Source organism: Fulvia fulva, chromosome 6 (assembly GCF_020509005.1).
Source record: "Fulvia fulva chromosome 6, complete sequence".
Classification (NCBI taxonomy): Eukaryota; Fungi; Ascomycota; class Dothideomycetes; order Mycosphaerellales; family Mycosphaerellaceae; genus Fulvia; species Fulvia fulva.
In genome coordinates, this window is record NC_063017.1 from 1590305 (window position 1) to 1659691 (window position 69387).

Consider the following 69387-nt stretch of genomic DNA (forward strand, 5'->3'; position numbering starts at 1 on the left):
TGATCAAGCTTTACAGTACCTTGGAACCTGTTTCTTATAATCCTCATTCTAAGGATCTTCTCAGGTTCCCTAAGATCTTTGATCTTGAACACTCTTCTGAATTCAGCCTTGAACCACTGAACATCTGACAGCTTTAGAGCTACAATAGGGATGTCATCCATATAGGTGAGGACCATGATGTCTCTTCCTCTGTGGATGAGTAGGCATAGATCCACCTGGAACTAGGTGGATCTAATCTGTTCTAGCTTGGCAACACAGAGCTTGTTCTAATCTCTAGCTGCTTGCTTCAGTCTATATAGGCTTCTAAGGACCTTAAAGACCACATTTGGTGGAATTTCAACACCTAGGGGTGGGATCATGTAGATGTCTTCAAGAAGGCTGCTTTCGGTGAAAGCATGGTTCACATCCACCTAGTGCATCTCAAGATCTCTCTCACATACTACAGCCATGAAGACCCTAAGGGTATTATGCCTAACAGTAGGTGCAAAGGTCTCTTCAAAGTCAACACTATATTTCTGTGAAAACCCTCTTGCAACCAGTCTTGCCTTGAACTCTTCAATGGCTCCACTGATCATTCTTTTCACATCAAAAACCCACTTAGATGTAACCAGGTTTGCACCCCTTGGTAGTACAACTGGATTCAAGGTGTTGTTGCTTCCTAAGGCAATAAGTTCTTTCTGGATTGCCTCTTTCTACATGTGTCCCTAATTAGGGTCTCCTACTGCCTCCTTATAGGACTTTGGGATTGGCACTTCCTGCTAGTAGGCTATAGCCTGCCCAATAGTAGAAAATTCATATCCCTCCACATCATTCAGGATTTCCTCAACCCAGCTCATAGTTGGATTAAGATGAAACATCTGAGCAATCAATGCCCTATGATGCTTGGCTTCATGCTCAGCAGAGCTATCATCTTCATCCCCCCTTGACCTCTTGTTGCCTGCAAGCTGAGGTGGCTGTTGAGGTTGATCCTCCTGAACAAGTTCCTCTTCCTTTTCTTTTCTTAGAGTCCCCTCTACTCCAATCTTCTGGTACTCTCTAATGTCTTTTAGAGGTTGGGGAAGTTGCACAAACAGAGGCTTTGCCTGGAGCTGCTGTGGCTGCATTGATGAACTGGAGACCTAAGCAGGAGGTCTTCTAACGGGGTTTCTCTTTAGGGCTCTGCTTGACTGGTTTGTGAAGGTGATGCCAAGATCTATATCACCCCCCTTCTCATTCTCAAACCAGTCAACTTGCCCGTATGTTTTGATTGCTTTCATGTTAGGCTCCCAGAAGAGCCATTGCTTTATGGTGTTCTCCACATAGCCAACAAAGACAACTTCTTTACCCCTATTCATGAGCTTGTCACTTCTTAAGCCTTGAGGTTGGGATCTCGGGTCTACATACACCACTGCTTTACATCCCTAGACTCTCAAATGGTCAACTGATGGTACCTGGCTAGTAAAGGCTTCTTCTGGTAAAAGAGTAGTACCATCTATTATTGGTCCATTGGGAAGTCTGTTTCTGACCACAGTTTGAGCAATAAGGGCCTCTAGCCAGGATTGAACTGGCATATTTGAGTCCTCAAGCATAGCTCTCACTGTATTCTTAGAGGCTTGGATTGACCTTTCCACAGGTCTATTCTGAAGTGAGTTGTAGGCATCAGTTGTGTCCATCTGAATGCCAAACTCCTTCTCCCACTGTTTTAGCAAGGAAAGAATTTCCCTTGCACCATCACTACGGATTGTAGACAGAAAACACCTTGAGCTGTTCTCTACCTGAACCTTCCATTCCTTTAGAGCTGTAGGAGCATCACTCCTAGCCTTCAAAGGGATTACCCACTTCTTCTTTAAGAAGTTGTCTACAATCTCAAGCTAGTACTTGAAGCCAAGTCTTGAGACTGCACCTTGAAAAGGCCCACAGATGTCAATGGAGATGAGGGCCAGCCTCTCTCCTTTCCTCTCTGTGGCAGGTCCTTTGAACTTCCTCATGTTTGCAAGGGAGCAGACCTTGCAGTCCTAGTGTTCAGAAGGAACAGGAATGGGATCTTTCTTGTCAGTGACTCTATACAGGTTTCTTAGCAGTCCCTTGCTAAGGTGTGCACATCTTCTATTCTATAGCTCCCACTGGTCCTGGGACTCAGTGGCAGTCATAGCCTGTTCTAATTCACACTCAAAATGTGTACCTAACTTGGACAGATCCAAGTCATACTCCTATAGAGAGGCATATGCTTGAGGCATAGCTTCAAGCTGCTCTGAAACACTTTGAATGAATGGAACACCCCCTCTCAGCTTTGTCTGGACAACAGGTTTTCCAGAAAGGGATTTGAGGGTGAAACTGGGTGGTTAGATAGCAAACTGTTGGCTGAACTGACTCCAAGAAACAAGGCTAACTCCAAGGCCAGGAACAAACAAAACATTCTTCAAGACAATCTACTTCCCAGAAGGACCACCCATCACTGCACTCCCCTCATGTGTGGCATGTAGGTAGCCACCCCCAACCTTGATCTACTTCCTCTTCTGAAGAGGTTTCAGGGTCCTGAAAAGTGAATCCTGGTCAGTCATATAGGATGAAGCACAAGAGTCAAGCAACCACTCTGAGGAGGGGTGCTTGCTTTTGGCTTCCACAGTTGAATGGGCAACCTCATCAACTTCATCATCCTCTGATGGTGTCTCAGGGTCTGATGAGTCTTCCTGGGTTGCATAGGCTCTTCCTTGTAAGGTCCTTCATCACCACTAGGATGTCCCTCCGGCTTGGGGATAGGGACCTCCTTCTTGGTGGTGATGATTGTCTCTTTGCAACAGAGGTGTATCCTCTGTTGAGCTTGTCCTTCCTGACAGCATGCTTGGCTCTAGAGAGGTGTAGGCAATCCTTGATCATATGATCACCATCATAGAGATAGTAGGTGATCTTGCCCTAGAAACCTCTTCCTACAAACATTGCTGTTCCCTTAGATGCAACTTCTAGCCTAGATTCATGTGACTCAAGCAGTTGTAGACAATCTTTATATAACAGTCCTGGCTAGGCTAGGATAGTGTTCTTAGTCTCAAGATACACCTTAGGCAGGGCTTAAAGCAGATACTTCAGCTTCCTTATAGGCTCTCTATAGTGAGCCTCTGCTAGGTCAACTTCAGCAATCCTTCTTGTAAGATTGCTAAGGTGGACCTAGGCCTGTCCGATAGTCATGCTATCTATTATTCTGAAGTTGATCAATTCTTGAACAACTGCTATTATATATATAGTATAAACCTTGCTGTACTTTGCCCTCATCTTGAGCCAGATCTCTCCAGCTTGTCTCATCTCTAACACCTCATCTTAGTCATCTTGTGAAAGGCAGATGAAGATCTTATATCTTGCCTTTACATTTGCTTTCCTCCTAACTAGACTGTATCTTGACTCTTCAAGTCCAGGTAAGGGATCTGATGACTTAGATAGTGTTAAGAAGCTAGGTATGCTTGATAATAGATGGCTTCTATCTACAACCCAAAGCACATCTTAAGCTTCAAGATGGTCTTATATCAATAAGAACTATGTCCTCTAGTTGTCCTTAGTTAGGATAGGTACTGCTCTCCTCCTACTAAGGGTGCTGTGTCTAGTTTCCTCTATGCTTTTATATATTAGACAGGATGGCTGCCTATAGAAGAAAGGTATTCGTTCGTACGCGATCGGATCGATAGGAGGTGAACCGAACGCGAGGTTGATAGTAGAGAGAATGGCTGTCTACTAGAAAGCGAGGAAAGTCGGTCGTAAGGATCGTGTTTCTAAGACACTGTCTATAGCTCTCTTAGGGGAGGGTGTTCTAAGACACTACGGCTCTCTTAGACGGAACAGTTAGTTAGTAAGGACAACGCGATGTCCTAAGAGCAACTCTTCCTAGTAGGCTCGCCCACCTTTCTAAGGTATTGGCATAGGCTTCTCTTCTAACCCTCTAAGTTAGTTAAAGTCTAACAGTGCCTCACTAGGCTCTTTCACGACTAATATACACCTATAGCGAGCTGTAGCTTCCTATGTAATACGGAGGCGGCCTCTAGTCTGCCCTTCCTTTTAGTATTATAGAGGAATAACTACTACGACTTCAACCTATAAGACCTAAAGGCTAACCCGGGCTTATAACCTATTAAACAGGTACGGATTATGCAGCCGTAGAAGATAGGAATTACAGATTATATAAATGAAGAAGGACCTATTATGATAGCGTGTATCTATGTACAGTATCGCTAGTTAAGAGTATAGGTGTTTTAGGAGGGATAGCTATACTTAGGACTTGACTAGCAAGCCCTAATTACTAATCCCCCTAAGTACCTAATGTTGACCCTATAACCTACATATTCTTAACATCTATCTATATATATACGACGCTATACTAAGCAACTCTAAAACAGCTTATAATAGCTTCTCTTAGCTTATAAAAGGCGGCGAAGTAATGCTATAAGAGAATACGCTTTTTAGAGCTCGTAACTCTAAGCTTAAATAATAAGTTAAGACTCTTATAAAGTGCCGATCTCGTAAACGAAAGTATCTCTAGTACGGCCGGGTCTTAGAGTATAGAGTTAGCTCGTTAAAGGTAGTCGTCGAGTCGTTAAAGGCTATAGAATAGTTAAAGAAGAGTCGTAGGTCGGAGGCTATAAAAGAGGGCTAGCTAAGTAGACGGCGGTATAGTAACTACGGTTAGACTAGCTATAACGTACGAACGTACTAGAAAGACAAAGAGAACAATTCTAAATTGGATGAGAGTATTAAGTTTACTAGTTCTCTATTTAATAGTAGTAAAAACGATTAATAAAGAATACGAGTTAGTTATACTAAGACAAAATTCCTAGCTTACTAGTGTTCTAAGCTTACTAGTACTTTACGTTATCGTCCTTCTTACTAGTAATAAGAAGCCCTAGATTAGACTACTACTTACCCTTAAGTAGCTTAATAATACAAGATAGACTACCGTAATTAATACCGGTTATACGCTTAAATTTAGGTATAATATAGACCTAGAAGCTATTACTCTATTCTTTCTATTCTTAAATGTAGAGCTAAATAAGTTAGCGCTTATCGTCTTTAGAGAGGCCGGTTCTACCGATACGTTATCGTAGAGTACTATTCTCTACGTATTATCTACTAATATCACTTATTAAGCTAGCTTTAGTAGTAGTACTCTATTACCGTATACGCTCTAAAGCGCTCTTCTTCTTCCTCTTCTTCGTAGACTCCGATAATACCGGCTTCGACTTAATACTCGGCGTAGATATCTATAAGGGCGTACGGTCGGCAGTAGAAGCTTACTACTATAATATAGGTTACTATATTACCGGCCGACTACTTAGTAGTATAAGCTCGGCGTTAAATCTAATTATACTAGTCGGATCCGGTATAGGTATTAGAAGCTACTATAAAGATATAGTCTATTATTTAAGCGACTTACTACGCGTAAGGGTAACGAGGCTACGGACCGGATTATAATATAAAGCTATAACGATAGTAGTAGTAAGTAACTCTTTTACTATTACGATATAAGGTCTTAATCTACCGGGGAGTAGGCCTACTTAGTAAATACTATTCGGAAGACTATTTAATATGCTATACTATATTAAGCCTAATAATATAGCTTAGATTAGGTAAAGAATAAGGCTTAGTACCTACTCGTTATAGATAGTAAGGTATTACTACGGTTATTATATAAGAGCTACTAAGACTATCTAGTAGTAAAAACACCTAGATTGAATATAGGGTTTATATGCATTATACATGTCGATCTGCAAAGGGTCTCGACACTAGTGCTTGTTAAGCTTCTCGCTGATTCAGCACTCATGGCACGTGGCAAGTCTAACGATGGCTCTTGCTCTACAACCACCAGCACTGCAATCAGCACTGTGGCCATGACAACAACATGACTGAGACGGATGTATTCCACTACTCGTCGTCGACGACTTTACTACGATATCCAGATCACTTTTGCCGCTCCGATTGAGTAAAGATCAATGTTCCTCGCGACCCGGCCAACTTCCAAGACGAGATGTAGGATGTAGCTGAAGGTTAGCCGAAGCCGCGGTGATGTTGCTACCCTCGGCTGTTGTTCAATGATAGGTCCACGAGGCTCACCCCATCACCAGAGGCCATCTCTCTCGGGGGAAATATGATTAGTAGCCGTGTGTAAGGACATTTCTGATCGACACGCATCTCTCGTTTCTTTTCCATCTTCCTGTCGGGTCACGATTCACACCGGTCGCGGTCGACAGTACATCTACACATCTTGCCTGTTCAATAGGCAAAGACTACTTATAAACAGTTCAGATCAAGAGCAGCCCAACGAGATTAGGAATCATGTCTGTGCCATACAAGATCGAGGCCATGGAGGAGTACCTCATTGGCGGCAAGAAGCGTGCACAGCGCGCCAGCGACAGGATCCCCATGCTTGCACGAGTACACGTCTCTGATCGGGCGAAGAAGGCGTTGGATCTGGTATGTTGTGTCTTGGTGGCATTGCCATTGACTACTGCTAACGCTATTGCAACGACAGGTCGAGAAGTTCGTCGAAGAAGAATGTATCCCAGCCGACACCGTCTACGCCCAAAGCATCGGCCAGACCACCGAAGAACGATTCGCCGCCCACCCACAAGTCGTCGAGGACCTCAAGAAGCGAGCAAGAGAGTTGGGACTGTGGAACATGTTCCTGCCAAAGAACCACTTCAGCCAGGGCGCAGGCTTCAGCAACTTGGAGTACGGCTTGATGGCAGAGTACCTAGGCAGGAGCTTCATCGCCTCCGAGGCAGTCAACTGCTCGGCACCAGACACTGGCAACATGGAGGTGTTCGCCAAGTACGGCACAGACTGGCAGAAGAAGCGGTGGTTGGAGCCACTTCTTGAGGGCAAGATCCGCAGTGCTTTCCTCATGACAGAGCCAGACGTCGCCTCCTCGGACGCCACCAACATCAACATGAGCTTGAAGCTCGAGGGCAACGAGTGGGTCATCAACGGCTCGAAGTGGTGGTCTTCCGGCGCAGGTGACAAGCGCTGCGAGATCTTCATCGTCATGGGCAAGTCCGACCCCACCAATGCCAGCGTCTACAAGCAGCAATCCGTCGTCCTCGTCCCCTTCGACGCCCCAGGTATCACCATCACCCGCATGCTCTCAGTCTTCGGCTTCGACGACGCCCCACACGGTCACGGCCAGATCACGTTCAACAACGTGCGCGTTCCCAAGGAGAACATCGTCCTCGGCCCAGGTCGTGGTTTCGAGGTGATCCAGGGCCGCCTCGGACCAGGCCGTATCCACCACGCCATGCGCAGCATCGGTGCCGCTGAGCGCGCTCTCGAGTTCACAATCGCCCGCATGAACGACGAGACCAAAAAGCCCTTCGGCAAACTCCTCGCCGAGCACGGCCTCATGCTTAGCCGCGTCGCCGACGCTCGTGTCGACATCGACGCTGCCCGCCTCCAAGTCCTCAACGCCGCTATCATGATCGATACAAAGGACGCAAAATTCGCGCTCAAAGAAATCGCCGAGGCCAAAATCCTTATCCCCAGAATTGCCCTTCGCATCATCGATGAGGCGATCCAGGCACATGGCGCTGGCGGTGTTTCACAGGATACCCCACTCGCGAAGATGTGGACGAGTGGACGGACCATGAGGATTGTGGATGGACCGGATGAGGTTCACCTGCTGCAGTTGGGCAGGAATGAGAATAAGAGGGGTAAGGAGATGTTGGAGAAGATTCAGTGGCAGGCGAAGAAGAGTGCGGAGATGTGTTTGGCTTATGGCATGGAGAAGAGGGATCCGTTGTTGTTGAGTAGGCAGGTTTCGAAGGCGAAGCTTTAGAGTTTCGATATTATGTAAGGTTCGATGTGAATGCAAGAATGTTGACAGTCTCCAGCCGATGTCCACTCGGCGACGCCTTTCCGGGAGTTGAACGGTCTTCACGCCTCTTGTCTCCGAACATCGGCTCTGCGATAGTGGAGCTCGCGTCCGTCTTTGGCTGCATCATACCTTCCGTGTCGCGCAACAGGGATGGTGTGACGGTGATCACTGCGTCTCTGTTCGTGCCAGAAGTAGCATCGAAGCCATTGAGGCGTATGTTGCACGCTAGCGGCATGGGGCGGCGCCTCGTCCTCGTCCTCGTCTCCCTGTCCCTCTCCGTCTCCATCTTCGATGGCGGCAACTTGGACGGGTCGGCTCATCGCTTGAGAGGTAACAGTGGTGGCATCGCCAGCGCTTGCATCACTAGGAGCATTCTGCTTGAGCTCAGAGTCCTGACCATGACTCTCGAGGGCGACCATTTGTATTTCATTGCTACATACATTCGGGTCTCGTCAAACCTCAACCCCATCAGCTGCACCACGCTCATAATTCGCAAGAGTACATCCAAGTCGACTGCTAAATACCATCAACCCTGAGGAACCTCACACCAACGCAATCCTGCACTTTGACTCCGTCGTGATCCAAGACCGGGGCCAAAAGCTGGTCCTGTGCCATAAGCGCCAAGGTTTGGACACGGTCGTAAGGGTAATCCGGTCTAAGGAGCGTCCGCCAGCATTCTAGCGCGCTCTCATAACTTAAGCAGATGCCTGCGATCTCGATGTGGTCTATATGTCCTCTTTGCTGCTCGGTCGGAGGCTCGGCCTTCTTGCGGAGCAGCTTCTCCTTGATGAAGTCTCGGAAACGTGGCTGTTGAGCTGGTGGTGCTTGTCGCTGCTTGTGGTTTAGGACGAACCAGTATTTTCCAGATATGGTTTGAATGTCTTCGTACGCTGGAGGGGGCTGGCTGAGGCGGGCTGTCACTGGTATGGCGCTTCGTATTAGGGTGTCGTATGCTGGAGTTATTTCAGAGGTTGGGCTTGACGATATTGATGCTTGAGACATGATTGCGTCGGATGCTGAAGTCCCCGCAGGCGTTGTCTTGTTGTGATCTGGCGCATCCGAGCTTCATGTATTTGGTTTGACAACGCTCTTAGCTGCACGTCTCAGATTGCTTGTCTCTTTGCGAGCTAAGGAGAACATTGAAGTAGCATCTGGAGCAAACAGATCGATTGGTGACCTTCGTGGAATAGTTTACTCAGTTTCTGCTACGATGCTAATTCAAACATGAGCGAGACGAAGCAGGGCGAGATGATGAAAAACGCTTTGTACACAGGAAGCGAAGGAACCAATACTGCACACAAGCAAGACGAAGGAATGGAAGACGCTTTTGACAGATCAAGTGACATTATATCTTTCTCAAGCGACTCTACACAGTTCTACGGAGATGCCACAGAAGTAGCCGCGTTACGACGAACCGACGACGAGGAGCCAACCCTTGATGACTACATCTGGGAGGATGAGAGAGCTCTTCTTGGCAAGGCGGTCAGAATTTACTGGGACAAATCGCACGATGTCCCAGATGCGGAGGACTTCGACAATGACACCACAGCAGTAGAAGCGATCGACGGAGTGATGGCCAAGGAGCCCTGGGCGAAGCAGATGTCTCTAATTGGCGTCGTGGAGGACTTCATCACCGATCGAACATTGCAGGTCAGACTTCATCCTGGGAGGATGACTGTTGGCGTGGACAAGGGCAAAGTTATTGTGATTGAGACACCACTGGGGCGACCAGACTGGGCATTGGACAACGATGCTGCGAGATTGTATCGAGACAGTTGGGAGCGCTATCAACAGAACATCGAGGGGGATCAGAATGGTGGGGAGGGTCAGCATGTATGGGCGGGACCTACTGTGGCTTTTAGTGAATAAGCCACGAAGAAGTTTTGTCTTGGCGTTCGTCGACTGGCGTCCGTGCATGTTGCATGTGATAAGAGCAGAGTGAGCACCTCAAATGAACTTCAACTTGGTTCTCAGTTTCTTCTCACCACAACACAGCTTGATCCGGCTCTGCAAGTATCGAGCCACCAGATCGCACCAGTACTATCTCGCAACATACGAGAATTTAGCAAGGCATTGCACGACAATGCCGACACAAAGCATGTCCACAACTACCAACACCGCAATGGCGCACGTTAACATGCTCGAGTCCGAGTGTGAAGCATCAAGACTCACAACAGGTCCTGCACATCTCTTGACGGTTGTGCTCATCCTCTACGGCGCGATCCTCATCAGCGCACTGGCAGCTCTCGCAGCCCATGCTGTCGAGTCGGCCGTCGACAAAGCTCTGCAAGTTTACGACCGTAACTTTAAGCCACAGAAGATGCCGAAGGGCTTTTTCAGGGTCAGCATTATCGAGATGAAGAGGATGTACACTGTCGAGTTCTGGTTCGCCGTTGCGGTCCTTGGAATCTTCGCACTTTGCGTTGTTCCCAACCCTTTTGGACCCGCCCACTGTGGCCCATTAATGGATGCGACACTCACCTATGGACTAAGTTTGGTCGAGAAATGCCTTGGAACCATGCTGGTATCCGGCGATGTTTGGTGTGTGGCTTGAGCCATGATCGAAGCAAAGAGAAAGGTCGAGGAGATTCCAGAGATGCGTGTACGAGTCGCACAGAGGCTCAACGCACTCGGGGAGGAGATGGAAGTGGAGAGTGAGGGGAGGCTTGCGCGAGACGAGCAGCAAACAGGATTCGCCACTTCCTCCAGGAGAGCGAGGCCAGCGACCTTGTCGAACGTTCCGGACACAACAAGCTCTTACCATGATGGCTGCAATGAAAGCACCGTATCACAAGCTGAAGGCGCAGAGTTCCGAGCGGTCAAGCCGGACGAGGAGGACGTCAAGGAGCGCTCACAGCAGGAGGACAAGAAGGACATTACATCGGTGTGGGGACGAGTCGAGATACTGAAGCGCGAAGCTGAGGATGCATCAAGCACGCAACGACACACAGTCCGCGCGCAGTTGAGCACGGATGCCAGGCTCCGTCTTCAAAACCACCACAAGCTGATGGCACTTCGTTCTGAGCTAGGACTTCAGCTCAAGGACGCTGTTCGACACGTGAGAAATTTCAGGAGTAAGCAGGAAGATTCGGTCGAGGAATCTGGTACGATTGAGGTGCAGTCTCAACACATCGACCCCGATGGAGAGGCTCGGGATCTCGGCTGGGAAGTCGTCGAAGAAGGACCAGAAGATGAGAATTGGGACTGGCTGCCGCGTCGTGCCTGATCCTTGTAGCAAAAGATGGAAGCCTTCGAGTCTATCATGGATTGAGTAGATAGGGATAGCGGCTCGTGTGCCGTGCGAGACAATAAGGCACTGCGCTGTACCGCTTCCTCTTGAGCACGGGTCAGATAGCATATACAAGTTGGAAGAACTGGGGATCTCTTCTTCACTTATCTCACTCGTCCCGTGCTTTTGAAGAGCTTCCATGGTTTGCAGGAGATGCTTGATGCTGGGCGAAGTATGACTTCTGACACATTCCTAGCTAATATCACCGTGGGCTTGCTGTCGTTTGAAGCGCTACTGGAGATGCTCTCAAGCATTGACAGAACGAATGAGCCGACGTGTTGACGTAAGTTAAGTTGCATTCAGAATGCGATAGATGGGTGAGCCTAGCAAGCGTTTCATGCTGTTCGTGATTCTTTGTCTGCCGTCGTGCGTGGATAGTGCCAATAAAACTATCCAGTCCGTAGTCTTATCATCTCCAGTAAGTACTAGGGAAGTGAATATCCCGCCGATTCATGCAGACGTCGTTGCTTCCTTTTGGGATGACCAGTGAGTGAATGAGACGCCTGCCAAGACCGGCTTTGAATGACACGGACCACTTCGCTCACCACGATCCACATTTTGCTTTCTTAAGTCGCTCTCCTCCAAGTCTTCTCTTCATCTTCTCGCACCGAAACACCTCGAGGCTGTAAAGCGCTCGACCACCATTGGCGACATCGCACACGCCACCATCACGCCTTAATTCTCGTCGCACGCACTACGCTCCGAAGCGATCACTCACTGGCGTGCCAAAGCGACCACACATCGTACAGACCAAGTTCCACTAGCCGACATGGACGCCGACTCGGTAACCGCTTTCGGGTACTGCGCCATTGTCGCAAGCATCCTCACCCACTCGACTATCACCTTGGACCTCTTCTTCCTGCTCTGCCTGTATTTCAGCGTCGAGGTGGCAGCAGGCACGATCCGCAAGATCGCGAGCGACTTTCTCGATGTCATCTGCTCTAAGATTCCAGCACGTAACGGACCTGGATTGGACAAACCACCTACTACCTCGGAGCACATCGCCGCGCTCTGGGCCATGAGTCTTTACATGGCGGTTGTTGGTGTGCGATGGGCTGAGGCCTTCATGCTCGGTCAACACTTCTGCTTCTTCCTCGTCACTTTTAAAAAACGGACTCGGGATCTTCCTGCTTTCATGGGCAGTCATCGCGAGTGGCATGATGATCCAAGGGCTCTTATGGCTTGGCGTTGAGGGCTACGGCATGATCGAGTCCACTATCCAGGCCGTGCGGAATCCGCACAGCATCTACAAGAAGCTCCAGGTCTATGCCACGAACATTCGCCAAGCTTTTCTTAGAGCTATCGCGCTCACGCCACAAGAGAAGCAGACCCTCGACCGTATCTACGAGAGACTGGAGTCTTACATCAAGGTCGCCGGCAAGATCGAACAAGACATCATCGACCGCGTCAAGGACTTTGCTCGTAGACATGAGCATGTGATCCGGATCGGAAAGCTCATGCTCATGACGCCGATTTGCAACCTCGTTCCCTCAGTCCTGCACAAGGCGCTGAGTCTGGAAGATTTGCTCTACGAACAGATTGAGAGAGTCGCCGGGGACGACACGGAAGACAACAGTGACACCAACACCAATAACAGCGAAAAGAATCAGAACCCCGTCGGTTCGGGAGCCTATGTAGAGGGTATTAGACACGACGCCCAGAATCTCTGTGCTCCCCGCCGTTATGCACGTTACACCACGCAGGGTATGGCAGTGAGTAAGGAGAAGGAGAAGGAGGTGCCAGCTAGCATGGCCGAATCCAAAGAGATGGAAGCGGCGATCGAGGCCGAAGCTCGACAGAAAGCTGAAGACTTGTTTGAAGTCCAGAGCATCGAATCGCAACAGAAGGAGCATAGCACCAAGAAAATCCACGAGGAGGGCTGGGAGGTCATCGAAGCCGGCGAGGAAGATGGCAACTGGAAGTGGTTGGAGCGTGATACTACGAGGAAGTAGGATATACGTTGGAGAGTGGTGCGGGGCGTGGCGATGCTGAGCTTCCTGCGAAGGTGGCCGACGTGAGTACATATCCAGGCTGTAGCTCGATGAGTGCGTGAATGAGGTGGACGCCAAGAATGTACACCTTATAGCTCTGGGCGAGCTACTCTATAGCACCAGATGAGATCAACGACACCGCACATCCTGATTGACCATGTAAACATTCTTCGGCCGCTGATCTAAGCCCACGGTCATCTACTCGGCTGTTCTATCGAAGGTCGGCGTATGTGTGCGCTGCTTGCAGTACCTCTGGAGGATTGCGCGGGCTGTCGAACAGGAGTCGGACGGCCGATAATGCCTTGCTGTCGTAGCCACTGAACTCTTTCCTCATCGCTGGCCACACTCCAATTCGGCATGTGTGCACTTCCGTAACCGCGTCCCACCGGGCCAGGCCTCTCCACCGGAGGGGCAAAAGTCGATGGCGAAGAAACTTTGGGAGCGGGTACTGGTGTCGTCGCGCTACTGCTGTCATACAGAAGAGCTCCGGTGCTGGGCTGCGCAGTGGAGGTGCTGGCAGTGGAGTCTTCATCGAACGAGCTGAGTAGGACTTGCTCTGCCTTCATCCTTCTAGTCACCATGGGTGTCCTTGGCGTTGATGGTGATTCCGAGCGGCGTTTCCGTGAGCTAGACTCCTCGGTCGGGAGGACCGTTGGTAAGCCATCGGTGATGTCGACGGTGCGATGCTTGTCCCAGATATGCCTCGTTTGTTTGATCAAGACATGATACGTGCTCGCGAGGGAGGGTCTGTTAGTCGCTATCACGACACCTGTGTCCTCTTCACGCAGTGTTTCGCCGGGCTTCAAGATCGTGACCGTCAGAGTCCATTCGTCATCGTTGCAATCCATTTCAACAAAGCCGTTGAGATTGGTCCGCTGCAAACCCTCGTGGAGATATGTCTCGAGTTGCCCTTCGTATTTGGACCAGTCGACATCCAGGTTGGCGAGCTGAACCTGATAGGGCTGATATATATCCCGTGCGTCACCTTGTCGATCCAGCAAAGGACCGCCGTTCCTTCGTTGCTTGTCACTGAAGTAGATCTTGAACTCCAGCGAGCCATTGGGAAGTGCAATGGGGAATTCCATGGGAATACGCCAGGTGCGTTTCGGCTCGTTGGGGAGTCGTTTCAATGCCAATACCACCCTATCCTTGGCGTACCAGCCATCGCCATCCATGCTCTGGGTCACAAGCTTTGGATTACGTTCTCGTTTGTTGGAAGCAAGGTAAGCGTCCCGGTGTCGTGCCTTCTGCAGAGGCTCGCTGCGCGAGAGATACCACAAGCCATAACCCAAAGCACTAGCTTCGTTCCTGGGGTACTGTGCGTGACCACCTCTTGCGACAGCCATATCGGATTGACTTAGACGCACATCGATGCCTCGACGCTGGCCAGACGCTCCAAGTGCTTTAGAGACGGTGTCGTTAGAACTTCCTCCTCCAGTCAGGACTACCATCAGAGTCTATGATATGTTAGTGATGGATCTGCTAGCGACTTGGCACGCCATACGTTACGAAGTGAAGGTGCCTCCATGAAGGCCACTAGGTCTCGTACCACGTCCCTTGCCCATGCGTCGAGCCAGCTCTGCATGCGGTCCCTTTGTACAGTTAGCGCAGAACGGTGTTGATTCGAGGACGTGAACTTACGCAGTGATGATTATGGGGAACACGCGCATTCCTCCAGCTCCAGGGACACTTAACAACTTGTCATTTCTGGAACAGATGGTGATGGCGAAGTCCCGCGGGATTTCCGTCTTCGGTCGTTCTACCAAAGCCGATACCTGACGAGCAAGTTCTTCTTGAGACATGCCGCCGAGTTTGGTAGGAACACTGTCGATGCCGCCATGGTAGACGACTTCTGGGCATCCCAAGACGTATTCCAAAGCCATCTTGCGCACGACATGAGAACCATGCAGATACCCTGTAGATGAAATCAGAGTCAGCAGATACTGATCAATACGAACAAAGCAGCACTGACCAGACGGTGGATGCGCAATTGTGAGCCGTGCTTGTTCACCCTCGCGCAGGGGTTCATCGATGCGAATCGCAGCAAGATCCTGAAAAGCTGTAACTTCTGCATGATGATGACAATACGTGGCTGCCGATGGTTGCACTTACATTGGTGAAGTGTCCAATATCGTACCAAACAGCGGTGTCGCGGTACTACACCGATCAGCGACCATCCCAGTCAGGAGCATTGAGACTTACGGCAACTGCATTGTGCTTCAGCAGAAGTTCGACGTCGTTTGCGGCCGCACAGCACGGCTCGAGACGCAGCTGTACATTACGCAACCCATTGTCGACAGCAGCGTTCTTGTAAATCCCGTGCATTACGTTGTTGTTGATAGCAGGAACTGTCAGCTTCACTGCTTTGGGAAGCTTGACCCAGTCGAGATCTCGATGTTTGATGGTCATCATCGTCTGGTCCCTGTAGTAACGCACGATCCGACGAAAGATCCACTTGTAGCGTAGTGTCGTGAACTTTTGCAATGCGCCCAAGTCGCCTACTTCAGAGCCCAATGCTCGATAGAAACGACGTGTTTCTGCGGAATCGCTGTACTGTTGGTAGAAGGCGAGCGGGCTGTTCTCAATGACACGGTGGCCCTCCGTCGGGTTCGCTCGTAGCCAAGTAGATACTTCGTGGTCGCCATAGAGTAAACACGGATCTCCATCCTCATCAATATCGTCCAGTATAACGCATTGCTGCTCAAGAGTGTCTTGCCCGGTCCGTAAGCGCACCACGTCGATAGTTTTATTGACCATGTCGCAGCTGGGAAGAAACAACTCGGCAGTCACCTTGCCAGAGCTGCCGCCGTCGTCGATGAGCACGCTGAGGTGGTCACTGTCATAGTCCATTTCTCCGGATGCAGACATGGTCGTTGCCGTGAGGAGAGTTGTTCGAGCCAAATTGCGGGCGCCAGTGGATAGTAAGGCAACACATAAGGAAGTATGCGCAGACATCATGGACCTAGCCTTGATACCGGCCGTCCAAGATGTGAGACACGCTTCAAGCCGCCGCAAGGATATGTTGCGCATAATGATGCGCACAGACAAATGGCCAGGTGCAGGATCCAGCCATCTGCGCACAAATAAGACCAGGTGGAGAGGCTCGGTCGACTAAGGCAGCGGTGCAGGCGGAAGGCTGCGCACGGCAACAGGCATGTTGTTCCAAGGTGGATTCTGTCAATCAAGCCACCCATCGTATTGGTCCTGTTGCAGCATCGGTTGGTTGGTAATGATCCTTGACACAGATTGCAGAGTGCAACGGATTCCGGCCATCTCAGTGCACGTCTCGTTGTGATTCGCGATTTACACGGTTGGTCCAATGGGCGTCTTGAATGGGCGTCTTGCGGCATAGAATACTGTGTTCGAGCTTGAGACTGCGTCTGTGTCCCTTCGACCCACACAAGGCCTCCGCCTGCCTTCCAAACATCATGGTCAAGGCAGCTCGCGGGGTTGCGTCGTGCAAGTGTGGCCAGTAGCGGTTGGTGGCATGTGGTGGGAACAAACGCAGCTGCTTTCGGGAAAGAAGATGAGGTCCTGCTTCCGTGCCATGCCAAGACACGGCCCGATGGTCCATGCGCGTGACCGTCTCGTCAAGACTTCATCCACAACAACACGACGACAGGCACGCCATGATACGTTTGGTCCACGCTCTACACCTGTCGCACACGCTATGATCAAGAATCTCCGCCCCTATCGCTGGACGTGGACTAACAGGAACAGCTTCAGGCCTGAGCCGACGATGACGCACACACGAGGCAAACGGCACAAGCTCTTCTACCCGTGAAAGAACCACTGCATGTGGCCGTATGCACGTCCATGGCTTCTCCGTCTAGCAGGCAGCGCTTTGACACGGATCGCTTACGTATGGTAGTCTTGGATCATCAATGAAGCATAGCCACAAAGAACGCTGCACTGCGAAGCGTCACCAAGGGCCAATGTTCTACCCGCTAAGCATCTTGCCTTGAGACAGCAGCCTGTGTCTCTCTATCAAAGCGGTCTGCACTGCCTGACAGTGGCCCAGGCTTCGCCGAAGCGGCAATGTGCCACTCACCGAGTGGGCGGTTCCCGTCTTGTCAACAAGCCGCCAGCCGCTAAGGGGTCTATCCCGGCAGTAGCCCACGCTGCGCATGTTCCTGTGCGGACCTTGAACTACTTGTTCGCACCTGCGAATGCCTCAGGTAAGCTCCTGGTCACTTCCATCAACACCTCAAGCTCAATCACGACTGTGGAGAAGCAAACTGCCGCTCCAGGCAAAGGACAGGACGTTTTAGCATCAACCGACTACGAATCCGCAACATCGAGCTTCTGCAGCACTAAGTAGCCGGAACTGCCCTTGGAACGAATTAACGTCTCCCGACAAAGATGTCACCACCGCCATCGATACATTCGCGCGAGGAATCGAGTCACAGCTCGCCAACACCACCATCCGACCCCCAGAAGAGGTCAACTTCCAACCCTCATGGTCCGTGGCATCGCGGCCTGTACGCCGTCTGTCTAGCTATAGATCGGTGCAAAACACCTTCTCATGGTGAAGACTACAAGTGGAGCAAGACAAACCGTTGTTCTTCATTGGAGTGGGTCGGTGAAAAGATACCGTTTCTGGCTCGTGACAGGACCGGCCTCAGCCTACCGAAACCTTTCACAGCTGAGCAGTTCCAGTCGAGGATGCAAGCTTCGTTCAGGCCGAGCCGATCAAAAGCCCCCGAAGGCTGCACATCCGAAACATTCTGGAGCAGAGGCTCGGAAAATTTCGAGCAGGCATATTTCAGCCGGATGAAGCACAACGCCATGCATTATGACGCGGCAGGTGCGGAACAGCTACTTCCCCGTTTCATCGAAAGTCTGGAAACGATGATCGTTGACATCACGACACCTGATGCAACAAGGCGTCTTTCTGTCATCGGACACAACTCATCTGATGACGACGAGCTCAGTTCTATCGACAGCTTCGAAGAACCGATGCTTGATAATGGAAGTGTACCACGACCAGATGAAGCTTCGCCAAGATCATCGACCTCGGACCCTTCACCACCTGAGCCCCTGCCAGAGAGCCGGATGTTGACTGACGAGCATCCTCGAAAGAGACGCAAACTGGAGCACATACCGCGTCGCATATCGTCTGAAAGTGTGGGAGACGGTATTTTCGACGGACCAGGGGAACGCACATTCGACCTCGATGCCGGCAAGATCAAGGCAGCAATGAACGACATTTCACAGCTCATCCAATCAGCGGTCGCTGGCTTCATGTCGGACATCAGGCTCAGCATTGGACAGGCTAGCCTCTACAGTCGATGCCTCGACGCTGGTCTGGTGGCGCTCTTCCACACTTCATTCAGCGTCGACATCCGCGCTACGTATGAGACACTCCAAAGCCTCAACAAGCTACAGGCGTATGATGTCTTGCGCTCGTTGGTCTCGGCATTCCTTTACAGCAATATTTTCGATGGAGGCCTCGACTGGCAGCAAGAGCTGTGTCAAGAGGTCGTGCAGGCCGAGCGAAAGGCTAAGCACGGCTCTTCTTGGAAAGTAGGAACTTGGCAGACGTTGGCTGACAAGTAGAAAGATTTGACGACTACGTTGTTCAGACTGTTGACCGGGTCACTGTCCACTGAGCCAACGCGTGTCGAACTTGCTCGAGAACAAGCCCATGCCGTGTCTGCCCAAGAGCTGGGACTTGCCATGGATAAGGGCAACACCGAGGCAATCCGGATCCACGCCGAGAAGGTGTCACAACAAGCCACCACGACGATGCTTCCGCATCTCGAACAACTAGTCAAGCTTGCAGACATGTTCTTTCACCTCTCCGTCGATGGCAAACCCGGTCTAACCAAGTTCACCGAGAACTTGACCAACGTGGTGGACAAGTGTCTTCGCCTGAAGATTAATCTCTGCCGCTCAAGCTTCTCGCACGCTTTCTACTGGCCAGCTCCACGACAGCCCATCGATCTGAATACCATGAATTGTCCTTACCAGCAAATCTGCTCCCAGCCTTCTGTCGTGGCTTACACTCTGCTACCCGGTATTCTTATCACCGAGCACTCTGAGGAGAGAATCGCTAGGTCGGCCGATGTGATGGCGCGTGCGGCTGATCTCGCAGTCAATCTCGCGCCGCTTGGTTCGCCAATGTCAACAAACTAAACACAATGGACGGACAGTGCATGCGGCTAATGGCATCTGCCAGGATTTACTCGACGTCCGATGCATAACGTTGAGAGCGGTCGAGCTATAGAATTGCAGTACACCATCGCGTCGGGCACGACTTTGCTACATCGACGGGCACACAAGTCGCGCTTCATGCCGAGCCAGTGTCTCTGCTGTGGCGTGACAGCTTCTTTCACCATTGTACTGACTGTCATTTCCCTGGGCTTGGTTGCGGAAGGACAGTCTGTGGCACATTATGGGAAGTTGGTCTGGATTTCGGCACGTGTTGTGTATTGAGAATGTTTGGCAGGAGCATAGACTCCTTAGCCAAGCCAATACATAGGCACACATCTACCAACGGGTATGTACTATCTATCTTCACACTCGGTTTCTGCTCATTCAATGGAAGCGATACGCAACGTGTTCCAAGCACTTTGACGCAATTGGTGGGTTGTGCAAAAACAGTCATCTGCCGTAGCGTTTGCGGTTGTCAGCTAACGTCAATCGCATGAAGTCCTTCCAGGCCAGTGTCCCGGTCATCAGATCGGTGAGGGAACAAAGCCATGTCTTTTGACATCGAGGACGCCAATTCGTGTCTCTTCGAGGTTCGGACCAAGAAGATTCCGATCGACGTAGTCTTTCAGATCAAGTGTAGACATCTGGAAGGCGTCACGGCTGAGATGCTCAATACGTCCCAGCAATCTGCCCGATCCTCCCTCCATCCACGACATTAACACACCCATTCAAATACGCCCCCGCCGGACTCGCCATATACAACACCGTCCCCGCCATATCACTCGTCGCCCCCAACCGCTCCGCCGGAATGAACCCCTTCTCAAAAGCCCCCTCAACACACGGATCACCCTTACTCCTCGTGATCCCCGCACTCAAGTCGCCAGGGAAGAGACCTGGTGCGATGCCGTTCACGCGGATGGAGTATGGTACCAGGGCTCCAGAGAGGCTCTTAACCAAGTGCGTCGTGGCGGCTTTGGTCATGGGGTAAGCCGAGAAGCCCAGGGGGTTGCGGAGGTAGCCTGCTATGGAGGTTGTGACGAGGACTTGGGATTTTATGCCGGCGAAGTTTTGGGCTTTGTTGCCGGCGTCGAGGAGTTTGAGGAAGGCGAAGGTTGTGAAGGCGACGGCTGTGGTGTTGGTGGCGAAGCCGGCTGTATATCACATTAGTATGGCAAACGAAGTGGGGAAAGCATGGGAGTGTATTACTGTTCCAATCCTCCATATTCTGCTCCATGCAAGCATCAGCATACTCCTCCAACGTCGCCTCGTTCGGCTCCGCGCTAATGGGCGGAGAGTACCATCCACTATTCGCACAGACGAGGTTCACGTAGCCGGTTTCGTTCTTGGTCTGTTCAGCGACTCGGCGGAGGGAGTCTTTCGAGGTGGCATCGCCGACGATGGGAATAACATTGCCGTGTGGTGAGGCCTCTCGGGCAGCTTCCTCAAGTTTCTCTTTGCGGCGACCGACTATGTAGGCCTTTGCTGCGCCGTTGTTGGCAAAGGCTTTGGTCATCATTAGGCCAATTCCTGCGAGAGGCGTTACTGTGGATTGGGCGGAGAGTGCTACGACGAACCTGTGCCACCGCCGGTGATAACGACGACCATGCCCTTGACGCCGAAGAGCTTGGTCGGGTCTACCGTGTTGGGATCCATGATCTTGGGCGGTACTCCTGAAGGTACCGTGTGTGCAGGATTTGTGTGATGAAGTGAAGTGCTATAGTACCAATCGGGGTGGGTCCTGCAAAGTGGGCCATGGCTGACGACTGGTGCTGTAACGCAGATATGACTGGAAAGCGCACCGAACAGCGAGAGAAGCAAAGCACAGAGAATCAAACCAGGCCCGGGTCGACAGCAGAGACAGACTGCCGTGGTACTCGAGGACTTCGCAGCGTCTCTATGACGGGATATCCGGATATGCACTGGTGAGAGCGAGGCCGGAAATAAGTGGGAGTGGCTGAAGATGCATCTTGAGATGTGCGGTTCGGAGGACGGAGTTGAGCCAGATAGAGAGGAGTCAGGGACTCCGGACTGGCGCTGAAGTCTGAGGCGCTTGGCTTGATGCTTTGCCTGGAGGAGAGGCTTTAGTTACAGCGGCATAGTCGGTAGCATGGTTACGTTGGCGATGTGGGGATGATACGCGCATAGGACATGCTCCCGAAGGAGGTTGCATGAATTTTGACTTCATTGATGAGCCCAACAGCTCTCTTTCATCTATGTGCACTCGTCTCTAAATCTTGGTCTCGCCACTCGCAAAGCCATTGACCACAGCTGTCATAAGCTGATTCGCAATCGCAGTGTTGGGCGGTAATCTCAAATCGCCCTGCTTGTACTCTGGACTGGCATCCTCACCCAGCCCCGACGTGCCTACTCTCAGCGCATGTCGCACTTCATCAAACTCGAACCACCTCGCATCATCAAGCTCAGGATCATGACCCAGATCGATCGTCTCGCCAGTCGGTATCGCTTGACCAATAGCGCCAATCATGAGGTTCGCAGGGTACGGCCAAGGTTGCGTCGAGTGGATCACAACTCTTCCGACGAGAATGCCGGCTTCTTCGTAGACTTCTCTTCGTACGGCCTCTTCGATTGATTCGGCTGGTTCGGCGAAACCGGCGAGGGTGGAGAACCAGTATGCGGGCCAGCGCTTCTGTCGTCCGAGGAGGATCCTGTCGCCCTTTGCGTTCATGACAGCCATGATGACGGTAGGGTCCGTTCGAGGGAAGCACAAGTTGGAAATACCGGTCCGTGTCACGCATGGTGGACGAGCCTTGGGATCTGCGCCTTGCTCCGTGTTGGGTGGGATCGCATTGCTGACTCTCTTCGTTGAGCCATCTGTAGGTGGACACGTCCTCTTGAAGCCGGCGTTGACACTCATTGTGAGGCTGCCACACGCCGCACAGTATGGGTTCCTAGCATTCCAGTCTAGCAACTGTCGTGCCTCGGCATATATGGCCGCATCTTGTGCCTCCAGATGCATTATCCTGCCCTTGCCAAACTCCAGGCTCTTGCTCTTCAGGTCTGCGATCAGCTTCTCGCTGGCCTCCTTGACGCTTCCTCTGGGTGTGACATCGACGGCGAAGTACGGCGCTCCCGTGTAGCGGTTTTTGGCTTGGTATGTGAGACGATTCTTATTCTTCTCGTCGATACCGAGGAAGATGATCTGGGGGATGTAGTTGTCGCTGTTGTAAGTTGCAACCAACTCTTTCTCGTCCTTGGAGAAGGGGTCCCCGCCGATGATGGATTGGACATGGTTGTACTTGACGTAGGCGAGCTTGCCGCGGCCGGGCTTGGTGTTGGACTGGACGAGGGGTTGGAGCTCGTTGCAGAGGAGGAAGGATGTGCCTGGATGATGGGTGAGTAATGTATCACTGCGTTGGGGGGGGGGGGGGGTGACGGGACTGTCGTGCTTCAAGGCCTGAGACAGAAACTTGCTGTCCGCTCGCAGGAATGCCACACGGTTCAGTGGTGAGCCGGAGAAGTAGTTGGCGACTTCCTTGCCGAACTTTCGTGACAGCATCGAGTCGATGTGTGCGTGCGCGGGATCTGGGTTGTCGGGTTGCGCTGGCATGACTTCTCACGCTACATGTATTGTACTAGTGAAGTCTTCAAAGATTGGCAGTACTTTATCGACACTGTGCCTGATCGACTGTCGGCCAGAGAATGAACAGACTGCTCCGATGGCATCATAGCTACCCAGCGCCACCGCCACCGCCACCGCTCCCGATGTTTACTAATGTCTGCCGCTGGTGCGAGAGGCATCGCAGCGTGCGCAGGTGGTGGGGTCATGATTGTTGGTCGGCTCGGCAGAGATGCGAGCGGCATCGTCTGGTCGACATGCAGCATCGTGTACTAGCTGTTACTGTGGTCTGTCAAGACGGATACGGTAGCCTCGCTGTACGCCGTGGAAGTCTCACACTACAGTGAATGAAACACAATGGAACCGGCTTGACTCCGCATTGCCGAGAAGAAAACCGATGACAGCACACTGCACACCACATCCACTGCCCAATCCTACTCTGCTGTTGACCTCGGAGCTTCATCTTCTCATCGACAGACTGTCGTCGTAACGCAAACCACTCGTGGCACCTCATGACCCAGCAGATGGCGTCGCCACGAAGCCTGCCGGACAGCTCATTCCTCACACGAGGTAAGACGGAGTAACAACGATTGGCAATCTGCTACGCATCACTGCCATCATCATCACTGGCTGGCCACATCTCCCGGCGTTACACAACGAACACGATGGTCACGCTGCATACCACCTTGACTTCACCCACGGTGTACATGGCCTTCACCGGCGATTATGTCTACCCAAGCAACAGCCAAGCCATCAACGACTCCAAAATCCTCGTCTTCCCCCAGACCGCTTGTCAGGTGTGATCTCCTTCGGCGACGACACTATCACAGCCGCCTCTGATGGTGGCTTTGTGGTTGCGCCAGACCAGACTCTCGCGAGAGGTGGACAGGTCACCGTCGATGGCATGACGCTATCGCTAGAGAGCGGAGGTGGCGCCGTTGTCGTCAATGGAGTCACGCAAGCTGTGCAGCATGGCAGCACAAGTACATCACATTCCACTACGACTTCGGGGTCGAGAGGTAGTGGGTCGACTCCTTCGAGTGGCAACGTAGAACCTGCCACGCAGACTGCTGGTGCAGGGATACAGCGTGGTCTGTCGGCATCTTGTGCTGTGTTCGCGTCGCTACTATTATGGGTCGCCATAGTGTAGATGCAGACTACGTATAATGCATAACGAGACATCCATATTCCTCTCAGCCCCCTTCCTCGTTTGACATGAGTCGAAAGGAAAGAGCGACTGACGCTATACAGCGGAAGCAATATGGACCACAGCGACCGGGCTCTTTTGGACATCCTCGTTAGCTCAATGGCTTGAAGGTATTCATATTGAGTCTTTGCTCCTTTCGGCAGCAATGTTGGGCTAGCGAGGATCGACTCTCTGGTCTTTTCGGAGACTTGAAACATTCGACAGCTGTCGAGTTGGGCATATTTAATCAGGGCAAAGCTGCTTTGGAGAAACAACGGAGAGCTGTCGAGTTAGGGATATCTAATCAGCGCAAAGCTGCTTGGGAGAAACAACGAAGATTCCTATGCCAGTGCAATGGTCAGAACTCAAGATGACAACGATGACCCCGAAGCCGGTCAGCGCACAATGATATTTAAATCTCTGCTCGAGAGAAAAAGCTCTTCCACAATATTGAGGACAAGATGGTCGTGATAAGCCTAGATGGCTACCGACGTGGTCTACATCACCTTCACGCCATAGACAAGAAGCGAAAAGCAAGAAGATCCGCTCACCGAGCACAACAAGCACCACCGCACGCAAGCACATCGACATCGACGAACATGGAGTATCCTATGCCTCTTGCCCGTACCCTGGAGAATTCCCAGCATCTGCACGCCAGCTCGCACATCCGCTGCAAAATCGTCCCAGTCTGCGAGAATGGACAAGCTTCGACGTCGGACGACTTCAGCTGTACCCATACCCCCTCCCTCCCTCCCGCCCTTAGTCAACAACGGGGTGACGCCTTCATCTCCTGGTCCTTCTTCCAAAAGCTTCGCAAGCACAGCAGTGAGATTCCACAGCTGGATCAGGCCGCTTTGACTTGTGAAGGAGGCTGTGTCACCCCGGCTGGACTGTCGCCTGGGGCAAGGCCGAGACTGGCGGCGCTGGGAAAGTTGGGGGAGAGGTTTGATTGTCAACTAGGGATCGAGGGTGCGGAGTGTAAGTTGAGAGGACCGATGAAGGTCTTGACCGGGGATGGGGTTGTGGATGTGAAGGTTGAGGATGGGGTGGGGTATTTTACGAAGGGGTTCTTGGAGGAGGTTGTGGGATCTAAGGAGAAGGAGAAGGCTGGAGGGATCCCGATGATGGGTGCTGTCGATGGAGATGCTCGAGATCCTTGCTGGCCTTTGGGTTCTTGCGACGACTTGATGGAATTGGACAAGAGGGAAGAGCAAGAGACTGCATACAAGCCCGTCAGCAACGCCGCCGGAACCGTGACAATCGTCAAGTTCATCGCCCCAACCGCGACAAGATACATCACACCAACCGCTCAGCCTTCCCAGACACCGAATGTGGACGAACTCCTCTCCCAAATCTCCAGCTTGGTTCACGCCCCAAGCTTCACCGGCCGACTCACCGCGACGGACCTCGTGAGCTCGCTCTCTGCAGCAGTCACGCCGGGCCCAGCACCTCAGGTACCCAGCCTCACTGGCGCGCCAGGGGTGTACGGAAGGCGCTTCGCAACCACGGCCGGCGAAGACTTGGCCGCGGGTCTATTTCTCCTCGGCTTTGCGGCTCTCCTCTGCCTACTGCGCTTGGTCGTATGGCCTTGCGTGAAGAGGATGATTCCGCTGCTGGCGCCGCGTCCACTCTTCCCAGCTCACCGCAGTTTGAGGGGTCAAGTCATGCCGACGGCGGAGGATATAGCGATTGCTCGGGTCGTTGTGCGTTCGTGTGTTGGGGACTACAGGCGTTCTAAGGGACCACGCAAGACGTTCGGTCTCCGAGTGAGGCGTCCGGCTCGCGGCAGAAAGGCAGTTCGAGGTCGAGCATTGAGCTTGAAAGTATCTGCAACGGTGTTGTCCAAGGAGTCTAGTGATCGCGAGCTTGAGTCCGCGGGCGACATGAGGAGAAGTAATTCTCAGATCAGCCTGGGAAGCGACGTAAGCATCATCAGCAGTACCGTGACTGCCGAGAACGGCGAAGCTTGGGAGCTGTTGGAGGAAGACATGGGTATGCCGAGCCATGTGTACGGTTCATAAGGCTCGGATGCCGAGCCATCTTGTACTCCGTTCTCGAATAGCCCATAGCCCAGAATATCTCCTGAAATTCAACTCTGACATTGAACTTCCAACTACCATCTCTACACGCCCCCTGAAAGCTCCGGATGCACACTCTGCCATACCCTCAAAAACGTCACCACCGCCAAAACCGCCCACCGCTCCCCAAATTGTCCCGTCGCACCGCCTCCCACAAACGCAAATATCGCGACCTTGTTCTTACTCGCCAGGCTCCGGTCTGCGAACACTGAGACAACTTCTTTCCCGTCACTCGTCGTACCATGTTCGCGGGCACTTCGACTGGAACCGGCTTGCGAGCCTTGCGGTCCTTCTTCCTTGCCACCAGATTCCGAGCCAGAGAGGCGAACGAGTTTGTAGCCCCAGCCTCGCTTGTCGATATCTCGAACTTCCTCCCCATGCGAAAGGCGCCATTCGAATCGTTCTTCATGAAATTTCTCGTCATGGCCGAGGACTTCTATGCTGAAGGAGTAGGTAACCGTCCCAGTCTTCCATGCGATATTGGTACGAAGCTGGGTCTTCACAGGTTCGCCATCCGCAGCAGGATGCCGCGGCAGAGTAATGGCGGAATGTTTTGACCACGTGGAGTCCCGTGTGCCGAGAGCAATGGCAGGTGACTCCTTCTCTGGTCCTTGATGTAAGGATAACGTAGTCCCCTTCCAGCCGGTCGTGAAGATGACCGCATTCGTGGGTTGATCAGCGTGTTCGCCTAGATGGAAACGTCTCGTTTTCCACTCCTTCCACTTATTTTCGGAGTACAGATTGAAGACTAGTGGAAATGGTCGTGCGGGTGAGGGAGCTTCGTTGTTGAGAGTTGTGTCGTCTGTTAGGCTTGCGTCGCTGAAGACGCTGGATGGTGGTCGGGATACGTCGTTGAATACGTTTGAGGGAGGCCTTGAGAGGTCTTCGTATGCTGGTGGAGCTTCTTCTTCATTTCGTAGGCTGGACATGTGGGCTTCTTCCGCTTTGCTTGAATAACCCGCCATGGTCGTCGGTGTGTGCCTGGTACGGACGTGAGAGCATTAGACGTGTGGGGGAAGCTTCCTGCTGTATAGGATCAGATCTCAGGCTGCCATACGGTGACCTTGTAATGGTGGATTTTGAGGCACAGCCACGGAACATGGATGTGGTCTAGTTCGCGAGTCCCAATGCGCAGCAAACAAAGGTGGTCCGCTAAAGGACCAAGACTCGTTGTGATTGGTCGCACTCTCCATGCAGTGGGGCACGACATCTGCGAAGGATCGTTCTCCCTGCCATCGTTAGTGGTAGGCTGTCGAATGCTGTGAAACAGCTCGATGAGACATGTTGGAAGGCTGCAGTATGATGCCGATGTACAGCTGCCAGCATCGAATGCTCGATAGGTATCTACAAGTATCCACAAGATCAAGCATCATATGGCTTCTGTGCCCACACTCTCCGCCTAGAAATAGTCAGTGAGCACGTTCTTGCAATCAATGGCGGCGCAGGACTTACGTGAAATGGTAGATATGGAGACCTTTCTGCTTCAACTCCTGTCTCACTTTCGCAACATATACTCTAACCACATCTGCACTCCAGGGCGTCGGAGCTCCATGCTTCGTCAACAACCACATCGCCCAGCCATCTAGTCCAGAAGACCAATGGTGGAGGTTGACTCTACCAGCTTCTTTCAGTCTCTTGTCTTTCGGCCATGAACCCAGCGGACACTTGAAGAGATCATCTTGCAGGTTCGTGAATCCTGCGGCAGTGATGCGTCCGGCCATTGTGGTTTGCGTCGATAGTGGCCTGCCACTTCTTTCCGAGCATCCAAGGAAGTTCTGGCCCCAGCCTGCCAATAGACTGTCTTTGGGTAGAGACTCGTCATCCGACATGACGCGGACATCCAGCTCGACTTGCTCAATCCATCCACCAGGCTTCAGGTTTTCGTAGACCGTTCGATATACTTGGTCCCATTCTGCATCTGTGAAAGCGCCTAGCAGGAGTCGCATGTGGACAAGGTCGAATTGGTAATTCCACGTCCACTCTTGCAGCACATCTTGTACTTCCAGAAAGCAGTTCGGTGGTACCCACGAGTTTGGAGGCGGATACAGGTCTACGCCGTGTACATTCACGTCAGGGAACTTATCCGCAACATCGATCGCCCACGTGCCGGTTCCTGTGCCAATGTCGAGCACGTTTCTCGGGAATCTGAGCGGAGAGCGGAACAGAGGATTATCACGGCCGCTCTCCATGAGCAGGTACACGAAATGCCCGGCATCCATAGTCTCGAACTGCTGATCGTCCGAGGGACCCCAGTAGTCGTCACGCAAGGTCGAGTATCTGGGGTGCAATGTGAGCGCCAAGTGCCGTGATCAGTATATCACGTCGTCTCACTTTCGTCCATTCTCGATGTGACCTCTTAGCAGCGAAGATGCAAGAGAACTGGTTTCCCTGTCGTCGTCGCCTCAGTATTGAATGGGATGGCCTTGTTTGCAGACTTACGAGCCGGCCTCATCGTCGCCAAAGCCGGAATCGCTGGATGTGTCTATCTCCTGTCGCACACATCAGTCGACGTCACTCTTTCTGATCAGGCATGCTGCCGCTTCGTGCATTGCAAGCACATGCCACTTTGTAGCCACTTCACGCTGGCGAATGCAATGTGGACGCGGACTGCCTTGAGAGGCGCGTTGGCTATGTGATTGCAATGCACGAAGCAGCGAAGCTTGTTGGTGGTCAGCTCACCAGTCCAGCGACATGATTCTCATCCTCATCATCGCCAACGACATGTCCCGTCTCAGTCGCGTCGTCTTCAGCTGCCGGATTTTGACTCTGGTCGGCTTGCTGCGCCGCAGCCGGCGGATGCAGAGAGGATTCGGCTCGTGGCTCTTCAGCGTTCGGCACTTCTGCCATGTCCGAGATTCGCACGGATGCGTTTGTGATGAAGCTGATGAAGCTTCGCGAGCTGTCGGACGGCAGCAAGCCCGTCAATTAGTACATCAGCTGTGAGCGCCTGCTGTTGCTGATGTCCCAATGGGTTGGGTGTCGCAGGTAGGCAGAGTGTGATGGCTGCAAGACGATGCTGAAGGTTCAGCTTCCGAGGCAAGACCAACGCCGGGACGAGGCGGGAGCTGTCCCAAAGCGACAAGCGCGGCGGTCTGCGCCTTCGCGGCCTCCCCGTGTTTAGCCTGCTTTGTGACGTTCTTATCCGAACACACCGCCGGCTTGGCGCTCAGCTTTGTATTTAGAGTTTTCTCAGGTAGCTTTTCTGTATCTCAGATTCACACTCGCCAAGGTTCTCATATCTAGTAGCTTCCCTTCCTTTTAGCCTTTCTATCAGGTTGAATTAGCCTATAAGTGAATCTCCTAAGCTATAAGTCTCTAACTTATGCCTTAGTCGGACCTTAGTACTAAAGCTAAGCGAGGTAACCTTACTAACCTTATCTTAGCTCCTACGAACGGGGCGGGCTACTTAAACCTTTAGTATAGAGGATACTAACTAATACCCTAATCGAGGCGATTATTACCTACCGGATTAGTAAGGTTTTGCTACTTATCTAGTCGGAGAGGGCCTAGCCTATAGTCGCGCCCTAGGTAATAACTTCGCGGCTTAGCCTACTAGCCTAAACGACACCTTTAGAGCTACTTAGGCTATACCCCTAGCTACTCGGTCGTACCGCCGCCCTAACCGTAATAGCGACGCGGAGATAGATAGGGCGGACTACCTAGACAAAGATAACTTCGGCGTATATAACGAGCTAGCTAGTAGAGGCAAGGCGCCTAGGACAGGGGATCCCCCTATTTTAAAGTCTAACGCTTAGAACGACGAGTATCTTAACTAGATATCGTCTATTAGAGCCTAGATTAGCCTAAATAAGGAATAGATTGTCAAACGACGCCTTTCCGACCTAGAGAAACTAGAGCTCGTTAGTAGCTTCGTCGGTAGCGACTTTAACTAGTTATAGTTTGACGCTATCGAAGAAACGCGCCTAAAGCCCCCTTATCTTAAGCACGGCGATTTCGACGACATAATTATGTAGATCTCTAACTTTATAGTCGACCTAGACTATTAGGAGTAGATCTAGCGTAAGTAGGAGACGACCCGTTAAACTAGGAGTATTAGGACCTTTATTAGGTCGCTTAGGCTAACTAGGAGCCGTATAACTCCTCTACTAGATAACTTTACCTACCTACGTAAGTTTTTAGCCGGCCTAAAGCCCGATATACTAGCTAAACTAGATAATCGTAACTTCCGAGCGACTAATACGAATATCCGCGTCTACTTCTAGTAGGCTATTATAGCCGACTAGCAACTCTATCTTAGCCGCGGAAGAGACTAGAAGCTAGCCGTAATAATATTAGCCGTCGAGAAGTTTGTAGACGGAGATACTAAAGCCTTTATAGCTCTCCGGAGCGACTTAGGTAGCTCGGCGCACGGTAGAGGACGCGGTAGAGGCCGCGGCGGACGTAGACGCGGGCGAGGTAATCGTAGAGGCCCCTCCGGGCGCTTAGACGAATACTATAACTATAGCAAGATAGGCCACTTCGCGCGTAACTACTCTAAGCCAAAAAATAGAGCCTAAGACGTCTTAATCGAGGTAGACGTACTTAGGATTATTAGACGCCTCTATACCTCTATATAGAGAATCCTACTAGGATAGGACGACCCTAGCTACTAAGGGTAAGGCTTAGTAGATATAAGTAGAAGAGGATAGAGCATTACCTTTATCTAAAGAACCCGAGTCGGAGACTAAAGAGGAGGTCGACTATACGATAGAGAGGCTAATAGTAATAGGCGGAGGGCTCTTTACTATCGATACCCGCCTAGAACCTAATTAGGTTCGGGCTAAGGTTACCCTAGACTACGTAGCCTCTAAAGTATACCTCTTAGCCCGAAAATCGAAGTAACTCCCTCGATTGCTTTTTAGGGACTTGCCGCTAGTAAGGATCGTCCTCCTAAACGGTAAGGAGATTATTTCTACTTAGGGTGTCCTTCTACTATATTAGATTAGTACCTAGTAGGACATAGTCCCCGCTAGAGTTATCGATATAGAAGGATTTGACCTTATCCTAGGCCTTAAGTAGTTCTAGGAAGTCAACCCTAACGTAAACTAGTAGTCTAGCTCTACTAGACTACGGGACCGGCGTAGCCGGTACTATACGATTAGGTCGTACTCTAAGGTATTCGACCTAAAGGACGACAAAGGCGAGCTAGAAATATTTAACTCTATATATTTAGTCGACTTCGCTATACGATACGAAGGACTCTAGCTCTTCTACTCGCTTAGGTGACTCCCTAATAATACCCTAGTTAATATCGACTTCGAGGAATACGGCTTAGATAAGGTATACGAACGCCTTATAGCTATAGTAGGGGACCTAGACGACGAGTCTTAGCTACCGTAGGTAGGTAACTAGGTCTTCTAGACGTTAGTTGATCTCTTCCTAGAGATCTAGAGAGCTTAGCTCCCGGCTAGACTCCTACGGAAGAGAGCTTTCGACTATACTATCCCTACTAGTAACGCTCGACCTATTAACTAGCCCGTATACCGTCTAAACCCGGGTTAGCTTCGAGAACAGGCTCGCTAGATCTAGATACTCCTTAATCGCGGACTAATTAAGGTCTCGTCCTTACCCTAGGGATCCCTAGTCCTCTTTATCCCTAAGCTAGACGGCTAGTAGCGTATATATATCGACTATCGCGCCCTAAACGCCGTAACTACTAAAAACGGCTTCCCCCTCCTACGTATCTAGGAGTACCTAGATACGGTCGCGAAGGCTAAATACTTTAGTAAACTAGACCTAGTCTTAGGGGACTAGTAGCTACTAATCGACTTAGCCGATACGTATAAGACTACGTTTAATACTAGGGATAGGAAGTACGAGTTCCTCGTTATACCCTTTAGGCTAACAAACGCTCTAGCCTCGTTTTAGTCTATAATAAACGAGATCCTAAGAGATCTGCTTTAGAAGAAGGTCGTCGTATACCTCGACGACATCCTAGTCTTCTTAGACTCTAAGGAATAGCACGAAAAAGACCTAAAGGAGGTCTTTAATAGCCTAAAGAAAGCTAAACTATTCTACTCCCCTAAGAAGTACGACATTAGAGTCAAGTTAGTTACCTTCTACGGGTATTAGATCGAGAAGAATTCGATTAAGCTACTATAAGACAAGATCGACGCGATCAATAGTTAGCCTACGCCTACTAATATATAGTAGATTAGGTAGTTCCTTAGCCTCGTAGGCTACTACCGCCGCTTTATTAAGGGCTTCGCGAAACTTATAGTACCCCTCTTAGATCTTCTTAAGGAAAGCGACGAGTCCCTTAGGCGGAAAAAGCGTCGCCTAGTACAATAGATCGCCTAGTACGTATACGCTTTTAAGAGCCTAAAGCTCGCGCTAACCTTAGGGCCTATACTAATCCCGTCTAACCCTAAGAAGCCCTTTACGATTAAGACTAATATATCTAAATAGGCTATAGGCGCCGCTCTCTATTAAATAGGAGCTAATAACTAGCTACACCCTATAGCCTTCTCTAGAAGGAAGCTTTAGGGAGCCGAGCTAAATTACCTAGTTCACGAAAAGGAGGGCCTAGTAATTAAGGAAGCCCTCCGAACCTAGGATAACTACGTAGAAAATAGCTATACGGTCACGATCCTAACCGATTACTAGTCGCTTAGGTACCTTAATAGTACTAAGGGCTAGAGTAAGAGGATCGTACGATAGGCTTAAGAGTTTTAGTAATATAACTTAGACATTAGATATCGTAAGGGAGAATAGGTGATCGTTTCCGATACGCTCTCCCGTCGGCCTAACTTTATCGGACAAGGACCTACTAACCTAGCTTAGCCGGTTAAGCAACTCGTAGCTATAAGATTTAAAGCTAACGAGACCGACTTGTTCCCTAAACTAATAAGGTAGTTTAAGTTAACGGGATAGATACTAACTTACGGTCCCTACCTCGAGAGCTTAATTAAGGCACGAGAAGAGGAATTCGAGCTACTCCTACCGATCGACGAGTCTAAGGAACCTAGATTAGGCTTTATTCTTCTAGACGACAAGGGAATAGCGCCTTTCCTCGTACTAACCTAGCGTCTTGATCTAGTAAACTACGTATACTAGCAATACGGACACTTTACGGCGCCCGGGCTAATAGGTCAGCTCGAGACAAGAGCCTAGTAGCCTAGTATAAGAAAGGACGTACAAAAGTTTATCGAATCCTACCCTAAATATAAGCTAACGTAGAAAAAGAAGCCTAATAAGTCTAAAACACGCGAGCCGCGGTTTTACTAGGTTAACGATAAGCTTAGGCCCTTCGAGAGATAGGCGATTAATGTCGTAGGGCCTTTACCGAAGAGTCTACTAGTGAACGAGTACATTATTACGGCGATAGATTACGCTACGAGTTAGCTAGTCGCTTAGGCCGTTCCGCGTACGGATACTAAAGCGACTATAGTATTCCTATACGAGAGAATCTATTAGGACTACGGGCCACCCCGCGAGCTCCTCTTAGATAATAGTAAGAACTTCCTAAGTAGGGTTATAAGCTACCTAATAAAGTAGTTTAAGGCTAATTATCGTCTAGCATCCCTATATTATTCTATAACGAATAGGAAGGTAGAAAACCTAAACGGTATACTAGGATCGATACTAACGAAGCTATATATTAGTAACAATATTAGGCTATAGGATACCTTCCTACCTAAAGCGATCTACTATACTAGATGCCGCTAGTATATAACAACCTACCTTAGCCCCCTCTACCTTATATATAGCTAATACCTACGAATCCTAGAAGACGAGAACGAGCTACGAGCTAAGAATATCTTAGTTAACGACTATAGGAAGCGTATCGTCCGCGTCCGCTATACTCGTTAGCTCGTAAATAAAAGACTACTTTCTCGAGCTTAGACTAGGAACCTAATAAGTCTAAAGTTACTTCCGCCGGAGGTATAGCTAAGACGTAAAGTCGGAGAATAGGTCTTACTAATAAACCTAGATCCGCGTAAGCTAGAACCTAAGTACTTTAGACCCTATAAGATCCGTAAAGCGAGCTTCCTAGGGACGTATATACTTTAGACCTCTACGGGTAGGATTCTAAGGCATCTCGTCTATAGGAATAGGCTTGTATTAGCTATATATAAGGATCTAGCTAAATTCTAGTATCGGTATCTAGCTAGGAGACTTCTAGATAGGTCCGGTATTTTAGAAGATAAGCTAGAACTTAAGGAAGTTCTAGGTACTAGTTAAGATACGAGTCTTGATCTAAAGGACCTTTTAACTATACCGGAGGCTAAGTAGTTAAAGAAATAAGTTAAACTCTAGACTACGAAAGAACGTAGCTAATCTTACGCGGGAGCGCGAGGGTTCTTAGTAGGGGAGGAAGGTTAAAGAAGAGAAGCTGACTTACTAGAGCAAGTTTAGCGAGACCTAAGAGTTGCGAAGAATACTAGAGGAAAAGAAGCGAGTAAAAGACTTTAGCTAAAGCACTTAGGTCTTAAAGGCGATCTTATTAGATTAAGTTAAGAAGAGTAGGCGAGGAGCAAGATTAGGTATATTCCCTACTACTCGAGAAGGACACTTAGGAAGATCGTTAGCCTCTATAATAAGAAAGTCCTTAGGAAGCTATCCCTACCCTAGCTAAGCCCGCTAAGGTCCTGTAGGAGATACCGGTTAGGGAGATTAAAGTATTTAGCTCTACGCTCTATCCCTAGGCCGACGAAAAAGAGTCAGCCCTACCTTAGGGAATATTACTTAGATTAAGCGTAGCGGACGAAGTTATAGCCGAACCTAAAGTGGCTAAAAGCCTTTTAGATATAGATATACCGGACTTAGTAGACCCGGAGGTTAGATAAGATAACCTATCGTAGTAGCTACTTTAAGAAGCCGAGGTAGTAGCTAAGACCGCTCGCCTAAAGTAACTAAGGTAGCGGATAACGAAGAAGAAACTATAGGAGTAAGCCTAGTTACTAAAGCGGCGCTAAGGGAGTTAGGTCGTAAGAATCATTAATTAGGGTTATTAGTCTATAGTACTCTTAAGTTAGGCTACTCGGCTACCTATCGCTTATATAAAATAAGAACGTAGTACTAAATTATAAAGTAGCCTCGGGCTTATTATTATCTAGGCTCTTAGAGCCTTACTTCTAACCTAGGAACCGGAAATTACTAGGTACTACCTCTAGATCCTCTCTATTATTATCCTCTATTATCGGTATAGGCGAACGAGCTAAGGAGCTAGATAGGACTATAGCCCCTCTTAGCCTCGGTAATCGAGCCGAATCGTAAAGTATATCTAGTCGCGATTAACCGCCTAAACCGCTTAGCTACTAGAAGAACGGGAGGACTAGCTATACGACCGTAGACCTTAGGCGAGGTCACGTCCGCCTCGCCCTTACCCTTAGAGTCTTCTAGGAGAGGCGTCTATACCGAAATCTCGCGGAGCTACCTAACGTAGTCGGAGGTATCGCTTAGACCCTCCTACGGCTCGTTACGGTCTAGGGTATAGCGCGGCGATATCTACCGAGGGCTACGCCGAGTCCTAGGAGCCGACTTCTTCTTAGCTAAGGCCGCGGGCTTCTTACTAGCTAAAGATACGGCTTCTTACTAGGAGACTTCCTAGGTACCTTAAGTATACTAGTAGACTTACTAGGCTTAGTTAGTAATACAAATAAGCCGTCGTCCTCCTTATCTAAGGTGTTCTCCTCCTAGCTAGGTCTATTCGTATTAGTCTCGGCGTTCTCGCGAGTAAAGGCGCGGACGTAAGCTAAGTTAGCCTTTAACGCGGCCTTTAGGCGGCTAGCGGCGTCGCGGGTAGTACGAGGCTTACGACTAACCTAGAAGACTAGACTATATATAGCTAGGGTCGGAGTGTTAATCTAAGCTAGGTTACGATACTTAAACTTAGTATTCTAGAAATAACTAGACTCCGTGACCTAAGTAATATCGTAGGCCTAGGGGAGATTAGAGAAGTTAGCTACCTTACTAGGGGTAACTAGGCGCTTAGAGTCCTTTGACCGGGAAGACCGCTCTTAGTACGAGACCGGCTACGGTCGTAGGTAGAGTACTTACTAGTCTAGAAACAATTAGTATAGCCGCCGCGCTCGATAAAGGTAAAGTCGCCTATAGTATTAGGCTTAGGATCCTCCTAGTCGTATTTCTCTAGCTTACTACTCGGTAGGCTAAGTTACTAGTACTTAGTAAAGGTTCCTAGCGGACGCTCGGTATCGCCCTTAGAACGGTAGCTTTATACGTATCGCGTAGATCTAGAGCGGCCGCTATAGTAGCTAAAGACAATCGCCGCTAGCCTAGTTTATACGGTATACGGTCTAAAAGCGATATACTACCTTAGAATACCGCCCTTAGGGACCTCTTCGAAGACGTGGAAGTCGGAGTCTAACGCGGCTACTAGCTTTAGAACGCCGCTAAACTAGAAGCGGCTATAGCGCGAAGGGAGTATATAAATTATCTTAAAGAATCTAGCTCCTCCGTCGATCCTTAGATACTAGCGCGCGATACGGACTAACTATAGCGCGATCTAATCGTCTAGCTTAATAGCGTCGCGAGAGAACTAGACTTCAAACTAGAAGGCGTAGAGCCGAGTCTACTAACCGGCTAACTATCCGGTAGGTATATCCGGAAGGCGCGTCTTAGTATAAACGGGGAGCCGCGGGAAGTTATTAGATACGGCCGAAGTATAGGTAACGGTAAGGGCGTCTATCTAAGCTATTAACTCCTCGTCTTAAGGAGAGCGCGGGACAGGAGCTATAGTAAGCTATAAGGAAGAAAGGAGTCTAAAATACGTTAGTATTACTACGTTAACGGCTTATATACCTTAATCTAATTAAGAATAAGTTAGCTAAGGCTAAAGAAGGTTAAGGAAGAAGCTACCGAAGGGCGAAGAGGTTATTAAAGACTTAGTAAGCTTGAAGGTTAATGTTCGTAGTCAGATTGATTTAGAATAAGAGCGTGCTTTTATACTTACGTTCTACGCGAGCTACCTAATACCCCGGGCTTCTAACGATATAGGAAGGCGCGAACACGCGTAAGAAGCTCGCGGCGAGGTTATCTAACGGGGTCAGTAAGCTCGTAGTAAGCTTAGGTAGTAGAGTTAAGCCGCGTAAGGTAGTTATATATACGGAGTAAAGTAAGCTAAAGGGTCGTAGGCTAGGAAGCTATGACGAAGGAAGCTAAAGCTTTAGGATCTCTTTTGTTATCGATTCAAGTGTATAGGCGATCAGGCTGGCCGCCTTAGGCTGACACGGGTATATTAGGGTCTAGTAGGGGAGGATATAACGTTCTTATCCGAATATACCGCCGGCTTAGCGCTTAGCTTTCTATTTAGAGTTTTCTTAGGTAGCTTTTCTATATCTTAGATTTATACTCGCTAAGGTTCTTATAGCTTTTTATACTAGTATATATATAACCTCGGGATATATAATAAGCTCGTATACACCCTAGGTCTCTAGGTATAAGCGATATAGGTAGCGGGGTAGAGAGCTACCTCCTAAATTAGGCGCTCCTCCGAAGTGAATCCCTTAATTACGTGTTGTCTTGATTACGTATAGTGTTAGTTATATAAGTAGTTATATAGGGTTGTATTATTAGACTATACGTAAAGCTTCTACGGAGTACCTAGGGAACAATGTCGCGGATCGGTAGCTTTATATAACTACTACTATAAATAACTAGAAAAGTTAGCCTATATAGTATAGATAGAGGTACGCTTATATAAGACGAATTATAGAGTTAATATAGCTCTATAATCTGAAAAAATTAACGTGCTTTACTACTAAGCGGGCTATACTACCGAGCGGGCCACTTTTGCTAAGAACTATACCACTTCTATAGATATAGCTATATAACTACTATTATAGCGTATATTGTCTTCAAACGAGGCCAAACTGACCTTAGCTGTCTAAGCTACGAAACGCGACGCGACAATCACGAATCGACTTGCTATAAAGGTATACGACGCGTCTCGAACTATACTAGGGTATCGATTGAATAGACGACCTCCTCGGGGTGACTACGAGCCTAATTCGAAGAAGCTTATAGAGCTAGAAGAGAGGGTAATACTTGAGTATATACTCGAGCTAGATCTTAGAGGTTTCCCGCTATTAAAGGCTAGTATATAAGTAATAGCCGATTTATTACTATAAGAGAAGGGTCTTAAGCCCGCTAGTCTCAATTAGATAGATAGGTTTATTAGGTAGTATCGTAAGCTAAAGGTTCGTATAATACGTAGATACGATCGTTAGCGAGCCCTAATAGAAGATCTAGACGTTATCGAGAAGTAGTTCTTACTTATACGTAATATAAAGGAGAAGTATAGTATCCTTAACTAGGACACCTATAACTTCGATAAGATAGGGTTAATAATAGGTATAATTACGTCTTAGAGCGTAGTTACGGGTTCAGAAAGGCGTAGTAGAAAGAGGAAGGTCGTTTAATAGGGTAATAGAGAGGGAGTAGAGAGATAGCGTATTAGATAGCTCTTATATAAAGCGAGATTAGTAAGCTACGTAAGTCTAACGAGGCCCTTATATAGCGGAAAGTACGAAAGCGCAAGTACATTCAGTCTAGAGGGTCTCTAACCTTCAATAAGGCGTCGTAATTAATACCTCTAGAGGATACTAGGAGGTAGGAAGTGAGTAGAGAGTCGCTAGATAGTGTTTGGCTAGTACTAAGGCTACGACGCTATAAGCGATAGAGTAAGTCGGGGCATAGCGTACGTACCTATTAAGTAGACTCGCTAGATAGTGAAGAATCTAAAGAGTAATTGTCCTCCTAGTAACGATTCTATAGGATATCGTCGTGTTAAGATACCGTCGTAATTAAAGTAGAAGTAGTCTAGTTCTTAGTAAAAGTAGCCCGCTCGGTAGTATAGCCCGCTCGGTAGTAAAGTACGTTACGCTAAATTAGTATAATCTTAGAGTCGCGTACCTACGCGTTTTACGTATATATTTACTTCTTTTTCTTTTACCTTGCCGTCGCTATAATGCCCTTTATATAGCTATTATTTACTAGCAGTCGAGCCCTAGTATCTAATATTATAACCCTCTCTTTAAAGAACCTAGACTTCTATCCGGATAAATATAAGGACTACTTCAAGCTCTATAGTAAAGAGTATACGCGTAAGAAGGCGATATAGTCGAAAGGGACGCGTAAACGGACCTCTCCGGTATAACAATATAGCGAGCCGTTAATACGGTACGATAATAGTAAGGAGGTGTATTACTACTAGACCTATAAGCTAGAGGGTAAGCCTTAAGAACTGCCTATTATTAACGGTAATATAGGGCCACTTTGTTACCTTACTATCTATAAATTAAATAAGTAGGGTTAGCCTATTACCGTTATTAAAGAGCCTATCGTTAATCCGGCGTAGACGACTTTAATATAGGTGTTAGTCTCTAGGTTTAACGAGTTTAAGCGACTACTTATCCAATAGATTATATACTACTATATCGCCTTCTATATAGTCGAGAACGCCTACTTTCGAGAGCTCGTTTATTCCCTATCGTAGAATATTAGATAGTATCTACTACGCGCCGGCGCGACTATTTAAAAGTAGGTGCTCTATAAGTACGAGAACTAGAAGGCGAAGTTAATCTAGGAGATACTAAAGGTACTAAGCAATATTTATATCTTATTCGACGTCTAGACCTCTCCTAATTATCGCGCTATTGTCTCGGTGTACTTAGACTAGTTAGTTTTATAGACTAAGATACTTAAGTATAACTACGCCGAGTACGACGACCTTAGTAGATACTTCCTACTTACTATTTAGTAGAAGTAGGCTCTAGCCTACGGTACTATACCTATTATATCTCTACTCGAGGTAAGCGTTATACTAAGCTCTTAGCGTTAAGGTAACTACGTAGTAACTATACTAGCGCGAATATTATAGACGCGCTTTAGGAGGTATTTGCCGAGTACTTAATCTTATACTAAATCGGGTATTTCGTAACCGATAATACTAGTAATAACGACAGTGCGGTTAATACGCTAATAAGGAGGATATACCCGTAGATAAAGGTCTATTACCGTAAGGGCCGCCGCCTATAATATTTCGGCTATATTACTAACCTCTACGTAAAGTCGCTACTACTAGGAGAGTTATCTAATTAGGACCTAAAGGAGCTAGAACTAAACACGGAGGAGGGCGTATTCGCGGCGGTAGAGGCGTTCTAGTATACTCGTAGTACTATTAGCAAGCTGCACAATGTAATAAAGTAGATAAGGGCTTTAATATAGAGGTTAGACGAGTTTAGAGAGGTAGTAGGAGGTAAAGGGTTAGAGGAATTTAATAACCTAATAGTAAGTAAGGGATACCTAGGATAGCGTATATAATAGCGCTAGTACTTATCTAAGCCTATCTATTAGCTCGGGAGCTTCCCGTTAATATGCCGAATAAAAGCCGTTATCGTTATCCTCCTACCTATTCACCTCTTTTACTAACTTATTATTCTATAGCTTATTTAATACAACTCTACGCGCTAGAATAGCTTCTATTATATAATCGGACGTGCTATTACTATTAAAGAACGTATTAACACCTTCTACTTCTAAAAAAGGGACGATCCTACTATTAAAAACAATACGCCCTCGACTAGTAACTAGGGCGAGTAGAAATACCTCTTCGACTAGTATCCGACTCTCTACTTTATACTTAACACCCTTAATGCCTATAATACCGAGTATAAGTAGGAAACTAAGAAAGACGATTCCTTCGATTATCTCTTAAAATACTATAAAGCCTTATAGCGGAAGGTCGAGAAGTACTTCTAAGCCGTAGACGATATACCTATCTACTACGCCGTAGTAATACTAAACCCTATATCAAAACACGCGTAGTTTAAAGACCTCTAGAGCGTTAGTACGAAAGATTAGTAGTCTTAGATTAAGAGTACGAAAGTATAGGCGATAGATATCTAGGAGACGTTCTATAAACCCGCTAGTTAGATTAATAGATAGATAGATAGATTTGTTATTCCTCTATTCTAGCACCCTATTTGGCCTATATAGGTATATATCTATTATTATATACAAAGGGAAACCCGAATAGGTAAAAACCCTTCCCGCCCCCGACCTATCCTTATCTAGATTAGCTTTCCCTCTAAACGTACGTAGTCTATATTACTACCCCGTTAGCCCCCGCTCCTAGCCGGTCTCGTTACGCTACGCCGTGTCCTCTCTTCCTATACTCTTCCTATACTACTCCTACTAGGCGGTACTATTCTAGCTAGCCCTTCTCTAGTATCTAGTTCGTAATACGCCGTAGGTCCTTAACGTTATTAAGAAGTACCCTAATCGTCCGGCTCCTCGCCTTTACTTTCTACTCCCCCCTTCCTAGCGACTACCTTAGATAGACGAGGAGTACGTATCGTACGTTCTAGGAGTAATAGCCGTAGGGGTAGCTAGTATTCGTATATTCTAGAACCTTCCTCTATAATAGGTACCCCTAGAGGCCGATATGTTTGCTTCGTAGTTAGGTTACTATACTACTCTATACTCTCGTAACGCGGTAGTAGATAAGCTTCGGGGGGTACTTAACCGCGGATTTCGTAGCTAACTATTCCTTAGGTTGTCCCGCTAGCTAAGGGCGTCTACTATACCCTTCACCCTAGTTGTTCTACCTCTCTTTCTATAATTGCTCTATAAACAATTTCTTACCCTCCTATTATATTACTAGCTATTCGTCCCTTACCCGGTAGTTCGGCTCGTTTTCGGGTCGAATACCCTTATACGCTAGTACTAATTCGCGGGCCCTTACGACTATACTAGCGATAACCTTCTATACTAGGTACTATACCGACTTGCCTAAGTAGGATGTCCGTAGTCCCTAGATATATAGGTCGATCGGCGGTAAAGCGGTCTCGTACTTAAGTATCCTCGTTAGTATCGACTTATATACCCCGGTAACCTTCCTTAGGCATTAGTTTTAGATCTTCGCTAGCGGCGCGACGAGTCCCTTCGATAGGTAGGCCCTCTCGCCTAAGGACTATACTTAGCTACTATAGGTAAGGACTAGCCGTATAATAGCCGTATATAGAAGTCGTAACTACCGAAAGTCCGCCCCTATATAGACGTAGTAAGCCTCTAGTATAATACTATATTCTATTTAGCTTTCTGTAATACTACCTATACGTACTTCCTCTACCGTATAGCTAGATTAATACCTCTACGGATACCGTAAGACCTCTTAAGAAGCGGAAGGGGAAGAAAAAGTAGTTATAATCGTAATCGTAAGCTATAGAGACTTAGATATAGCCTATTATTAAGGCCGATAGCGAGGACGATCTTCGAGCTAATCTATCGAAGTTTAAGCGCTATTAGATTACGGACTTATTTATACTAATACTAAGGGTTGACTTATTCGAGCGCTACCTACTATAAGCTTATAAGCCTGATCTATACGCCGGTAAGTTACTAAAGGAGATAAAGGACTAGAAGATAGCCCTATACGACGTACCTAGATACTAGTACGTACGCCGAGATATAGAGCCTAAGCTAGTACAATTTTCCTTCTATATACTAGTACTACTAATTATAAGCGATGCTCTAGAGCGTAGCTTTAGTACTAGCTGTAATATAATATACTATCGAAGATTATAGCTCGGAGACCTCGTTATAGAGGCCTATAGTTTCCTCCGTAACTAGTACGGACCTCTAGGTAAAGGTAAAGATATAGATAGTAAGGAGACGATAGTTACGGACTATAATAGATAGATAGATAGATTTGTCATTCCCCTATTCTAGGACCCTATTCGGCCTATATAGTTATATAGACTATAATACTAACTTTAATAAGCGGACGATTTAGTAATAGTAGGAGGTATTAGAAAATAAGGTAAATAAAGAGGTATAAGTAGGACCGAGTAATAGTAATAATACCTTATAAACTATATCTACCTTCCTATTTAGGAAGGAGGTAACTACTAGTTTACTAATAGTAAGCCTAATATTTAGTTAGTTATTAGTAAGTAAGGCTCGAAATTTACCGATAACTATACTAGTACGCTTACTACTCCGTAGAAGCGGTAGAGCTACTTAGGTCCGTTTCTAGCTTCTCTATTAACTAAGTAGAGTATATTAAGGCGCGATATGCCCTAAAACACTTCTCCTCTAAGGTCTATATCTATAGTCTAGTGTTAGTACATCCTATTTGTCTCGGTGCCCTTAGTTCCGGCGAAATAGTATACCGTAAGCCGTAGGAAGGAGATAAACCGCGTACTCTACGTCGGGCTAGAGGCGACTTATAAGAGGAAAAGTACCGGATCTTACCGGATAAGCTACTAGCTTAGGGAGAACTACATATTATAGGCTATACCCCTATTATAGACCCTATTATACTCCTATAAGTACTATCGGTATATATTAAACTCTCGCTTAATTATAGTCTAAACTAAGGGAGTATTCGCGGCAATGTTTACATTTCTATACTATATAAGTATATTAAAGTAGTGAACTCCGCTACGTATAAGGTTGTCTACCTTAAAGTCCTTAATATCGAACTAGTTAAGTACTATAAGAACATTCTCTATAGTAATAATACCGCGTATATTTCCTAGCTTTACTCGTACTCGTAGACTACCTAGCGTACTAGTCGAATGTCCGGGGCGGCGATCACTTCTAAACTAGGTAGTACCATTAATAGTTAAGGAGTAGTATAATATAGTAGAGGTAGCTGTCCTTATAGTATTATTATATAATGTCGGGAAGAGGGAATAAAAGCAGAAAAGTAGTTCTTTTAACCTACTTAATATAAGCCCGTATAGTCCCTACTATAGCTTAAGGAAGGAAGCTATCCCTAAAAGGTAAGAGCGTTAGTAAAGCGTAGCTAGAAAGCGCCGATAATAAGGTAAGTAACCCCCGTTCTTACTACCTAATAGGGTTAAGTAATATAGTTAGCCGTGTTCGGTAAAGCTTCGTAACCTTTCTAGTAAAGCTAGTAGAGTTACGTATTATTATATAGGTACGGGTAGATAGTAGCGGAGTGGAGTAAGAGATCAATCTTTAACTAACTAATAGCACGAGTATACAGTAGTATATTAGGAACTAATATATTGATTATGTTAGATGTCTATCTAAGCTAAAGGGGAGAGAAGGTATCTCCCTATAAGGTGAGTTATCGTAGATACCTTAGGCTACTAGATCACTTCCTAATTGTTAACTCCCTTTAAGATACTACATCTTAACACTCCTACTTATCTCGTATAGGAGGTTATAGTCTACTCACTTCCTATCAATAGTACTTGGACCTTTTTTTATGACAGGTTTAGCTAGCTTATAAACCTCTAGAAGTATAGACTAGTCTTTGGTTTTATAAACCCGTCTATAACTATCTAAGAGGTTAGGGTGTACTTAATAGTAATAAGCCTCCTCTACTAAAGTTTCCTAACAGCGTTATAGGCAATGTCAATGTGCTTCGACTTGTTATAAATATATACATCTTTTACTAGGGTGAGGCAGCTTGATTATCACCTCTTAATTAGACTGGTCTCAAATTTAATATAGTCTCCTAGTTTCTAGTGATTCTTAGTTAATAGGAACAGTCTCCTACTAACTCTAGACAATCTATTTCTCTTAGTAGTGAAGCTAGGAATTGGGACTACTTCGTATATATATTTATAGCTATATATTTAGCCTCTATTATAGATGTTACTACAGACTTTTGCTTCTTGCTTATTCAAGAAACTAGTGCCCTATAGAGGAAGAAGACATACCTAAGGATTGAGACTCTGTCTACTTTGTCTATTATATAATCAGAATCATAGTATCTAATAAGGTGTCCTTTTCTAGACTTTGAGAACTGAAGTCCTAGATTAGGGTATAATCTTAGGTACCTAGTGATCTTCTTCAAAGCCTTTATGTAGTAGGTGGATAGGTCACTCACAAATGAGCTCATCCTTCCTAGGGCAAAAGCAATGTCTAGCCTTGTAATTGTTACTAGCTACATCTAAGTACTATTGATACTCTAGTTGTCAGGGCGAGAGCCTGGCCTGTGAGATGCAAGGGTGAAAGCGAGAATGCAGGTGCGAAGTGCAGATGCAAAAGGGTATGGTATGATTGCTACACAAAACAAAAGACGAAGAAAGCAAGAGAGGCCTGGGGAAGGCCAGATATTTATACGCGACCCTCGCGAGTGCGTGTCCCCGCATCAACAGGGCTAACCCGTGCGAAGCCGCGCTTAGCAGCTTTGCTCAAAACCTTATTCCAACCTGCCCTACGTTCCGAGTCTTCCACGTGCTTCAAGGTTTGGTAGAGGGGTGAATCTGGAGGGCTGGGTCCCGTAGTGAATGTTGCGGGGCATGTGATTCTTGGCGTTCACACACCAAGCTGGACTGTCACTTCTTGACGACTTCTGAGCGCTCTGAGGCTCTTCTGTCCCCACCTTCTGTACACTCTGTGGGGAGACCATGACAGTAGCCCCCCCGAACAAAGCTGAGTTCCTACGAAGCCGTAGTAGTTCCACATATCGAGGATGTTCAGCTTCAGTACCAGGCCTAGGCCTGATGTCATGGTCGATACACCATTGGTAAGCCCCGTCGAAAAGCTCAGATTCGAAGAGCCTGCCGATGTTGACTTCTGGGCCGTCTGCGCGGGCGTGGTATTCTTCGATTGCTTGACGATTGAAGATGATATGTTGGATAGGTTCCCATGAGGTATCCCACTCAGGGCAACCTTGCCATTCGACTTCATACTTGATCGGCGGTAGTCCTTCAACGTCGTTGGGCTCTACGCGGATTCCCCGGATCTTGCGGACGGCATAGTCGTCAGAAGGTAGGTTAACAGGCTCGTCGACTTCTACTTCATCGGGAGGACCTGGCATGTCTTGGTTTTGGTTCGGGAATGGGTCCTCAGCCGACGGCCGAAGGCGTACGGGATGGAAGACGTCGTGGATCTTTATGTTCGCAGGAAGAGCTAGACGGTAGGCGTGTGAACTGATACGCTCGGTGATCTCAAAAGGACCTAGGTTCTTCCAGTTCAGCTTCTTGGAGGGGCGGTCTGTCTTGATGTTCTTGGAGTTGAGGTAGACCATATCGCCTACTTGGTAGTCGGGAGCTGGCTGGCGACGACGATTGGCTTGATCCTCGTAGATTGCTTGTGCGTACACCATCTCGTCGTGAACTTCTTCATGGATCTGTGAGAGCATAGTAGCGAACTCGTCTGCTGCTTGCTCGTTTGCGTCTTCGGTAGGCGGGAGAGGTTCTTCTGGTTCCATGCCTGTACGAGGGTGGTAACCTCTCGTAGTATAGAAGGGAGAGTAGCCAGTAGTCTCCGAGTCCCAGTTACGAGTAGCGAACTCTACCGCAGGGATATGCTGAGGCCAATCCTTCTGGTGGTAGTCGACGAAGCAACGAAGGACCTGCTCGAGGATAGCGTTCGTAATTTCGGTCTGGCCGTCGGTCTGTGGCTGAAAACTGGTCGAGAGGTTATGCTTGATGCCTAGGATAGCACACAGACGCTTCCAGAAGTGCGAGATGAACTGGGTGCCTCTGTCAGAGGTGATGCTATCCGGGAGGCCTTGAAAGCGCCAGACGAATTCGTAGAACAAGCGAGCAGTCTCCTTTGCGGTCATGCTCCAGCACGGGATCATGTACCGGTCCTTGGAGTGACGGTCCACGATCACTAGAAGGGCCTTTGCTTTCACGCCGCTGAAGGTCTTGCCGTGAGGAAGATCGGTGATAAAGTCCATAGTGATGTGCTTCCACGGACGATCAGGAGCCGGGAGAGGGTGCAAGAGACCGTGGGGACGGTGGCGGTTAGCTTTGGCTCTTCGGCAAGTAGCGCAGTTCAGCACGTAGCGGCGGACGTCCTTCCAGGAATGCGGCCACCAGTAATACCTAGCGAGGAGCTTGTGGGTCTTGGCTACGCCTGGGTGACCCCCAGAGGCGGAGTCGTGGATGATTTGAAGAATCTCAGCTCGGATATTAGAGCCTTCGGGCTGCGGTACGTAAAGCTTCTTACGGAAGTAGACGACACCTTCCTGGAGCTCGCACTCGGACAGCGAGAAGCCCGGGAATGTCCTCGCGCCAGATCTAAGGGCCTGAACTAACTCTTGGGCGTCTATGTCGGCATCGTACGCTGTTCGTACTCGTGCCATGATGCCTTCGGGCTGCTCCTCATTATCAAACCCCTCAAAGTCTGATTCGGATGAGCCGTCGGTCGTTACTGAGCCCTCTTCATCGTCGTTCAAGTCCTCAGCGTCCGAGGCGTATTCTTCAGGCTCGGATTCATCGTCACTCTCGTCAAGGTAGGCAGGAGCGAGCACGAGAGTAGCAAAGGAAGCGGCGAGCGTAGGCTGGCCATTCGATAGGTACTCTCGAAGCTCGGAAGAGAGGTTGTGCTCTTTGATGACTTGTTGCCCTGCGATTTGCCGGCCCCCTCTTCGATCAACTGGAGAGTCACCAGGGCGGCGGGTAAGGGCGTCGGCCATCGAGTTGGCCTTGCCGGGCGTGTACGAGATCACGAAGTTGAACCGGGAGAGGAACTCGCTCCAGCGGGCCTGGCGACGATTGAGCAGCTTGCTCTTCATAAAGTAGACGAGGTTCTTATGGTCGGAGCTTACTTGGACGGGCATAGCAGAGCCTTCGAGCTCGGGGCGCCACTCTTCGAAAGCTTTGACGATGGCGAGAAGCTCCTTGTCGTAGATCTCGTAGTTACACTCCGTGGCGGTCAACTTCTTGGAGAGGAAGGCGACAGGTAACCAGGGGGATTCAGGCGAGCGGCGTTGTAGCAGGACACCGCCCACCACGCCGTCGGATGCGTCGGTCTCTACACGGGTCTCCAGTTCGAAATCGAAGTGCTGTAGAAGCGGGTTCTCAACAAACTTCGCTTTGAGCAAGTCAAAAGCCTCCTGGCATTCGTCGGTCCAGGCGAACTTCTCACCCTTGCGCGTGAGCTTCGTCAAAGGGCGTACCACGCCCGAAAATGCGTGGATGAAGCGGCGGTAGAAGTTGGCAAAGCCTAGGAAACCCTGGACCTCTTTGACGTTCGTAGGAGCATCCCATTCGACGATAGCGTCGATCTTCTCTTGGTCCATCTTGATGCCGTCTGCGGTAATGATCAAACCAAGGAACTTGACTTCGGTCTTCTCAAACTCGCACTTGTCGATATCGAGCTGCAAGCCGGCGTCTGCGAGCTTCTGAAGGACCTTACAGACGTGCTCGCGGTGCTCCTCCTTGGTCTCGCTGTAGACTAGGATGTCGTCGATGTAGGCAGTGCAGAACTGATCGAGGAACTCCTGAAGGATGTCGTTAATGAAGTTCTGGAAGGTACTAGGCCCGTTACAAACGCCGAAGGGCATAACGAGCGACTCGAACAGCCCGTAGCGAGTACGGAAGGCTGTGAGATACTCGTGTCCTTCTGCCATTCGTAACTTGTTGAACGCAGCGATGACATCGAGCTTGGTGAAGTACTTGGCCTTAGAGAGGCGCTCGAGCGTCTCCTGAATCAACGGTATTGGGTAGCGGTTCTTCTTTGTAACAGCGTTCAAGCCTCGGTAGTCTACGCAGAAGCGTAGACCACCGCCGGGCTTCTTGACGAACATGACGGGACTGCCAGCGCTGGAACGGCTCGCTCGAATGAACCCCTTCTTTAGGTTCTCTTCGAGGTATCTCTTGAGGACGATAAGCTCTTCTCGGGACATGGAATATAACGGTCCGAACGGTGTCTCTGCACCTTCTTCTAGCTCAATCTTGTGGTCGTGAGGGCGATGAGGAGGCAGCTCGTCTGCGGCTTTAGCATCGAATACGTGGAGGATGTGGTGTGCCCAAGGAGGGACCTTCGTAGCAGGGTCGGTAGGTGTACGCTTCTTGTCGAGCTTCTCGAGGGCGATGTCGATATCGCGGAGAGAGGCGGCGAAGACTTGAGCTTTGGGCTGCTTAGCAGCAGTGGTGAAGGCAGCGGCGTTCACCTGGAAGATCTTGGTATACTCAGGACCGCGCTGAGGCGGCGGAGAAGGCGGAGGTGCCGGAGGAACTTCTGGAGGGAAGCTGACAGTAAGGGAAGTCCAGTCGATGATAGGTCGGTGTCGTCTGAACCAGGGGAGGCCGAGGATAAACTTCTGATGCGGTAGGGACGTAAGGAAGCTGGTGATCGACATACGCTTGCCTCCGAGGGTGATTGACGTGTGTACAACATGAGTAATCTTACCAGTGGTAGTCTCCGTGCCGTCAAAGAGTTCAAGGGTGCGAGGGTACTTCAGTTCCTGGGGTTCGAGGTTGAGAGAGGTCGCGAGTTTATAGTCCATAAAAGACTCGCCTAGTGCGCCAGTGTCCATGAGAGTGAGATTGGAAGAAGAGAGTTTCTTTGAGCCGATATTTACATTCGTGACGAACGGTTTGCAAGCGTGGTCCTTGCCCGTCTCGTCGTACAGGTCTAGCTGTGCTGTATTGATCCTCAACTTCTTTCCTCTCTTCACTTTCGGTAAACGTTGTTCTTGGTCTTCATCGCGTCGATGAGGAAGACCTAGGCTTTTTCCTGCTCAGCGGGAGCAGCAGGAGCAGGCTCGATAGCGCCGACAGCGCCGCGAACCGGGTTGCGGGCGTTACGAGCAGCGAGCTGCGGACAGTTGGCTGCGATGTGGCCTGGACCGCCGCAGTAGGTGCAGAGTCCGGCCTGGCGACGGCGAAGCTTCTCTTCGGGAGTGAGCTTACCGTTGACGAGGCCCTGGACTCGAGGGACGGCGGCACCAGCGCTGAGATCCATAGCGTCACCTACAGAGACGGGAGGGAGAGCCGTAGGAGCGGCGGCGCCTAGTGGAGCAGCGAAGTGGCTTCCGGGACCACGAGGCTGACGACCTTGAGAACGGGAAGCGAGGAGAGAGGCGGTGTGTTTCATGTTGGAGTCGAGGCGCTGGCAGGTCTCGACGAGCTCACGGAAGCTCATAGCACCGACGTCCTTGTCCTCGAGGGCTCGAAGAAGCTCTGCTGACAAACCACGGCGGAGAGTGCTCTTCTTGGTCTCTTCGTTGTAGCCGGTGAACCCGATGTCGCGGTTGAAGGCCGCGAGGTACTCGGCGAAGCTCTTGTTCTTCTGGAGGAGGTTGTGGATGGCGTTCTGGGCGGTGGCTCTACGGTCTGGATCACCAAAGGCAGCACGGAGGTCCTGCATCAAGGTGAGGACGTCCGGGCAGCCGATAGTCTGCGTGGCGTTGTCGATGTAGTGTTGTACCTGAGCCGCGGCGTCTCCCCGAAGGAGGGAGAAGACGTACGTGACTTTGTCCTTCTCTTGCGGAAAGTGGTCGGCATTAGCCAACAGCTTGATGGTGAGCTGTGTCTCAAATGCCTCAAACTTGCTCTTGTTGCCGTCGAACTCGTCTGGGTCGTTGACCTTCTTGGAGAAGTGCTGGCGGCGGTTGTCGTCGGCGTGCGGGGCGAGGTTCTGGAAGGTGTTCACAATACCTTGAAGGTATGTTGCTTGGTTGTTTGCTTGCTCGACCTGCTGGGCGGTCTCGCGGAAAGAGGAGACGGTGCGGTTGATGAGAGCGTAGGCGGTGTCGGGGTTGGCGTTTGCCCAGGCACCGAAGGCAGCGGCGTTCGAGAAGGGGATGTCAGTCCACTCACTGAAGTGGAATGGAGTGTCTTGGTTGTCGAGGTTGACACCTCTATCGGTGGCGTGGTCACCCATGAGGATGACTCGAGTGGTTGACGGTTTGTTGGTCTTTTGTGATGTCAGGGCGAGAGCCTGGCCTGTGAGATGCAAGGGTGAAAGCGAGAATGCAGGTGCGAAGTGCAGATGCAAAAGGGTATGGTATGATTGCTACACAAAACAAAAGACGAAGAAAGCAAGAGAGGCCTGGGGAAGGCCAGATATTTATACGCGACCCTCGCGAGTGCGTGTCCCCGCATCAACAGGGCTAACCCGTGCGAAGCCGCGCTCAGCAGCTTTGCTCAAAACCTTATTCCAACCTGCCCTACGTTCCGAGTCTTCCACGTGCTTCAAGGTTTGGTAGAGGGGTGAATCTGGAGGGCTGGGTCCCGTAGTGAATGTTGCGGGGCATGTGATTCTTGGCGTTCACACACCAAGCTGGACTGTCACTTCTTGACGACTTCTGAGCGCTCTGAGGCTCTTCTGTCCCCACCTTCTGTACACTCTGTGGGGAGACCATGACACTAGTACTCTGCCTTATCACACCTCTTATCTATATAGCTTAAAGGTTTGAGGGCCTCATAGCTGTCTATAGGTGAGTGTGTAGGTGCTGCCTTCTTATAGTTCATTCCTATCTTAGCTAGGCTGTCCCTAATAAAGTGTCCTTAGTCAAGTTTTAGGATTCCTCTCTTCCTGTCCCTTGTGACTCTCATGCTAAGGATCTTTTTAGGTTCACCTAGATCTTTGATCTTGAAGATCTTGCCAAGTTCTCTTTTGAACTAGAGAACATCTGTTAACTTTAGTATAGTAATTAGAATGTTATCTATATATATAAGGATTATGATCTCCCTCTTCTTATAGATAAGTAGGCATAGATCCACTTCTGACTATGTGAATCTAATCTCCCTAAGCTTTGATATATAGAGTTGATTCTAATCTCGAGCTACTTACTTAAGTCTATATAAGCTTTTAAGGATTTTGAACACTATGTTTGGTAGAAGCTTAACTCCTAGTAGTAGTAACATAAAGATGTCTTTATAGAGGGTGCTTTCTATAAATGTATTGTCCACATCCACTTAGTGAAGATGAAGATCCTTCTTATACACAATAGCTATAAACACCCTAAGGGTGTCCTGTCTTACTATAGGTACAAATGTCTCTATAAAGTCAACACTAAACTTCTATAAGAAGCCCCTTATAACTAGTCTAGCCTTGAACTTTTCAATAGCTCTACTAATGCTTCTCTTAATATCAAAGACCTATCTTGATATAACTAGATTTGCTCCTTTTAGTAGAACAGAATTTTCCTAGGTATTGTTACTCTATAGAGCATCTAGTTCCTTTTGGATTACTTCCTTCTAAAGATGTCCCTATTTCTTATCATTTATAGCATCCTTATAGGATTTTGGAATTAGGACCTCTTGCTTATATATAATAGCTTCTATAGTTACTATAAAGGCCATTTCCTCAACTTCTTCTAGGAATGCCATCCTATAGTATTGAACTGTCTACTGATTGTATAGCTATAAAGAAAGCTTAGTAAAAAGCAGTAAGGTTCTCTAAGAGGTCTATTACTCCTCCTACTTTAGTAGTTAGTTCGGGCTTAGGGACTATAGATTTTAGGGCTTTCTGTTTTATATTATAGCCCTTAATATTATAGTTAGCCTTTCTCTTTCTAAGGGATGATTTAGGGACCGTTACTTATGATCTAGTAACGTGTATTTCCTAGGGATCTAGGGAGCTTCTCTTAATTGGCTAATCGATTTTCTGAAATTCCCCTACGTTCTCCGGAGGTTAGGGAAGTTATATAAACAGCTTTCTCGGCTAAGCGACTTTAGGGCTCTTAATTAGCTAATCTATTTCGGGGGTGCTCTAATAGAAGCCTGAATAGTAGGTAGATTGTCCTAAGGATACGTTCTTCCTCGGCCTTCCTAAGGGCTTCCTAGCTAGTACACTACTTAGTAGATTCAATGTTAGAACATTAAGACCTATATGACCTCTAGGCTAGTCCTTAAAGAAGTCTGCATATGTGTGTTGTTTAACAGCTCTTATGTCTAGTTCCTAAAAGAGCTAGGCTTTAGCTATGTTTTTAATATACCTAATAAACACTACTTCTTTACCCCTATTTATTAGCTTGTCACTTCTTACCTATTAAGGTTAGGATCTTATATCTATATAGACAACAGCTTTATATCCCCAAACTTTCAAATAGTTAATAGTCGGTTTGATACTATCAAAAGCCTTATCTAGTAAAACCTTGAACCTATCGTAATCTAGGCCATTTAGTAGTTTATTCCTTATATAAGTTTGGGCCTCTAGTGCTTTAGGCCAAAATTCAACCGGCATTTTAGCCTCTTTAAGCATTGCCCTTATAGAGTCCTCTAAGGTTTGTATTGACCTCTTAACTAGTCTATTCTATAGAGAGTTATATGCCTTAGTCGGCTCGAGCCTAATCCCTAAATCCTTCTCCCACTACTTTACTAATGTAATAAGTTCTTTTATATTGTTAAGTCTTACTGCTTTTAGCTACGCTAATAATTTCCTCTTTGCTTTGATCTTCTAGTTCTAGAGAGTAACTAGAGCATCTTCTCTTTTCCTAAGAGGAAAGGTCCACTTCTTCCTAGAGAAGTTGTTAACAATCTCAAGCCAGTATTTGAATCCTAGTCTTAAGATTAGTAGTGGGCCACATATATTAATAGATATAAGGGCAAGTCTTTTAGGTCTTCTCTCTATAACTTTGCCTTTATACTTCTTCATCTTTGCTATTAAACATACTCTATACTAGTGAAAGCTATCCTTAGGGATAGGAATGGGTTCTTTTAAGTCTATTACCTTATAAAGATTCTGGAGCAAATTCTTCCTTAAGTATACAAATCTTCTATACTAAAAGCTCCTACTACTTTAGGTCGGTCTCTAATTAAGTAGTCACAAAGGCACTCTCTATTAGTAGTGTATATAATAAGTAATGTGCCCGTTCTTATAGGAGAGGAGAAATCTTATTAATAAATAGAACCCCCCTAAGGAGCTTTGTCTAGACAATAGTCTTACTAGAGGGGGAAATAAGAGAAAATAATAGAGGTTGAACACTAAACTGCTTACTAAACTAGTTCTATAAAACTAGGTTTACTCTAAGCTTAGGTATAAGTAGGATATCTTCTAAAACAACTTTTCTACTAGCTCTCCTACTCATCTCTACATTCCTAATATTAGTGGCTAATAAAAACCCACCTCCTACTTTGATCTATTTCTTCCTTATTAAGGGAGTAATAGATCTAAAGAGGCAGCTTTAGTCAGTTATATAGGATGAAGTACAGGAGTTAAGTAACTACTCTAACGAGGGGAACTTGCCTTAGACTTCTATAGTTAAGTAAGCCACTTCATTATACTCATTATTATCAGACATTGTCTCTAGGGATGAGCTGCATGAGTCACGTGACTCTTAGGCGGAAAAACCTTTTCTAGTCTTCTTTGCTTTAGAGGTATAAGACTAGGCCTAGTTCTTCTAGAGTAATAGTATATTAGAGCTGAGTTTCTTTACCATTTTCTTAAGTTCTTCTATAGAGGACTTCTCTCTTAGTGTCCTCCTTAAAGTAGGTAGTAGAGTTCTCTTCTTCTTGATATATGTTATATTCTAGGGAGATAGTAGTTAGGAATAAGATCTAAGGACCTTTCTTGCCTTAGGCAAACTAGGGCAGTCCTTGATTAGATGATCCTTCTTATAGAGAAGGTAGGAGAGTGGTCTTACTAGACCAAAGGGCTTGACCTAGGTGGCTACTATACTATACCTAGCCTTAGAGGGATCTAACCTAGCTTCTTGAGCTTTAAGGATCTTTAAGGTCCTTTTATAATCCATCTTTAGCTAAGCTATAATAGTATCCCTAGCTATATAGTAGTTAGGTAGTAGTGAGGTTAAGAGCTAGGTTATCCTTACATTAGCTTTCCTATAATGCTGACCCTCTAGGTCAACATTAGTAATCCTTTTTCTAAGAGAAACTAGGTGTGTCTATACAGATCTAATAGTGAGCTCTTCACTTATCTTAAAGGTCACAAATTGCTTTGTAAGCTTATGTATATAGGTTAGTAGCACCTAGCTATACTTGTTCTAGAGATACACCTACTTCTTAGTAGCTCTTCTAGATTTATATAAGCCCTTAAGCTCAAATTCATCTTCTTCTATAATCCTACTAAGGATACTAAAGTTGTATACTATATTATGTCTTGTCTATATTAGCGTATTAAGGATCTCTTTAGTTATAGCCTCTTCTTAGAGTTTTAGAGTCTTGCCCTTAATGTTGTCAAAAGACACTTCTATTAGGTCATCAACTATAAAGAATACTAATTGGCTCTCTATCTTATATCTCTAAAGGTTGAACTATCTCTTCTAATTGTCCCTCCTAAGAATTGGGATTTCGCCTCCCTTCTCCTCTGTCTTCTCTTAGTATAAATCTATAATAAATTAGATATAATGAAACAAGGTGTATATATTTCAAGGTAGTGGCTCAGATCCTACTAAGGCTTCTTATATAGAATAGGAAAGTTCGTAGGTATAGATACTAAGGCCTACTTAGTAAAGTAAAGAAGGAGCGGTATGAGGTCTTAGGGCTAGGACATAGGTCTGTCTCTCCTAGTAGAACTTCAAATGACTTACTTGAAGTCCTTCTTAATAGTATCTCGATATAGTTCTGCCTATAGAGTATCTTTAAGGTATTGGCTTTAAGTAAGCCGTACAAAGTCCTTGTCTAGGTTACCTATTACTTAGTATCGAACTAAGCTCCTTAATAGGATAGACGGGGTAGACTTCTGATTCGTAGATGTTTTCTACTACGATAGTAAGGGATATAAGTAACCTATACTGATATAGGTTACTCTTATTCCTATATAAACCCGGGCTTATAACCTGTTATATAGGTACGGGTAGATAGTAGCGGAGTGAAGTAAGAGATCAATCTTTAACTAACTAATAGCACGAGTATATAGCAATATATTAGAAACTAATATGTTAATTGTGTTAGATATCTATCTAAGCTAAAGGGGAGAGAAGGTATCTCCCTATAAGCTAAGTTATTGTAGATGCCTTAGACTACTAGATCACTTCCTAATTGTTGACTCCCTTTAAGATGCTATATCTTAACACGTATAGTATATACCGGTCCGGGGACCGGTAAATATATAGACTACTAAGTAAATTTCTTAGTAAGAGAGGTACGACTAGGAAGTAAGAGCCTCCTTCTAAGCATTTTCTAAAGGCTATTACATATCTATTGTACTAGTAAACTTTAAGTTAGTGAACTCCTTACGCCTAAGAAAAAAGAAATAATGAAATCCTATCCCTCCTTTAACCTAGATTCTAGTAAATTTAGCTATCTCCTCCGTAGTAAGGTTATAAGGCCGTATCGATAGTCTCGTCGGCTTAGATTCTAGTTCCGGAAGTATAGTAGCTCTATTAATACCTATTAGAAGTATATCTTTATCTTCTTCGTCGTTAGATTCGGACGTAATAGGTTTATTCTCGTTCGGAAGATCGCCTTTTTTAATATTCGTAATATCTCCCTCCCCTATTACGAGATCAACCCTATCCTCTAGTACTATAATGTCTTTAGCTTTAGGAAGATTAAGCTCCGGGTCCGGTCTTAACTAAAGGATTAGCTTTAGGTTTTCTCGGGCTTATATACTCTTTAATCTGGTACTATTAAGCTCCTTAAGGACGTATATACTAAACCCCGAGTACACCTTAGCTATACGATACGGCCTAAGCTAGCGGTAACTAATCTTTCTAGATAGGTCATCCTTATACGGCTTATCGAACTTGACTATAAGATCCCCGACCTAGAACCTTATAAAGTTAATACTACGTTTAGTATCGAAGTATTCCTTACTTAGGGTACGAAGCCTTATCCTCCGTAACTATAACTCCTAAAGACTTATATCCCGTACCTATAATTAACGCGCCCGAATAGCTAATAGCTCCTCCGTTAATCTAATAGATCCCTATTTATAGTTCGCCTATATTAGGTAACCTATCTTAATTAGAAGAATAGTACGATAGCTATATAGGACCTCTACCGGAGTTATACCCGTAATTCTAGATAACGCAGTTCTATTAGCCTAAAGTACCGTAGTAATCTATTCTTCCTAGGACTTATAGGTGTTCTTAGTAAGCTTAGCTAATATAGCTAGAATAGGTCGATATCCTACTTCTATAATTATATTTAACTACGGGTAGAAGGGTAAGAGCCGGATATACTTAATATCTATACTAATAAGTATCCTCTCTACCTCCCCTTTATTAATACTAGCGTTATTAAGCACAATCCTATAGTAGTATCTATACCGGCTAAACACTATCTCGTATAAGAACTTAGTAATAGCCCGCGAATTTAGAGGCTTCCGTACGACCTTCGCCTTAATCTACCTACTAAGAGCTTCTCGGGCGATAAGTAAGTACCCGTTTCTATATACGTAGACGGGATCGTAGTACTACCTCTCTCCTATAACCTACTAAGTCGATAAGTACATTTCTTCTACTCTCTAGTTACCTTCGCGAAAGTTATAAGGAGTATAAGTCCTTACCTAATTCGATACGTCGGAGAAGTAGCCCTCCTAGTAATATCGGCTAGTAATAAGATTATATACTAGCTCGGTACTCCGGTAACTATACTTTTTATAATAGTATATTACGATCTCTTTCTAAGCGTTATTATCGTCTACTACTAGCTATATCGGTACACCCCTTTGCCGCTAATAAAATAAGAGCTTGTCTCTTAAGTAGTACCGAGCACTCTTCTTAACGAGGTTTTAATACTTAGCTCGGGTAACCCCTTCCGGTCGTGTTCGATATTCTAGAATATAAGCTATAAGCTCGGGATCGTTACTATACTAGGGTTCGAGGAGTCGTTTACGCTATAGAATAACGGGGAAAGTATTAACTAGCTCGGCGTAACGGAAGAATTTGTCGTTAATTATCTTAGTAATATTATCGTTAGGTTCGATAAGCTCTTTAGCTATAGTTAGTTTATAAGAAAGTATATCTAGTCCGGAGTACTTCTTCCGATCAATATGTCTTATTTTAAAGGTAAATAGCCGGATCTAAGTAACCTACCTTACTATTATAGAGTTTAGAATATCGGATACTAGCTAATTTAACTACTATACTAGTGTTTTAGTATTAACTTCGAGGATAAAGTCTACTCCTACGAGGTAGCGCTATATCCTCTTAAGGCCTTCTAGTACTCCGAGGCACTCCCGCTTTCCTATATCGTACTTAGCCTCGTTTACGTTCTAGGTACCGCTCTTATACCTTACCGGGTGTCTTCGTCGAGTATTATCTAGTAATTCCTATAATATTATATAACCCTACCTAATACTACTCGCGTCAATAGAAACGTAGATTATACTAGCTCCTAGGGCGTAGGAGATAGTTACTTATTAGGGCGAGAGCCTAGCCTATAAGATATAAGAGTAAAAGCGAGAATATAGGTACGAAGTATAGATATAAAGGGTATAGTATAATTACTACACAAAACGAAAGACGAAGAAAGTAAGAGAGGCCTAGGGAATACTAGATACTTATACGCGACCCTCGCGAGTACGTATCCCCGTATTAATAGGGCTAATCCGTACGAAGCCGCGCTTAGTAGCTTTGCTTAAAACCTTATTCTAACCTGCCCTACGTTCCGAGTCTTCTACGTGCTTCTTCTAGGGTCTAGCGTAGTCGCGGGTGCTCGCGGGAGTGCCGTAAGTTATATAGTTACGAGCCGAAGTGAATCTATTAAGGGTTAGTAGAGTAGTGAATTTAGAGGGCTAGGTCCCGTAGTAAATATTACGGGGTATATAATTCTTAGCGCTTATATACTAAGCTAGACTTTTACTTCTTAACGACTTCTAAGCGCTCTAAGGCTCTTCTATCCCTACCTTCTATATACTCTATAGAGAGACTATAATAGTAGCCCCCCCGAACAAAGCTAAGTTCCTACGAAGCCGTAGTAGTTCTATATATCGAGGATATTTAGCTTTAGTACTAGGCCTAGGCATAATGTTATAGTCGATACACTATTAGTAAGCCCTGTCGAAGAGCTTAGATTCGAAAAGCCTACTAATGTTAACCTCTAGGTCGTCTACGCGGGCGTAGTATTCTTCGATTGCTTAACGATTAAAGATAATATATTAGATAGGTTCCTATAAGGTATCCTACTTAGGGCAACCTTACTATTCGACTTTATACTTAATCGGCGGTAGCCCTTTAACTTCGTTAGGCTCTACGCGGATTCCCCGGATCTTACGGACGGTATAGTCGTTAGAAGGTAGGTTAATAGGCTCGTCGACTTCTACTTTATCGGGAGGACCTAGTATATCTTAGTTTTAGTTCGGGAATAGGTCCTTAGCCGACGGCCGAAGGCGTACGAGATAGAAGACGTCGTAGATTTTTATATTTATAGGAAGAGCTAGACGGTAGGCGTAGAAACTAATACGCTCGGTGATCTTAAAAGGACCTAGGTTCTTCTAGCTCAGCTTCTTAGAGGGGCGGTCCGTCTTAATATTCTTAGAGTTAAGGTAGACTATATCGCCTACTTAGTAGTCGGGAGCTAGCTAGCGACGACGATTAGCTTAATCCTCGTAGATTACTTATACGTATACTATCTCGTCGTGAACTTCTTTATAGATCTATAAGAGTATAGTAGCGAACTCGTCTACTACTTACTCGTTTACGTCTTCGGTAGGCGGGAGAGGCTCTTCTAGTTCTATACCTATACGAGGGTAGTAACCTCTCGTAGTATAGAAGGGAGAGTAGCTAGTAGTCTCCGAGTCCTAGTTACGAGTAGCGAACTCTACCGTAGGGATATACTAAGGCTAATCCTTCTAGTAGTAGTCGACGAAGTAACGAAGGACCTACTCGAGGATAGTATTCGTAATTTCGGTCTAGCCGTCGGTCTATAGCTAAAAACTAGTCGAGAGGTTATACTTAATACCTAGGATAGTATATAGACGCTTCTAGAAGTACGAGATGAACTAGGAGCCTCTATTAGAGGTAATACTATCCGGGAGGCCTTAAAAGCGCTAGGCAAATTCGTAGAATAAGCGAGTAGTCTCCTTTACGGTTATACTCTAGTACGGAATTATATACCGGTCCTTAGAGTAACGGTCTACGATTACTAGAAGGGCCTTTACTTTTACGCCGCTAAAGGTCTTACCGTAAGGAAGATTAGTAATAAAGTCTATCGTAATGTGCTTCTACGGACGATTAGGAGCCGGGAGAGGGTGTAAGAGACCGTAGTAACGGTAGCGGTTAGCTTTAGCTCTTCGGTAAGTAGCGTAGTTTAGTACGTAGCGGCGGACGTCCTTCTAGGAATACGGCTACTAGTAATACCTAGCGAGGAGCTTATAGGTCTTAGCTACGCCTAGGTAACCCCTAGAGGCGGAGTCGTAGACGATTTAAAGAATCTTAGCTCGGATATTAGAGCCTTCGGGCTACGGTACGTAAAGCTTCTTACGGAAGTAGACAATACCTTCCTAGAGCTCGTACTTAGATAGCAAGAAGCCCGGGAATGTCCTCGCGCTAGATTTAAGGGCCTAAACTAACTCTTAGGCGACTAGGTCGGTATCGTACGCTATTTATACTCGTACTATAATGCCTTTAGGTTGCTCCTTATTATTAAACCCCTTAAAGTCTAATTCGGATAAGCCGTCGGTCGTTACTAAGCCCTCTTTATTATTGTTCAAGTCCTTAGCGTCCGAGGCGTATTCTTTAGGCTCGGATTTATTATTACTCTCGTTAAGGTATATAGAAGCGAGTACGAGAGTAGTAAAGGAAGCGGCGAGCGTAGGCTAGCCGTTCGATAGGTACTCTTAAAGCTCGGAAGAGAGGTTATACTCTTTAATAACTTATTGCTCTACGATTTACTAGCCCCCTCTTCGATTAACTAGAGAGTCACTAGGGCGGGGGGTAAGGGCGTCGGCTATCGAGTTGGCCTTACCGGGCGTATACGAGATAATAAAGTTAAACCGGGAGAGGAACTCGCTCTAGCGGGCCTAGCGACGATTAAGTAGCTTACTCTTTATAAAGTAGACGAGGTTCTTATAGTCGGAGCTTACTTAGACGGGTATAGTAGAGCCTTCGAGCTTAAGGCGCTACTCTTTAAAAGCTTTAACGATAGCGAGAAGCTCCTTATTATAGATCTCGTAGTTATACTCCGTAGCGGTTATCTTCTTAGAGAGGAAGGCGATAGGTAACTAGGGAGATTTAGGCGAGCGGCGTTATAGTAGGACACCGCCTACTACGCCGTCGGATACGTTAGTCTCTATACGGGTCTCTAGTTCGAAATCGAAGTACTATAGAAGCGGGTTCTTAATAAACTTCGCTTTAAGTAAGTCAAAAGCCTCCTAATATTCGTCGGTCTAGGCAAACTTCTTACCCTTACGCGTAAGCTTTGTTAAAGGGCGTACTACGCCCGAGAATACGTAGATAAAGCGGCGGTAGAAGTTAGTAAAGCCTAGGAAACCCTAGACCTCCTTAATATTCGTAGGAGTATCCTATTCGACGATAGCGTCGACCTTCTCTTAGTCTATCTTAATGCCGTCTACGGTAATAATTAAACTAAGGAACTTAACTTCGGTCTTCTTAAACTCGTACTTGTCGATATCGAGCTATAAGCCGGCGTCTACGAGCTTCTAAAGGACCTTATAGACGTACTCGCGGTACTCCTCCTTAGTCTCGCTATAGACTAGGATGTCGTCGATATAGGCAGTGTAGAACTGATCGAGGAACTCCTAAAGGATGTCGTTAATAAAGTTCTAGAAGGTACTAGGCCCGCTATAAACGCCGAAGGGTATAACGAGCGACTCGAATAGCCCGTAGCGAGTACGGAAGGCTATAAGATACTCGTATCCTTCTACTATTCGTAACTTGTTAAACGTAGCGATAACATCGAGCTTAGTGAAGTACTTGGCCTTAGAGAGGCGCTCGAGCGTCTCCTAAATCAACGGTATTAGGTAGCGGTTCTTCTTTATAATAGCGTTTAAGCCTCGGTAGTCTACGTAGAAGCGTAGGCTACCGCCGGGCTTCTTAACGAACATAACGGGACTACTAGCGCTAGAACGGCTCGCTAGAATAAACCCCTTCTTTAGGTCCCTTCGAGGTATGTCTTAAGGACGATAAGCTCTCCTCGGGATATAGAATATAGCGGTCCGAACGGTATCTCTATACCTTCTTCTAGCTTAATCTTATAGTCGTAAGGGCGGTAAGGAGGGAACTCGTCTACGGCTTTAGTATCGAATACGTAAAGGATATAGTATGCCTAAGGAGGGACCTTCGTAGTAGGGTCGGTAGGTATACGCTTCTTATCGAGCTTCTCGAGGGCGATGTCGATATCGCGGAGAGAGGCGGCGAAGACTTAAGCTTTAGGCTACTTAGTAGTAGTAGTAAAGGTAGCGGCGTTTACCTAGAAGATCTTAGTATACTTAGGACCGCGCTAAGGCGGCGGAGAAGGCGGAGGTACCGGAGGAGCTTCTAGAGGGAAGCTAATAGTAAGGGAAGTCTAGTCGATAATAGGTTAGTATCGTCTAAACTAGAGGAGGCCGAGGATAAACTTCTAATACGGTAGGGACGTAAGGAAGCTAGTAATCGACAGACGTTTGCCTCCGAGAGTAATTGACGTGTGTATAATATAAGTAATCTTAATAGTAGTAGTCTCCGTAACGTTAAAGAGTTTAAGGGTACGAGGGTACTTTAGTTCCTAGGGTTTAAGGTTAAGAGAGGTCGCGAGTTTATAGTCTATAAAAGACTCGCCTAGTACGCTAGTATCTTTAAGAGTAAGATTAGAAGAAGAGAGTTTCTTTAAGCCGATATTTATATTTGTAACGAACGGTTTATAAGCGTAGTCCTTACCCGTCTCGTCGTATAGGTCTAGCTATACTATATTAATCCTTAACTTTTTTCCTCTCTTTACTTTCGGTAAACGTTATTCTTAGTCTTCATCGCGTCGATAAGGAAGACCTAGGCTTTTTCCTACTTAGCGGGAGTAGTAGGAGTAGGCTCGATAGCGCCGATAGCGCCGCGAACCGGGTTACGGGCGTTACGGGTAGCGAGCTACGGATAGTTAACTACGATATAGCCTAGACCGCCGTAGTAGGTATAGAGTCCGGCCTAGCGACGGCAACTTACGGACGGTAGTAAGCTTAGACTATAGATTAGGGATATTTGCTACTCTCTCGAACAAGGTAGTCTTAAACTAGCGACTATACTAAAACTAGTCCCGGGCATTAACGTTTAGAAAAGTAGTCTAAAGGATTTGATTAATCTAATAGGTTACTCCCTCCTCCTTAGTAACGGGCCTATCTCTAGTACCGTACTATCGGACGTAGTTATTAATCCTTATCGTCTTCGTATTCTATAGCCGTTTACGCGATATAAATAGGGTATTAATAGGCCCTACCGGCTATTTCGAGGGCGAGGACCTTAACTTAGCTCGAGGCTTAGGCGTCCTTCTTCTAAGAATCTCCCCTAACGCTATCGTTAACTAGCTTATACTAGCCCTATAACCGGCGTCTCTAGTTATCTCTACCTCCTACTAATCGAGCTCTTCCTACCGAATCTCCTCTTCGAGTTCTCGTTATATAGCTTTAGCGGCCTCGACTCGTACTCTAAATACCTACGCGCTAGACCTAGTTCGAGGATTCGGGTTCTTTATAATCCCTACTAGAGCTTTACCTCGAGATTTATTACTCTAGATTAGGTAGGCCTTAACCTTAACCTCGTCGTAGTTTATGATTTTACTCCCCTATAGAGCCGGTTCTTCTTCCTTAAACTAGATCTAGTAACTACTAGCGGCCGTTAGGTAATAGCTAGATCTAGTATCTTAAGGGCCGTATTATATAAGGTGTCGGTTATTAGATAGAGGTTTAGAGTAGTTAGGAAGCTTTACGCTTAAGACACTAGTATAATCTCGACCTATCTATTATTTCTAAAGCGTAGGGATTTTCATGTCCTTATTAAATAGAATTGGGCTATAGTGTTCCTTAAGCTACGGAAGTATATAAAGGAGCTTAGGCTTACTATAGTCCCGTCGGAAGTTAAACTTAGGGGGATTTAGATCGGTCTTCTTTCCTAGGTACTACTAGTTATTCGTCGCTAAAAAGACATATCCTTATAAGATAAGGAATAGTATCGCGGGACACCTATAAGCCTAGTATTCCGTACTACTATAGTTATAATAGTACCTATTAAGCGCTTTAGACTACTCGCGTTTCTATAACTATAGGCGCTATATTAAGTAAACCTACGGTTTAGGTACTCGATCGGGGTTCTCTAATTATATAGACTATCGATTTTTACTAGGGTAGAAGGATCTAACCTCCGCCGCGCGACCTCGTTAGTAAGCTCGAATACTTATTTCTACTATTTTCTAAATAAGGTTATTGTCGATAGTATTAGAAACAGCTATTTTATTAAGTACACTAATCTTAGGGATTAAGCGCGGTATCTACTTTATAACTAACCGATAAAGCTACGGTAAAGTAAGCGGAAAGTCTATATATACGGCCTTCTATCCTTCTTTACTATTAGCGATACTTATCCCCTCGTCTAGTATCTTTTAAAAGCGCCGAAACTTCTTGGACTACTTTAGATAGAGTCTAAATTTCTTATAAACTGCCTTAGTAACTAACTCTAGGAGCCCCTAAAGTAGAAGACGGCTACGGGAGCTATTATCGAGATCTTCGGGATCTATTAGGTTACTAGAGGCTACTAAGAGACGGATAAACTCCTTTATATCCTACTCCTTAGGGCTTTTCCTTTTCTCGGCCCGGACTATCTCTTTAAGATATTCTCGACTTCCTAATATCGAATAGGTATTGAATCTCGAAAATTTAGCTAAAAAGACCTCCTAAAGGTACTCCGCCTTACTTACTATCCCTCTGACCTTATTACTAAACGTCGGATAGTAGTCTCGTAGTTACGCTCGAAACGACCCTAGAATATGTCTTTCTTAATTAATAGCCTTAGTAGATACTAGTCTATAAGATTATTCAACTTCTTCTAGAACTTAGTAGCGTTCCTAATATTTAAGAAGGGGTTTTCCGGACTCCTAGGAGTAGGGAAGCGAGGTTCTACATTTTCTATAGTAATAGTAAGACGGCTAAACAAGGCTACTATTGTATCCGTACTATAGGGCATTCCTAACGTTATATTACCCTTATTCGAGTTATTCTCTTCTTAGTCATTTCGTCGTACTCTTTCCTTACCCTTATTATTAGAGCTTGAAGCCTCCGGGGTATTATCTTCGTTACTATCCGAGTCTTCTATCCCTTATAGGATTATAGCCTCCCTATAAGGCCTATATACCTTCGTTAGACTCTCCGGTAACTATTAGCTAGCTCTAATACTAGTGAACGACTCGAACCTCGATAAAGATATAACCGAAACTTATAACCTTATTCGTAACCGTAACCTTGCTCGTAACGTTATACTTGCTTTACTTAATACTAAGAATCTTAACCTTAGGTACCTTAATATTTTAACATTTCGACTTCGAGTCGACCTAAACCTTAATTTTACTAAAATGTATAAATAGTACTACCGGGTATATACTTGAATCCCCCCCTTATTAACTACCAAAATATAGACAACTAACTACCCTAGTAAGTAAGGGCGCGCCTAGTAACCTTAGAATAGCTTACGCGTAGGTATATATATTTACCGGTCCGCGGGCCGTAAAATATATACTAAGATCCTAAAAGATAATAAATCTGAAATTCTTAGATTCTCGTGTTTTTACCTTATAGAGAGATTTGTTCGTACGCTACCTCCCTACTAAGGTCGCCTCCTAACTCTATATATCCTAGTAGTAGCCGTCTTAGTCCCTATATAACTATAAAGCGGGTATTAGATAACGTAGTAATATTGGACACCTTAATAGAACTATGCTTTCTAATATATATATCTTCTATTCAATACGCGTTATCTTATTAATATACTTACTTCTATCTATCGTAAAAAAGAGGAGCTTATTAGTAAGGCCGTATAGTAGTACTACGACGCGTTAAATCTAGGTCCTATTAAGTAGGTAGCCGCTAACTAGGGCGTCGATTACTAATACTTTAGAAGACGACTTCTCGGTCACAACTTATATAGATAGATAGATTATTCATTCGCCTGTTTTAGTGCCCTATGGCCTATGCAGGTCTCTCGCTATTTAGGTCTATTTGTGTAGGTAGGAAACCCGATTAACGGATGAAAACCTCCTCGTCTTTGCCCTCCTCGTTCTTTCCTGTCTTGTCCTTTCGTTCTCCTTCCTTCAGGGTACGCTAGTGTCATGGTTGTTACCCTATGACTACCTTGCCCGTAACCCTGGTGATGTCCTCCTCTCGATTCCCTTTCTCCCTTCTGTTTCCCCGGCTCTTCTCTCTCTCTCCCTCCTCTCTATCCACCTTTCCGTTTCTACTGCTAGGGAGAATTGCTCTAGGTAGTCCTCGTTAAGGATCCATCTTGTCACTCTCCTTATATCTTGTCTGTCCTGGATGATGGCCTGGTATTGCCTGTCTCTTGCCTTCGCCCTCCACTGGCTTCTCCCTTTTACCCACTTAGTACAGTTCAGCACCATGTGCTCCGGGTTTTGGGATAGGTAGCCACAGGGGCAACGTTTGGAATCGTATCCTGGGACTCTTCTTTGGTGCAAGTATGCTCTCAGCCCAATGTGCTCAGAGCGAATCTGGATAGCTATGCTTGCTTCCGCCCTCTTCAGGTCTTTATAGATAAGGTAGTTATACCTCCCGAAGGTCCTGGCCGCTGGTGGGGCTCCTGGCCTCACCGGTTTTTGGTTCCAACGCGTTTCCCATAGGTGACCTGCGATCCTTTCTGCTTGGCTTTGCTTCTTTTTCCCTTTGTCCCCTGTGTTAGCTTGCTCCCTCAGAGCTTCTCTCTGTTCAAGGGCTGCTAGGATTTCCTGTGATGTTTTTAGGTCTGCTTCCTTCTGTGGGATCATGTGTGGCCGGTTGGGTCTTCTCCTCCTCTCCCACTGGGTTCTTATCCTTTGAGTAGCTGCTTGGATGGTTCCCTGGGCTGGGTATGCTGATGTCTTCTCTGCGTATTGACACCTCATGCCCTGGAGGTACTCCCTGATGGGGGCTGTACCTGATTCCATTTCCATTGTCCTGTGAGGGGTTGACTTGTATGCCCCTAGTACTCTCTTTAGGCAGGCTGCCTGCGCTCTGTTGAGGGGGTCCTCAATTCTCTTCGGGATGTGTTTTTCCGCTGCCCAAATTGCTGCTCCATATAGCATTGCGGGCTTGACAATGGCCTTGTACATGGTCTGGGCCTTTGTGAAGGTCGCCCCCCAGGTTGACGCAGTGAGTCTCTCGATTGATTGTCTGTTGGTGTCCGCTCTCGCATGCGCCTTCTTCACTTGTGGTCCCCAGCTGAGTTTCGGGTCTAGCCATATCCCAAGGACTCTGAGTTCCCTTGTAGGATGGGTCTCGAACCCCTGGATTTTTACTGGTGCTGCCAAGTTGTGTTTTGTCTTTGCCTTGCTAAAATGGATAAGTTGGTACTTGTCCGGTGCGAATTTTGCCCCATGCTCTCTTGCCCACTTTTCGCATTGTCTATGTCTCTCCTCTAGGAGTGCGCAGTTTTCCTCTGTGGACCCCGACCACGCTAGGATATTTGTGTCATCCACGAACCCCGATGCTGAGGTGTTTGCTGTTTCTAGGAGTGGGGTCAGGTCGGCCATAAAGAGGAGGAACAGAATTGGGGAGAGTGTAGAGCCCTGTGGGATGCCCGTGTTCGCAATTGGGGTCTGCGGGGCTTTGAAGGACCCTAGGAGGATCTGGGTTGTTCTGTCCTTAAGGAATGACTGCACAAAGTGTACTATCCAGGCTGGGATGCTTTTCATTCTGAGGATGTGTAGGAGCCTTGCGTGGGACACATTGTCGAAAGCCCCTGATATGTCTAGTGAAAGCAGTGAGGCTACCTTGTTGTTGCCATAGTGCCAGATGTGTCTGATTTGCTCTGTGATCAGTTCGACTGCTGTGAGGGTAGATCTCTTTTGTCTCCCCCCCATTTGCGTTGCCGGGAGGAGGTTGTGTTCTTCTACTATTCCGGTGAGCCTTATAGCCACGACCTTCTCTAGGAGCTTCCCTAGTGTGTTCAGCAACGCAATTGGTCTGTATGACTTCAACTTGGTATAGTCTTCCTTTTGGGGTTTCCTTAGGACGCAAGTCAGTGATTGCCTAAAGGCCTTTGGGCAATACCCCTGCTTCATGCACTGGGTAAAGATTGGCGCAAGCACTGGAGTGATAAGGCTGCTGCTAGCTTTTAGGTAACAGTTAGGGATCTTGTCTGGGCCTGGGGCTTTGTTGCCCTTCAGTTTCTTGATAATGTTTCCGATCTCTATAGCAGACACTTGCCAGTTAGCCTCCCTTGGCGGAGGAATGTGTGTTCCTGGGATGTTGCTTAGGTCTGCCTCTACCTGAGTCCCGAAGAAGTGGTCTGCGAATGCTTTCGCTTTCCCTATCGGAGTGGTTTGCGTTTCCCCGTCTTGGTCCTGTATTGAGGGAAACTGGGGCGGGGAGTTTCGTTCCTCGTCTGGTTTCCTGGCCCATTCTGCTAGTCTCCAGATTTGTTCCGGGTGTTCTGTGATCATCCCTACAGTTGACCTCCACTCCTGCGTCTTGTCTCTTCTGATCTGCGCCTTCTTTGCTTTGCACGCGTTGTTATAGGCTTCCCAGTTTGCTTGGGTGCGTCGTTGCTCCCATCTCCTTCTTGCTCTCCTTGCCTCCTTGACTTTGGCTGTGCACTCTGGTGTCCAGTATGGCTTCTGGTATAGCGACCATCTCTTCTCAGGTATATGGGCCTGGGCTGCCCTTTGCATATCTTCTATCAGCTGCTCCACTGCTTGGTCAATCCCCTCCGTTGTGTGTATGTTGTCAATGTTCACCTGTTCTAGTTCGCCTTCTAGCCGCTGCTGTACTAGTGTCCACTCGGCCTGCTTCCAGCAGAGCCTCCTCTCAGGTTCCCTCTCCTCCTCAACTGTGAGTTGGATGTCGGTTTGGATTGGATAGTGGTCTGATGAGGACTCTAGTTGGTCATTGACTGTGCAGCTTTCTACCCGTCGTGTTAAGGCGTGGGACATGAAGCATAGGTCTAGCGTGCTAGAACTGTTGTTTCTAGCCCAAGTTTCTGTTCCCTTTGGCGTGATCAAGTCCATTTGGGCTGTTTCCATCTGACCAATGAGCCTCCCTGCTAAGAAGTGGTGTGCTGGGGTGAAGTCCGATCCCCACTTTGGGTGATGGAGGTTGAAATCTCCTATCACGATGTTGTGGTTTTGTTGGTCCATTGCTTCCGGGAGCCTTCCTAGCGTGTGTAGTTGTGTGCTGCTTCTGGACTCTGGAGGTGGGTTGTATACGCTATGGATCAGGACTTGGCCTTGAGTTGTTTTGAGCTGCACTGTGGTGATATCCCTGTCGGTTCTCGGCCAGGCCTGCCAGTCCTCTGCTAGTACCTTCTTACTGACATAGATACAAGTTCGTGGGACTCCCTCGGTTCTGTTTATTACTACGTGGTATCTCGGGTCTCGCACAGTTGATGGAATCCTAGAGTGTGGGTTGATCCATGGTTCCTGTATTGCTATAATGTGGTGTTCCTCCGGGTCTAAGGCTTGTAGAAAGCTCCTTTGGACCTTGTCTTTGCTTCTGTTCACATTATACTGAATGATTGATAGTCTGTTAGTGTGAGGCATCAGGACATGTTTGTGTCTGGGTCCGTTTG

At 47.1% G+C, this 69387-nt stretch overlaps 14 protein-coding genes across 14 annotated transcripts; 7 read left to right on the forward strand and 7 right to left on the reverse strand.

Annotated features, from left to right (window-relative positions):
* Positions 1-6291: 6291 nt before the first annotated feature.
* On the forward strand, positions 6292-7786 carry CLAFUR5_06865 (Acyl-CoA dehydrogenase family member 11; the record flags this gene model as incomplete). The annotated part of the gene is made up of 2 exons (XM_047906013.1): positions 6292-6429; positions 6488-7786. 2 exons carry the CDS (start codon positions 6292-6294, stop codon positions 7784-7786), a joined length of 1437 nt encoding a protein of 478 aa, XP_047763348.1.
* Positions 7787-8341: 555 nt separating this feature from the next.
* CLAFUR5_06866 (uncharacterized protein) lies at positions 8342-8827 on the reverse strand (the record flags this gene model as incomplete). The annotated part of the gene is made up of 1 exon (XM_047906014.1): positions 8342-8827. One exon carries the CDS (start codon positions 8825-8827, stop codon positions 8342-8344), a length of 486 nt encoding a protein of 161 aa, XP_047763345.1.
* A 222-nt stretch (positions 8828-9049) lies between these two features.
* CLAFUR5_06867 (uncharacterized protein) lies at positions 9050-9694 on the forward strand (the record flags this gene model as incomplete). Its single annotated transcript, XM_047906015.1, has 1 exon — positions 9050-9694. The coding sequence occupies one exon, from the start codon at positions 9050-9052 to the stop codon at positions 9692-9694; it is 645 nt and encodes a 214-aa protein (XP_047763346.1).
* A 253-nt stretch (positions 9695-9947) lies between these two features.
* Positions 9948-11051, forward strand: CLAFUR5_06868 (uncharacterized protein; the record flags this gene model as incomplete). Its single annotated transcript, XM_047906016.1, has 2 exons — positions 9948-10349; positions 10398-11051. The coding sequence occupies 2 exons, from the start codon at positions 9948-9950 to the stop codon at positions 11049-11051; spliced, it is 1056 nt and encodes a 351-aa protein (XP_047763349.1).
* An 832-nt stretch (positions 11052-11883) lies between these two features.
* CLAFUR5_06869 (uncharacterized protein) lies at positions 11884-13066 on the forward strand (the record flags this gene model as incomplete). The annotated part of the gene is made up of 2 exons (XM_047906017.1): positions 11884-12187; positions 12258-13066. The coding sequence occupies 2 exons, from the start codon at positions 11884-11886 to the stop codon at positions 13064-13066; spliced, it is 1113 nt and encodes a 370-aa protein (XP_047763350.1).
* Positions 13067-13299: 233 nt separating this feature from the next.
* Positions 13300-16135, reverse strand: CLAFUR5_06870 (uncharacterized protein; the record flags this gene model as incomplete). Its single annotated transcript, XM_047906018.1, has 6 exons — positions 13300-14562; positions 14610-14697; positions 14747-15020; positions 15078-15156; positions 15218-15262; positions 15308-16135. The coding sequence occupies 6 exons, from the start codon at positions 16133-16135 to the stop codon at positions 13300-13302; spliced, it is 2577 nt and encodes an 858-aa protein (XP_047763899.1).
* A 1332-nt stretch (positions 16136-17467) lies between these two features.
* Positions 17468-18664, forward strand: CLAFUR5_06871 (uncharacterized protein; the record flags this gene model as incomplete). The annotated part of the gene is made up of 1 exon (XM_047906019.1): positions 17468-18664. The coding sequence occupies one exon, from the start codon at positions 17468-17470 to the stop codon at positions 18662-18664; it is 1197 nt and encodes a 398-aa protein (XP_047763898.1).
* A 120-nt stretch (positions 18665-18784) lies between these two features.
* On the forward strand, positions 18785-19243 carry CLAFUR5_06872 (uncharacterized protein; the record flags this gene model as incomplete). The annotated part of the gene is made up of 1 exon (XM_047906020.1): positions 18785-19243. One exon carries the CDS (start codon positions 18785-18787, stop codon positions 19241-19243), a length of 459 nt encoding a protein of 152 aa, XP_047763901.1.
* Positions 19244-19930: 687 nt separating this feature from the next.
* Positions 19931-21015, reverse strand: CLAFUR5_06873 (Short-chain dehydrogenase/reductase SAT3; the record flags this gene model as incomplete). The annotated part of the gene is made up of 4 exons (XM_047906021.1): positions 19931-20412; positions 20468-20788; positions 20836-20931; positions 20985-21015. The coding sequence occupies 4 exons, from the start codon at positions 21013-21015 to the stop codon at positions 19931-19933; spliced, it is 930 nt and encodes a 309-aa protein (XP_047763900.1).
* Positions 21016-21488: 473 nt separating this feature from the next.
* On the reverse strand, positions 21489-22829 carry CLAFUR5_06874 (NAD-capped RNA hydrolase NPY1; the record flags this gene model as incomplete). The annotated part of the gene is made up of 2 exons (XM_047906022.1): positions 21489-22603; positions 22661-22829. 2 exons carry the CDS (start codon positions 22827-22829, stop codon positions 21489-21491), a joined length of 1284 nt encoding a protein of 427 aa, XP_047763903.1.
* Positions 22830-24485: 1656 nt separating this feature from the next.
* Positions 24486-26045, forward strand: CLAFUR5_06875 (uncharacterized protein; the record flags this gene model as incomplete). The annotated part of the gene is made up of 1 exon (XM_047906023.1): positions 24486-26045. The coding sequence occupies one exon, from the start codon at positions 24486-24488 to the stop codon at positions 26043-26045; it is 1560 nt and encodes a 519-aa protein (XP_047763902.1).
* Positions 26046-26146: 101 nt separating this feature from the next.
* Positions 26147-27067, reverse strand: CLAFUR5_06876 (uncharacterized protein; the record flags this gene model as incomplete). The annotated part of the gene is made up of 1 exon (XM_047906024.1): positions 26147-27067. The coding sequence occupies one exon, from the start codon at positions 27065-27067 to the stop codon at positions 26147-26149; it is 921 nt and encodes a 306-aa protein (XP_047763905.1).
* Positions 27068-27464: 397 nt separating this feature from the next.
* Positions 27465-28949, reverse strand: CLAFUR5_06877 (Methyltransferase; the record flags this gene model as incomplete). Its single annotated transcript, XM_047906025.1, has 5 exons — positions 27465-27501; positions 27555-28379; positions 28434-28490; positions 28542-28591; positions 28782-28949. 5 exons carry the CDS (start codon positions 28947-28949, stop codon positions 27465-27467), a joined length of 1137 nt encoding a protein of 378 aa, XP_047763904.1.
* A 14478-nt stretch (positions 28950-43427) lies between these two features.
* Positions 43428-43689, reverse strand: CLAFUR5_20224 (uncharacterized protein; the record flags this gene model as incomplete). The annotated part of the gene is made up of 3 exons (XM_059463060.1): positions 43428-43475; positions 43532-43552; positions 43642-43689. 3 exons carry the CDS (start codon positions 43687-43689, stop codon positions 43428-43430), a joined length of 117 nt encoding a protein of 38 aa, XP_059319026.1.
* Positions 43690-69387: the final 25698 nt, after the last annotated feature.